We start from the raw sequence: 64,117 nt of genomic DNA, 5'->3' as shown, positions 1-64,117 counted from the left end.
TAAAAATTAGTTATTATTAATTAATTATTGAAAAATTGTTGCCAAGTTGTGTTTTACATTTTCTGCATTGTTAATAAACTGCAAATTATATATACACAAATCTGATCTCCTGTGTGCTTAGTATGTACATTTCAACATTTGACACTCCGATTGCAATTGATAAGTCAAGAAACAAATTCATTGTTATAGTCTGTGGACCCCCTGAAATAGCCTTGGCCACCCCCTGGCCACCCCAAGGATAAAAGTCTAGCTCCGCCACTGCCCGTCAGAAAACGGACATGGGCCTTTTGTGTGTGCCTGTGTCAGGCTGATCCTGCTGGGGATGGCTGCTGCCATCAAGGAGTGTCATTGCTATTGGGTGGGGGTGCCTGGTCTGGTGGGTGCTACATGTCTAAGTGACATCCACACCAATGCCAGACCCAACAGTTTTCCAGCAGAACACTGAATCGTCACAAGATGGTCAAATATTTAATTCACCTGTCAGTGGTCATAATGTTATGCCTGATAGGTGTATTTGAGACTATTGTGATAGTTCTCCATAGATCAGTAGGCGCTGCAGCTTTCACATTTCATTTTACATGCTGTTGATAAAATAGTAATGCTGATAAAATAGTCAGCATTAAGTAATTGTATCACAAGATTCTGTGTTTAGTCATTTGGTGTTTTCTATCATGAATTACAAAAAAACTGGTTAACGGTTAATTTTATTGATGAAAACAAAGGTTGTGGTCCTCTGTCACCATCACCTACGCTTAATATGCTTAATATTAACGCACATTTAAATGTTCCTTTTTTGGTAAATAGTCACAAGCTCTCCAACTCCAAATCAGTGGTCATGAGAAAGTATCGTTCATGATCTCTGTGCCATTTGTACCATAGCATGCTGGTATTTTTAAGCATGTGGTAACCTTTATTATTCTTTTCTCTAACGCAGCTTCGATAGCTATTTTGAGACTTTTAAAGATATACGCTCCGAGTTCCTCACAAACATAATCAAACTGTTGTAATTTTCTGAACTTCCCCTTTCGAGCTGTGGCCCTCGCCTGCTGGTGCGAGCAGCCTCACTTATTCCGCATGGTCACCACATGACAGGCGTACTGAGCATTTGCTACTTACAATAGCGACATCAAAAGTAACCTATATGCTTAACATATATGCAGTAAAGGCACGGAAACAGTGAACATGCATCACCGCTTTAATGGAAATGTATAAAAACATTTATACATGTTCTTAAGAAACTTCCTCTGCTGTGTTTAAAGTCGGATGTTAACACTTTTTTAACCACTGTCCATAGACATCAGCCGCTACGCAAACTTGGGTATAAAAAAAGAGAGAAGGGGGTGTTGTTATAATAGACTGAGTCTTTTTTATGCATGTCTAGGGTTGTTATCTATAGCTTTCTGCTCTTTTCTGGTGGCGCATTTGAGTCAGAAAGTGAAGCATGACAGACGTATCCAAGAATGTAAGCAGAGGCACGGCTGAGTCAGTTGGTCAGTTAGTGCGCAACTCTCAACAACAAACGATGCATCGCTGTTGTAACAAGAGTGGTTTTGGGCCTCTCGAAATTGTGACCAAGAAATAAAAAAGTTCTCCACAGAAAAAATGTGTTTGTTTTCCATCGTATTTGCTTCTTGTGTTTTACTTCCTCAATCCACTTTAAGAAGTCTGTGATGGGAAAACAACAGAAAAGGCTGGGAGTATTAGAAACTTCCCTCAGTGAGTTTACACAAAAGTTAAGATCTATTTTAGGACGTTGGTATATATCCCCAAACATATGCGCCACAATGCTGGCAACCCTGCCAAGCTTATTTATCTGTGTTCATTAAATTTACGAGCCAACTGTGTGTGATCAGTCAGGACAAGCTCAGCACTTTCTTCTCTGTTAAAGTTCAGGATCAAATGCAGGCTTGTTTTAAAGACTCGTAAAATACCTGCAAGTGCCCGATTGGAGTCAAAGGATGTGTGTGTGTTGAATGGAACAATCAGCCACGCAGACACACACACATCTGGTAGCGCCATGCGGAGACTACCGTCCAGTCAGCGTTACTCACCCCTCGCATCGGGGTGTCTCTCCAAACCACGTGTAACCTGTCTAGAGGAGACTCGAGAGGGATCTCTGAATCAGAATGAAGCTATGGGAATCGCGGCCCATCAAAGGGACGCTTATGCATTCAAAATAAACTTAGCTCTTTCCCTACGTTCATCCATATTCACGCGGGTGAAGATTCAACAACTGTTCCCTGAAATCGCGCAAGAGGTTACTGTAATGCCGACACAGATAAGAAAGACAAAACTCCCTCGGCCTGCCAATCATCACACATCTGTGTGTGGACATGGTGAAAAACAAAGGGCCCCGGCTCAAGCTTAACAAAACCAGATACCCGCACAGCGCATGGTGTCTTCTTAGAAAAAGTTCAACGTGATTTCAAGATGAAGAGAGTGGATCCACCCCGCCCTCTGTTTGATATTTGTTTGATGTTACGGTCGATGTAAGCACCAAGAAAAACACTCAAACGATGCAATTTTTTCTTTCCCTGAATGAAAACAAGAAGAGGAAGAAGAATCTCTGTCTCTTTCTCTAAAGAAAAAAAAAGGGGATAAGTGAAGGAAATTAAGAGATGGAGGGGGATTCCTATTCCTACATGGCCTGTTTTCTGTTAATCAGGTTCTTCTAATCTCGCTACATCCTCCCATCTACTATAAGGCCCAGCTGTGCAAACCTCTGACTTCACCACTCGAGCACTGAATGTTGGTGCGGTGCAAGCGTATCCAGATGAATGTTTTCCTTTGCTTAATCAAAGAATGCATTGCTTTGTTAAGACTGCTCCTTTCATCGCATGGAAATATGGCTGCTTCTTGAATGTCAAAATGATTTTGAGGGTCAATTATAGCAGTTTTGTCAACATGGAATATGACGTTAGCCTTCTTTTTATTTGGTATTCAAGAACAGCACATTGCATATGCTATAAATAGAGTTTAACAAGCTCGTTTCCCGTCAGAGCTGTGAGGCGTTGATACTTTAATATGGTGCAAAAAGTCATCATCCACTCTAGTTTTACTCTGACCACTTCCTGCAGGTGTAGAACAGACACGAGCTTGGATTTCGACCTCCGTCTCGGCCCTAGGTGGGCACATATATGGCAGCTGTAGACTGAAAGATAATAATGTTCGTGTGAAGAACCCAGATTCGACAAATCAACCGAACTTCAGTGAGAACGCTCCCGACAGCTTCCACCAAATCCTGTGAGTAACCTCTTCCAAAGAGTTCTGTCAACATCGCAGAGTGTTCGCCTCGGGAACAGCACATGAGAACACGGCCTTTAATGTTGAACCGGGGTCCCGAGCCAACACACACAACCAAATCCAAGGCTGTCCAAAGGGCCAGGAGAAAACAAACACAAACCAAACACTTTCACAGAAAAAAAAAGAAAGAAAGAAAGAAAGAAAAAAAAATGCTCCGAAGTCCACATCTTTGCCAGGGAATGGGACGGGCCTGTGGTGATCTGCTATGTTTACCCCGACTCCTGGAGACATTTCTCATAAATGTAATAAAATGTCATAGTGGTGCTGTTTCTGTTCACATCGCTGTAATAGAAAATAACAGATGAAATGAAACAAATGCAAGAAATGCTAAATGATTTGCATATATCTACCTCAGTCGTATTCAATGCACTTTACAATGTTGCTCATTCACAATGACCACCAACTGTGGTGGTAAAGCCGTCATGCAAGGTGGAAAGTCCTATTAAGAACAGTTTTGCGTTCCGTGCATTGCCCACGGACACTCTGGCAGGTGGAGGTGCCAGGGATCGAACCACCCTGCAATCAGTGGACAATGATAATTGTTAGCAGTTGCTGAGTGTGCTATGCTGCAGGCTTTTCACTCTGGAGAGGATTGGACCTTTGTAATTTCTGTAGAAGGAAATTTTGACTTTTCTTCAAACACCTACTTTATTGGCCATATTTGATTGAGCTTAATAGTTAGGTCTGCTTTGTCATTCACAGAGTGAACAACACGGGCAGATTTTAACAGCCTAGTAAAAACAGTGAAACTTGTTTAAGTGGGAAAAAACCTGAGAGAATATTTTTGAAGAAAACAGCCACTTGGACCTGGGAAGCTTCAGCATTAAAGGAGTTTTTCTGGGAAGTAGTTGAAGGATTTGGATAAAAATGAACAACCCTGGCTCTGCCATCATTCAACGGCCAGCTGAGTTATAGCTCAGAGCATCCTGCTGCTGCTGCTGCTGCTGCGCTATAAGCAAACATGAGAGGTGGAAAGATCCTCTTGGAGAAAAGGTTCACTTTCCGTGAGGAGACTTTTTTGAACAGCTGTTTGCCACGTGGCTCCTTATAAATAATTAACAGATTTACAACCGCTCTCTAATTGTAAATTCAGTTGTTGGTAAACCAAAATAAGCCCAAGCTGGTGACGTAATATATATATGCGTACCATATATCCCTTTCAGTTTGTCATAAAACAAATCCTGTTAAATTTTACAGCTTTGGCAGGTGACAGCATGCAGTAAGAATCCAAAGATGAAACCTCTTAATACCTGAAAGTATTTCTTAAACGTGTCTCTCTTTTCGTTGCCTTCAGCTCCCGTTGAGCCCCATCTGTCTCTGGAGAATGACAAGCTGGATGGCAGGGGTGAATAATTTGCTATCAGGAATGAGTCTGACACACTTCACAGTTGGGGAAATGAAAGAAAAGTAAAGATGGATGGGCATCAGGTCAGACTGTGGGCACCAGATCAATGCGTCAGCGAGACAGAAAATAACAAGCGGTTGAAGAGACTAGGTGCACTAGAGATGTGACTTCCCGTTACTGCAGTGGCTGGTCAACAAGCATGCAGCCATTGCGGATATTAAAATCATACCTTGTCTTTGCTAAGAACAAGATGTGGTTTAGGTGTCCTAAACTGACAGGCAGCAGCTGCAGAAAAAATAGATTAGACCACTTCCTCTTGTTTTGACACGTTAGAGGTCAGACAGAAATTACATCACTGCCGGGTGAAAATCTTGCATCTCTCATTCGCTAGCTTCATACGGAAATTTTGACATCGTACGAAAGTGATATATGAGCCGTTCAGCTCTCTGAAGATCTACAGTCGCTATCGGGGACGCCTAATCCCTTTCTACCACACACAATAAATATATTTTACTGAACACAGGTGTGTAAGCCACTGGCTCTAGCCATTCTGAATGTCACTGTGTCTCTCTTGCAAATTACAGACTCTTTAAAGAATTTGTTTCTTTTAGACAAATCAGCTAGCCGATGGAAAGCTATGTAAGATTTCACAAATTAAATATGAAGAAACAGACAGCAGCTGGCCCTCTGAGTTATTCTGAAAGAGCTGTAAACAACTGTCTTAGGAAAGTGAAAGCGTATGCTTAATAAAATGTTGCTTCAACTGGAGATGCAAGCAGTGCATTGTTCATACTAAAAGCTGTCAACAGAGGAAAAAAAGGTAAAAAGTTCAAGGAAATATACACAAAGGCGTACAGTTTGCAGTCAGAGAAACAATAAATCCACCTGTAACATAAGCAGGACGCAGTAAAACGTGATCACCTGCTCAACAGTCTGATCGTTTTGATTGTAATTGAATTAGTTGTATCCTGTTGAATTTATTGTTACCACTGTGGAGGAAGGGTGCACCATCTTATTTTAAACAGTTCGCAGATGAAATACGGTATGTGTCAACTAAAGGGGCTGATCATAAAGTTGATTTACACACACACACACACGCCTGAACACACCTTTGTCAGCGCCCGAGACCTTAAAGCTTTAGGATAAAAGCCAGAAATAACAGGAAAAAAAAAAAAGAAGCTCCGACATGACTGACTGCACCTTTGTCTGACGAACACCACATGAAGAGCTGCAGGAATAATACCTCGATCAGAGGGATTCCACTCCTCTACAGACACGATATTTACAAAGTTCACAAGGACTCCAAGGCTCAGATTCAATGCAAAGATCAGAGGCTTTGGGATTTCCGTGATGTCGCGTGTCTGCACATTCACAGACAGCAGGCTAACGTCTTTGTACTTTTTTATGTACACTTTTTAAGGTGTAAACGGAGCATGTCGAGTGGTTGTGACACTGTAATTGTCAATGAGTCATTTCACTTTGGCTTGTGACACAAGAGCACATCTGACAACCTTTCGAAATATTGAAATACACAATATTTCATTCATTAATTCATCTTCTGTAACCGCTTATTCCTGTGAAGGGTCGCGGGGTCTGCTATAGCCTATCCCGGGCAAGAGGCGAGAGGCGGGGTACACCCCGGACAGGTCGCCAGTCTATCACAGGGCTAATACACAATTTATTTATTTTTTAAATCCCTTAAACATACATGTGTTTCAAGGTCTAAAATGTGAGTTGGAGCAGCACATAGCTCAATCTGCATAACAGCTTATCCAGGTGTGTGTGTCGTGTTGCTTTCCAGGGGGGAAAAAAAAGACATGCAGTATTCCTAGCTGCAGCATACCCTGTGCTTTTCTGGACATTTATTAAAGCTGTATTGCAGAACGTTTACATTTAAACGAGCGTGATTAAGCTTTTTTAGCACCAGTTAAATCTCTCTCTATTTCACAACCCACTTGAGTTTTAAGTCTTACGTCGCCCCTGACGCAAGACTTAAAACTCAAGTGCTGTTATATTGGTGCGCTGGTAGTGATGCATTCTTTCTCAACCAGCAATGACTGTTTACCAGAGCTGCAGCGGGGAGCAAATGTTGCAATGGAGACAGGTTGATCTGTAGCAACTAGGATGGTGGGGCAGAAAAAACCTAAGACAAGTTCAATTTGGTGTTCAAAGGAAGGATTACAGTTCTAAAAAGAAAGTGATTAACTTTCAAACATAGATTAACACTGCTTCCTAGAAGGACAGAACTCCATCTCAAATGCAATTAATCTCATTGCACAGGGGTACACACAATAAAGGCTTAAACAAAGACAATTGGAGTATATCTTTCTCAAACAAGTCAAGGTGCCTTGGTTTTAACTTTGTTTTCTGGATATCTTTCACACACTTCATGAACCACTTCAACCCTCCTCCACAGTCCTTTTCTCCATCTGCTTCAGAACACAGACAATTTTCATCTGTTTGTTTTTCAAACAACACGGCTAACTGGGAACCCAGAAATCATCAATTTGCTGGTCCGTATGTTTACTTAGGTAAGTAAACTCACCAACTTGCCAACCTCTCCACACACAGAGACTTAAACGCACACACATCAATTCCCTTCGCTCCTCTCTTCCCTTATCAGGCTGTCCTCTGGCACTGAAACCATCCACAGAAAGAAGTTGGACCACTTCCACGTGGAAGGAAAGACTGCTGGAGCCTAACAGACAAACAGCAGGCCAGAAAAGAATGGCTGCTCGCTATAGCAGTGGCTGACGTGGAGCTCCGTGTGCATCCCACACACACGAGCGCTCACTGTGCAGCTGCAGGCACTCGAGATGCCTGCGTGACAGCCAGCTCATGAACCACAAAGTCGAGCGCTAAAGAGTGTGAGAGGGTGCAACGTTTGATTACAGCAATAAGCAGTAAAGGGTTGGTAATGTACACAGACTGACAGATACATATAGGCAGTGAACAGACGGGTAAACAGATGCACATACATTATGTAAACAGTCTAACATCCAGAAAGATCACCTCCTGGGAACAGGAAATATTGACCCCTTTACCTCTGATCCAACAATTTAAGATGAGATCCTTGATGTGTTGTGACAAATTCAGATTTGTTTTTTTTTTGTTTTTTCATCTGGCATGTACTCTTTCCTCTTATAATAGCTGTTGGTTTTGCAAATACCGTTTACTGTCGGGGATAATGTCATAAGAAATCTGTTAAATCATAATAAATATGGCCTTGACTGCATTTTCAGTGTGATGTTAAATTGCAGACTCCCGTTGTGTCCACTGTGGTTTCGTATTTCATCTCCAAATTAATTGCAGACTGCAGCCTACCACAGACGGAGGAGTAATGGAAAAACTCATTAGAATGGGTCTTGACAGCAAAACTTTCCAAGCCTTGGTAATGGTGAGAAGATACATGGAAAACTCATTGTGCAACATCAGCTGAGTCTCCCTCGCCCTTGCCCTCTCTTTCTCTCAAATATGTGCCCAGGATGAAGTCATCATTACTTAATCTGCCTCGTGCAGTTGCCAGTACCCCCAGAAATGTTCCCTCAGCCACAGCGTGCGCCGTGTCTACCGTGTACGATCAGCATATTATGTCAGATATGTTGGGAATGTGATTGGTCTGGGTCCGAAAAGGACTATTTGTCAGATCCAAGGAGGGGGGGACATTCCTTCATTCTTGGGTCCATTCTTTCTCAGACCTCTTCATTACATAATCCACTGGGATGCAGACGCAGCACACTTATACGTTCATCTGTCATCTGCAAGAATCATTAGAGCTACATGAAACATGACACGTAGTTCAAAGTGTGAAAGATAAACTGATAGCCCAAAACAGACTCTGGGAGATGACATGAAACCAGTGGTGAAAATAAGCACTCAGATCTTATGTTTAACTTAAAGCGAAAAAAAACCCCACAATTTAAAATTGTACTAAAACCAAAAAACGAAAGCATTCATTACACACCTTTCTGTTTTTAAATGATATACTACTAAATTATTATTACCACTGACTCTAGCAGGGCTGATTTACTGTCAGATCCATCTGACAGTAAATCAGCCCTGCTAGAGTCAGTCATTTACTTAAGTTAAATCACCAAATGTATGCAGAATAAAAATAATAATATAGAAATATAGTGAAGTTAAATATAGTTAATGTTTTTAAAAAAAGCTATATAAAATTGAAATACTTGAGTAAATTGTACAGAATTACAATTCAAGTTTACTTAGTTACTTTACATTGCAGAAACTATGATACACTCATTAAAAGGGTTTACATAACAACAAATGCATTTTAATATGAAAGACTTTAATAATGTACCCTCTTGGCAGATGGCTGCTTGAACGAAAAGTATTTTGAATATGTAAACTGACTCGAATTAACAATAAGTAGTAGTACATTCTAGTAGTAAGCAGTATGCTGACATCTAGTGGTAAAAGTGAAAAATAGTTCTATGTTTTCCAGATGTGGAAAAAAACTAAACAAAACATTGCAACAGCATGAGTCTGGTGGGATTGTTCTGATGTGGCAGTCAGGTTAAAAAAATAAGAGCTGTGTCTTTATGTGTGTGTGATTTTAAAATAACTAATTAGTAGTTTGGCACAGGCTTCCCCTACAAGACTGATGCCTGACTATTATTATTGCCTCACAAATTTGCCAGTCTGAATCAGATTGCCACATATCAAATGTCATACAACAAGTAAATAGTTTTTTGAGCCTAGGACAGCTGTCTGCTTTGCCTGGCTAGTGGCTTGGGATGTCTGCATCTTACCTATCCAGCAAATGCAGGTCCACATGAATCTGAAGTATCCGTTGTACCTCTATCTTCTAATCCAAAGCCGACTGACGGATACCAGTTTTGTCCCGTGTGATTTGTGATTCATTACTGTTGTCGACGAAGATTTATTTCAATGTTGTGTACATTTCTTCATCCCCAAGACGACAAAAAGAAAACCCGGAACTCTATTTCTTCTGAAACCTTCGGATATTTTCGAAGGACGGACCGCGCGGTGTCACGCCGTTTTCTGTCCGTGAAGAAAACCAGTGCCCAGGCTAACGCATTGCTTCAAAATTGAGTCTTTAAATTAGCCATTCTTTGCTACTAACTACGTTGTGATTACCTTTGATGGACTGTGTGGAGCAGAGGGACACGGACGCAAAGGCGCCTTCAGTTATCGACCGGTATTTCACGCGATGGTACAGAGCCGGTAAATAAAGTCTGATTCAAATATCTCTCGCGTTAACTAGCCGGTCAGTAGCTAAGTTGAGGTAGCTAACGCTAGCTTGACTCCGGGGAGAGCGAGAGCATTTAAATGTCTATTTTAGGCAACGTAAATCCATTAAAAGTGTTACTAATATGTTGTTAATTTTGTTTTATTTAGATATGAAGGGAAAAACATGTGAAGACCACTGCATCCTGCAACATTCAAACAGGTAACAGTCATATATTATATTATAGTATTGGCCGGGTACTATTTCAATGTAGATATGCATGTAACTAACTCACTTAAAATGCAGTTTGCTCTTTTAATTTTTGTTGTATTGGGATTCTGTATGTGTATATATATATATATATATATATATATTTTACAAGGTAGCTGATATATTTAAAATAACACATTGGAATAAAACAAAAGTAGTGTAGCCTATAGCCTGAAATGAACAATGAATTCAGTTTGATAAAGTTGATCATATTTATCATAAGGCGGTTGAACACACTGTACACTGAGGTTTCTATTTTAGTTGTTCACAGTGTTGTCAGTTTATGTTTATGTCCAACTCTGAATATGATTCATTTAGATTTTTACATTACCTAAAAATTTGTGTCAATTTCCCGCTCAGTATGAGTGACTTAAAATCACAAATTCTGTTCGTTATAGGGAGAGGGAGAAACTTACATTTAACGACGTGTTGATTTTGAAGTTTGTTCTTTTCAGAATATGTGTCGTCACTTTAGCAGAGACCCACCCAATCCTTCAGGATGGACGCACAATCAAAAGCATCAATTACCAGATCAGTAATGGCTGCAGTCGGCTCACTAACAAAGTGTCCGGGAAGTCTAAGCGGGTAATTTAATAAAGCTCAGAATGATGTTGGCCTGTCTGCATATATTCATTTTCGTCTTGTTATTCTCTCATTCTCAAGATGCGACTTCCCTGTTTTGTTCTTTCAACAGGGGGGGCAGTTCCTTACAGATTTTGCACCTTTGTGTAGGATAACGTGCTCAGATGAAACCGAGTACACAATCTACAGGTGAGTGAATGGTTTTTGTTTTTCAGATTTATCCTCCAAATGTCTGCATGTCATAATCACTCCCACATTTGTTTTTGGTTTGTTTTAGCTGTATCCGGGGCCGTCTTCTGGAGGTCAATGAGGCTATTTTAGAAACACCTAATCTCTTGCTTGAAAAGGTAAATTATGCATATTTCTAGACGGCAATGGAATCATTGACATGCACACATCTAGATACTGTCAATATGTTTGTCCATCTGTGAAATTCGATCACATGAACTACTAATGGTTCATACTTCTGTATCTGTTAATGTAAAATATCATATATTGTATTCTTGTAAACATCAGTACTGTACCTACAGGGGCTGCTTTTTGTATTTCTATCAATGTACTGCAATACATGTAAGGATATATTAGATGAATATTTAATATTCAACTGCAAGTCAATTTAACAGGATTGTTAAAGCTTCATCTAATCTTAGGAAACCTTAATGTTTTAATCACGCTTTGTTTTTCAAATTCTGAACAGCCATCCACTGAAGGTTACATCGCTGTCATCCTGCCAAAGTTTGAGGAGAGCAAGAGCATAACAGAAAATCTTCTAAACAGAGAGGAGTTTGAGAACGTCATCGCCAAACGTAGTAATGTCCAGTCGCAACCCTCTTGATGGGACTCCACGCTTCTGCCTTATTCAAACTTCTTTCTAATGCGCCCTCATGAGGCTTGTTGAAGACTGAAAACATTTTGTTTTTTTTGGAAAGTGATATTTATATCGGGTCACACCTGAAAGACTTTTGTATGTAATGCAAGCACTGTGCCTCTAGTTTATCATTCATGTGTTTCATGGTATACATTTGTGACGAAGGATCCAGGAAGTTTTGGTTTGCATGCATGGGAAGCATGAGAAAGTACTTGCATCCTGTTGTGGATTACACCAAATAATCTTCAGTTGAACCTATTTTTGTAGAAAATAAACAAGAAACAGTGATTTAAGAAAAATATTGTTTATTTTTTTTGTGTCACTTTTATTATTCTTTCAATTTTCAAAAGAATAGATGGTCCAAAACTAGATCTATTATTTCTTCACATCTGTAGTGCCACTACAATACCCAGCATTCTTAGCTGCTCTCGCGCCGTACAAAGATTCTCTAAAGCTTAATGTACGTTATACATTTCAGTCATTATAATGCTCTCGCCTTGTACCAAAGTCTTTACCTCAGGATACATACATATATATATATATATATATATTTACGCTTCAAGTACCATTTTATATATTCTATTTAATACATACTGGCCTTCTAGGCAGCTTCACAATGATAGTCTTCATCACAAGTACACTTCAAGGTTCCATTCGACACAGGTGCAGTTCAGAATTATCTTAAATTTCTTTGAGAGAGAGAAAAATATCAGCGTATACACAGAGTATGATCTGATGATACACAGGACACTTTAAAGTTAGGTCCTGACTTCTTAAAAGCATCTCAGCAGCGAGCTTTATTAACTGAAACCAGGCTTGAATAAAAAGGTCTCCAGAGGTGAACACTGGAGCGTTTTATATTTCACTGTAGTAGCAGGCTGAAGAACGGCGTCTTCGTGAAGACAATCATATTTGGCATCAAACAGTGTTTTTTTCACTTGTTCTATGGCAAACAGACATTAATAATATGGTGTGGTCAACTTGTGAAAATACTACTCTACGTAAAGTGAGATGCTGATTACAATGCCAGTGATCAAGGATGTCACATACCATTATGGCTACCATTACATTAAAAACATTACAAGCCTAGGATCACAGTAGACTCAAACACAGGGGGTTTGGTGATGTTGGCATCATGCATGGTGGGTTTTCATTTCACTTGAGCAACACACTTACAGTACACCACAAAACAAATAGGCTTGTTTCACAGAGGCACGTAGTGAAGACAGATGTATGGCTGAGCATCAAGTGGAGATCTCTCCTGATTTCTGATCCGTTCGTCAATTTAGCCACAGAAGAGATAAAAGTGATTGTAAAATCAGCTTGGCGTGCCAGGCCTCGCTTTCTTTGGAGACTCGCTCATAGTCTCCATCTTGTGGACTGGGGTGGAACTGGTGCTTCAGGTAACGAGCTAAATTGGGACTAAATCCAGCGTCGAGAGCTTAGATCCGCTTCTTCTTCCTCTTCAAACCTTCATCATCCAGACAGCAAACGCAAACTCCGGCTATCCCAATGCAACCATCTTCACCCCACAGCTCTGGTCCACTCTGTGGAGGGTTCATGTGGATGAGGGTAGGGGGTATTTCCTGGATTACACGCTCTCCAGAGAGGTGAGATTGGCTATGTGCTGCTTCGACAAGAGTAATAGTTGACAAAGGGGGAGACTGTCTCCCGGATTATTTGCTTTCCAGAAGGTTGAGACCGGCCATGTGCTGCTCCAAGGATTTGACACCAAAGCCGTTGCTGTTTTTGCTATTGAGAGCTCCCTCCTGTTTGACAGGTGTGTGCACATCCTGCCTTTCTCTCCAGTCTTGCGGAGAGCTAAGGCTACTCCTTTCTGACTTATACTGCAAAAGGACAACACAGAGAAAAAGTTAATGAAAAATTTTTTTATTACTTGAAGTCTATGAAATGAAGTTTTATATTTTTGTATACTAATACAAGATGCCGCATTGTACACTGATCAGGCATAATGTTTTGCCCACTGACAGGAGAAGTGAATAACATTGACCATATTGAGACAAAGCCATGTTCTGCTGGGAAACTTTTGGACCTGGCATTCGTGTGGAAGTTGCTGCCATGACACTCCTTAATGGCAGCACCCTTCCCCACACAGGCACACACACAAAAACAGTTGAGGGGGGCCAACACAATATTAGGCAGGTGGTCATAATGTTATGCCTGATCGGTGTATGTCACCTGCACTCCACCATTTGGTCCAACATTGACAAAAAAGTAGATTTTAAGGTTTATCTAATGGTATGATGTCTCCTCCTGCATCCGGAGGACAACCAATGAAATGCTGCATTGTCTACGTTTGTCTCTACACATGTCCCTATACATGTATAGGCTGTGCCTGCTCGGGTGACTGGAGCTGACTAATCTGAGCATGGACGGGGCGGCCTCTGTAACACAGTTTTTCAGAAAACACATAACTATGTGGAAACAAATAGCATATTGCTAGCCGTTTCATGGGGACTTCCAAACGGACCGTTCCAGCTATTAAAACACAAGGCTCAAGGCTTTACTGTTTTGGTCAGTCACTCTCATTGGCATCTTTTCTGGACGCAACACGCCTGTCCAGTGGCCACTTAACACGACCAACACAGTTAGCAACTAACTGGTGAATGCGGTGAACCTTTAGCAGCTAAAGAGATAGACATTAAGGTGATGGAATAAAAAAATAATATAAAAAAACTACCCAAAATGAGTATAAAGAATCCCCTAAGACATAACTTTACATGAATGCTAACACTGTTGCATCAAAATTAAAGGAAACTGATGGCTAGCAAGTGACTTGAGAATATATGATATCTGTGTTTACGCTGCCCACTAGTGGTGAAAAGGGATTATTGCAGGTTCATTAATTAAAGAAATGAACGTCTCTAAGCTTTTTCTGTATTTAGGCAGATTTCCACATAGCCTGCCAGGCCAATAAATGCCAGTCATTCAAAGACGAGTGTTGGGTGGATACCTCACCTTTCTGTTGAGTTTGTTACAGAACGGTAGGAGGGAGAGGACCACGGTCAAGATGCTTCTTGTTGTCTGAATGGACGAGTCCACCTAAAAACAAAGAAATAAAATCACACAAAAGTACTATTACACATGCAAGCATATAAACACACCAGCATACTAATCACACATGCACTAAACTTCTCTAAGCCTGTAATTTATTACCTCATCTGTGCTCTACCGTCCAGATAAACACTCTTCCTTTCAGTGATCAATGCTAAAGTGAACGTTAGGATGAAGAGACAGAGATGGGAGCTAATCCATATAAAAGAGGCGCTCATTAATCAGCAGAGGACACGCTATTCTTCATGCCGTCCTTTTGATTCCAACCTTCGCCTTTATTGCAAGGTGACCTAAGGCAGCTCATCGCTGGCCAAGATGCTCATTAATTCCTCATAGACATTCATTAATCTAGCAGCCTGTGTTAGATGTTGGTGTTCACTCACATCTCAGTCAGAGATTACGGCAGTAATGAACACGGCTAGGCGTGCTCTATTGTGAGTCCATTGATTCGCCGATAAAGAACCGTTGTGGATGTAGTTCGGATTCAGCCGAAGATAATGACCCCAGTGTGTCTGTTCTGTGCACTCTGTGATGTTACTAATTTAAAACTGAATGCACTAAATAAACAGTGTAGACACAAACATATAAGAGACAAGTGTAGTATGGGTACCTTCTGGAAGGTGGCAGTCTTGCCCTGTACAGGAGTCTTAGCCCCCATCTGCAGCTGCTGGCAAAACGCCACCAGTTTCTCCATTTCTGTCATCACCACAGACTTTTCCTCATCAACCAGCTGGAACCGAGAGAAAGACAGAGAGAAGGGGGGAGAGGGATGTCTTTAAAAACGGCAGAGATGGTTTATGACGGCATTTTTTTTTCTCGGGGAGATCCGGTTAATGCGCGCAGACACTGATGGATTCACGGGACTCCTGGTCAAACACAAATCAAGCATCGCCAAAAGGAAAAAAATGAGGGTGAAAACCAAAAAAAACAGCTTGATGTAATTCATCAGACACAGCCATGATCCGCTGCTTAAGTCTGTTATCCGACCGAGCTAATCCCTGGATCTCAGTCACAGGGGCCATCCATCTACTTCAGTTACACGCCACCAATGCCCTAAAAACAAGCCCTTCTATTCAGCATCATTCACAGCTGACACAAGCACATGAAACCTCTTGAACCTCAAGCTCATTTGCATAAAGCTTTTCTATTTTTCAGTGAATACAGCAAAGCATCTGTGCCAAAAGGGCATACAGCGCAAGAACTATGGGAGAGCAGGGTGAGACAGAGGGTCTCCATTAGTACCAGTCTGTGTGATATAATGAATCAGAAAGCAAGAGGCAAGTAGAAAAGCTGGGCCTCCTGATCATGAGCTAGTCCTGGGAAGCCACATCCCTTCAACACGTGCACAAACACACACACACTCACGGACGCAGGCGGTGACAAATGGCAGTCGTTAAAGGCTGTCAAAAAGTGCCATTTAATTAAACTTGGGGGACCTGGGGAAGATGTTGGTGGAGGGCAGGAGGAAGGAAGGCGCCAAGGCTTCGTTTGTTTGTCGGATCTGAAGAGTGAGGGGTGGGTGGGTGGGGGGTGAGGATGGTGAGAGTGTGTGACAGCCTTAATTTCCTGCTCGCGCTGTGTGATTTACAAGGCGGCCCTGACACCGCGGCACGCCAGAACGGGTGACGTGGGTGTGTGTTGGTGTGAGAGGCGTGACGTGGGCGCGGACACAGGTGCCAGTGTGTGTTTGCGTCTAAATAACAGAGTGAGTTCAAATAAAATGAAACTTTTCGACTTTCTGTGGCTCAATTGTTTTTCTTCTCCAAAGATTCGGATCACGACAACATGCGAGAACAGCAGGCATAACATTATGACCACTGAGAGGTGAAGTAACTGACTGACCATCTTGTGACAACTCCGTGTTCTGCTGGGAAACCTTTGGACCTGGCATTCATGTGGATGTTACTTAGACATGTACCACCCACCTAGACCAGACCAGGCACCCCCACCCCATAGCAATGACACTCCTTGATGGCAACAGCCATCCCCAGCAGGATGCAGCCTGACACAGGCACAAAAAACAGCACAAGGTGTTGACCAGGCCTCCAAATTCACTAGATCCCAAACTGATCAAGTATCTGTGAGATCATCCACAGAGGCCCTCCCCTCAACCCATAGGACCCAAAGGCCCCCACTAATAACATTCTGTTGCCAGACACCACAGGACACCCTCAGAAGGACCATGTCCATTCTCTGATGAGTCACGACTGTTTTGGAGGCACAAGGGAGACCTACACAATATTAGGAAGGTGGTCATAATGTTATGCTTGATCAGTGTACACCTTTCTTGATTCCACATCAGCTGCATTCATTGTAGCCATTCATTGCAGCCTTTTTCCTTTTATATAATATGAATTTGATTTATTTTTGAGATCTTCATGTGCAGAAATGTTTTCTAATTTTATCATGTAAATGCACTTTGCTTTACTATTCAGTCTTAAACTCTGTGTGTGTGTGATTTATTGCATACCTGAGTGGAAAAGGTACGGAGGGATGAGCACAGCTGGAGCCCCTCTTCAGAAAGGACCTTAGAAGGAAGTCAGGAAAAAAGGAAAAGCAAAAAAACTACTTCAGCAAATACAAAGTCATTAATCTTAACTTTCACAAGGAAACCCTTCAATAGCGAAAAAAAGCAAAGCAAAAAGAAAATAGCATTGACAGTGATTATTATTATACGTTTAGTTTTTCCTGGCTCCTCTTATCAGAATGCCTTCCTGTCTCTTTCCCCTCTCTTATCTCCCCGGCTCTCCCCAAACTGAATAAATCTTGGCTGACATTTCTGATTCTACTGTACTTTATTGGCAATGGTCCCGATTCAATAGGACCAAGCTAGCACAGTATATCTCACATTGATAAGTCCTTGTCACATCCTATCAGATCTGCAAAAAGGGTAGTGAATGAACGGAAGCTGGCATTTACCAACCTATTGATCTGCCAGCCTCGGTTCGTCTTTGGCTTAATGAAACAACAGATGCATTCATTTACAACTTCAATAACACGGGACGGGAAAACAGAGCGACGGGTGTGGAGCTGGAGAGATTAGCGGATGCGGGCGCTCATACCTCGGCTTGATGAAAAAGATCTAGTGTTGTTTTCAGCAGTCCCTCCCCTCTGGAGAATCGATGTGGAAAACACAGAAATAATAAAGAGAAATATGGATTAGAGACGTGAACGAGGACAAAAACATGTAAACAGCAATCAACAAAAACAGGAGGTTAGATTAATCGCGGCGATTTTATTGTCAGGGAAGTATCATAGTCATGTCTGCTTTGTGACTGCCTCAAACGACGGCTAAATATCGGTAACTGGGGGCTTGAGAATCTCATTAACACTAAGCCTCTAAAGAGATTCATGTGGATGCTTAAGAGGCTTTCCGATGTTGAGCTTTGAAATGAATGAAGCAGCTCAGCTGCAGATATAAAATCAGGGCCTGTGTGTTCCTTGCGTGGTACCGGTTAGGCTACCTGGTGAACAGGTACATGTTGTAGGCCATGCTGGCGAGGCTCTGGCTCTGCCGGACGATGTCGTGTTCCTGCTCCTCCCACTTCTCCACCTCCGTGTCCACGTCCGACGACAGGAGACGAAGCTCCAGACCCAGCTTGGCCATGCTCGTCTGCTCCTGCACGCAGACGGACGCAAAAGCAGTTCTATATGAGAAAGACTGAAGCATGATGGATGTTATTGTAGAAATGTTAATTAGCAAACAGGCGTCTTGCCATCTGAAAGCCTATAATCAGCATAATCCTGCTTCCCGCGGTGGTGCAGTATGTGAAAAAACAGTTTGCCAGCAAAAAACGCAGCATATTACCATACAAACGGCATTAATTCTTCAAGAGAGTGACACAAAGTTTTCCTGCTGATGAATACATTGCTGCCGGAATGCGGTACGAGATGTGACGTGATGCATAGTGCTGAAACCCAGACGAGTACGCTATACCTCTGCATCCAGCTTGACGGCCTTGGCAGTCTTCAAGTTAGCCGAGTGTTTCTGTGGGGAAAAGAGTGAGGCATTAGTCAGAGGATTACAAACCGTCGTTATCACTGAAACAGCTATGAGGATGGATGGTGGGATACTCACCCCGGGTCTAGGAAGTGACAAATAAGGTCTTTTGTCTCCTAGGAAGAGAGAGAGAGTGAGTTATTGTGATTATCCGTGCATGGAGGTCACAAGAAGGAAGAATAAATAAATCTTTCATGTTTTAATTTTAATGAAATGTTTTTTTTGGGGGAAAAAAATGTTTTTATTTCCCTCTCAATGACTGCGTAGATATCCACAGTTTTTCAAACAATTAGGGTGGCAATTACTGTTTGTGCAGTAATTATGGCAGGGAAATTGTTTTGCTTTTATCGCTGCCCACCTCTGACACGTTTTTATCTCGCATCAGAAACATGAACAGCATGGTTCATTACAATCGACTACAGGGACGATAAATTCTACAGTCGCACTAATAGGAAGAGATTAAGGGAAACAACAGAAAAAGGAAACGATGAGAATTACTGGCAAGCCAAGTTGTAATTTACATCCTTATTATGTGTGCAGTGAAGATGATATCACGGTGAAGCCGACCTTTGACTTTTTGTACACAATATGCCATCATAAATTTATGACCTGTGTCCTAACTGGCATAGGACATCTTGATTTACGGACAAACTGTTTCGCTGCGTTTCATTGTGATCTTCGAGTTCTGATCACATCATCCTTGAGTCCAAGTGGACATTTTTGCCAAATTTGACGTTCCTGAGATACAGTCTCCATAAGCTGCTGTGGCTCACTGCTCAGCCGAGGGGTTTCTTCAGTTCTAAATGACTCTAAATGACCGTGTTTAGGTTTCCTGGAACATCTGTGGGTGGTGCCCGCCACGTCACAAAATGACACAATCCTCACCCGGACGGTGTCTTTATTTTCAGTATAAGTGGTTGTCTAATGACCCGTCAACGTCTTGGGGAGAGACGTTAACCCTTCTTAGGGCACTCATTGAAATACTTTGTTTTATAGTAGGGCAAGAGAAGACTTTTTTATTTTTGTAAAAACGTTTTAAACACATGTAAACATATTTAGATCACAAACATATGGCCCGTGGGCCAAAAGTGGCCCGCCAGAGGGTCAGATCTGGCACACAGAATGAATTTGCAAAGTGTGAAAATTACATATTATACTGCAATTTTTTAACCAAAATAACTGCTATCCCAAACGAAAATAACTGCTATGACCCTGATTTGACCTGACAGTGTTGCCTTGATCTTCTCTGATTGGCTGGGTGAAAGCCACATGCTTCTTCACATGCTGAAGTTACCAAATATGGTTCCTCGCTATATAAACGGACAGTGTTGGAAGTCCAGTTTAACTTAGATAGCGCCCTTTACTCCTGTTTCAATCCATCCGTCTTCTGGCTAAAACGTGAACGTTGCTGTCCTCTCCCACAGCTGTTCCAAATAAAACTCCCTACCAGTCATTCAGAACTGAAGAAGCCACTTGGACGTGATGTGAAATGTCTTTAAGAGAACTCAAGCAAGTCCAATTGAACGTTTCTATCAATTCTGTCCCAGCGCTCCTAAGAAATCACAAGAGTGGAGCGGACACACAGAGGTTAGTAAGTCCGACTACCTGACAGATCCTCCAGCCATAAGCTGTCACAGGTGTGGGCACATAATAAAAGATCTCTCCACGGTGTCCCTTGAACAGTGTAACACAGCTTTTTGGCTTTATGGGAATACAATAGCATGATGGATGTGATCCTTTCACCACGCTGAGCTGAGCTTCAAAATATTTACTGCGTTTTATGTCAAAGTCAGATTCTTAAGGGCAACCGCATCTTGGAAGTACGCCAGGCGTGCAGCGCGTGAAAACATCGGGTCCTCTCGCTGCACAATACCTGGCTCAGTCCATGTCACGGAGGAAACTAACATTTGAGTTTGTGAGAGTGTCTTTCTATGATTTGGACTCTTCAGGTTAGTGGCGCAATAATGAATAGAGAGAGCCAAAACAGGGGAGTAATGAATACATGGGTGTACAATGGCACTGAAGTTAATCCTTTTGCAAAATACTTCCCACGGTCTGCGATGATTCATTTTTTTAAAGATGTGTTTGTGCTTCTCGCTTTGCCTCGGATTTCATTAATGCTACTGAAATGTTCAGGGACAAAACGATTCATCAAGGTTTCATCCGAGAGTTTGATTCTTTCAGGGTGACACACCGTGGATGACGGCCCTTTCGCCTGGATTCACTCTTTCTAAAAAAGACTCTCAGTTTCTCGCCTGTGTCCTTCCACCGCAACACAAACACACACATCTATCTATCCATCCATCTATCGAGTGAGCCTAAACACACCTCGCCTGCCTTCAAAGACGTCGTTGATCTCTCTCAGAAGCAGAGCCATGTCACAGAGCTGCGACTCCCAGGCCTCGCAGAACACCTCCAGGTTCTCCTTGGCAATCTTGCTGGACGGGTGGAGGGCCAGCGTCTGGGCTGCTGAGATGATCTGAGCAACAGGGGGAAGGACAAGACAAATCAATATTTGAGTCCTTCTGTGAGAAATTATTCGAGTGAAAGACAAAGAAAATAAATGCTGTGCAACTCTCACTGTGGTGATATTCAGTTTATTCTGACACTACATGACCGTGTTCATGAACTTAGCTTAGCAAAATGGAATGGCTGAATGCCTTTAGGACTTTTGTTTTAAAAAATAAAGGGATGAAGTATAGCAGAGAATATCTCAGACTCACGACTCATCACGTGTTTGCAAGCTAAAACGATCACCATGGCTTAAACATAAGGTATGTAACCACTTATAAAGCATTAAAGTCTGGTCTCTGGACTCTACCAGAGTGTGATTTTAGAAAACTGAATTTGACAAATATTAAAACATGCGTACCAGCGCGCGCACACACACACCTTGCGTCCATCCCCTACAGTGTAGTATTTAATAGCCAATTACCCTCTGGGCCTCCCCAGCATTACTTTGGGCTGACACACAGAGAGATATCACCACCATCACCCCGTAGTGCACCGTTATTGATTGGTTGACCATTGAACTCAGGAGCAGAGTCATTACTGCCGAGTCACGCGGGGCCTGACATTAAGCACCGCAGGACGGGAACATTCTACATAGCTGGATAATTACAGGCATGGACGGCTTCCAAGAGCAAACATAATTAGATCTGGGATGGGAGGCTAGGTGGACATCATGTTCTCAGCCATTTTGAATGGATGGCAGGTGTAGGAGGTAGATAGAGGAGATGGGAAGTGGACTGTCTATCTTCCCTTCCCACTAAATCCAAGTAGAATATTACTTATGTTTGACTTTACTCCACTGCGAGAACACTTTGACTTTATTGTCAGTAAGAGTGTTAAATTTAAGGTTTAATTAAAGTCAACCTGTATGTCTTTCCAGATGGCTCCTGTCTCCCTCTTGCTCATATTTAGACATAAAGTCAATGGGCCACACCATTAATATGAGCTGAAAAGCTCTAATATACAAATAACGCTCAGGCAGTCTGTGTTACCTGTGGACCAATGACGTGGAAGGTCTCCTCAGCGTGTATACAGGTGATCTCCAGCGGCTCTGTCCCCGACACGTGGCACAACAGCCGACACGTCTGCAGAGAAAGACGGATGGGACGGATGACATAAAGTCTGAGATGAATAAAATTTACATTAGGAAATTAGTAAATGTCAACTTTTCAATCACTTTGACCACCACTGGTCAAATGGTTACAAAAGGCTTCATGCTCAAACACTTTTTCTAGAGATTTAAAGACACTTAAAAGAGTATGTCTTATGCATTATCTCTTTCCAATCTACACCGATCAGGCATAACATTATGACCACCTTCTTTATATTGTATAGGTCTCCCTTGTGCCTCCAAAACAGTTGTGACTCATCAGAGAATGGACATGGGCCTTCTGAGAGAGTCCTGTGGTGTCTGGTAACAGGATGTTGTCAGTGGGGGCCTTTGGGTCCTATGGGTTGAGTGGAGGGGCCTCTGTGGATCATCCCACAGATACTTGATCAGTTTGGGATCTAGTGAATTCGGAGGCCAGGTCAACACCTTGTGCTGTTCTTCATGTTTTTTGTTGTTCCTAAGTGTTTTTGTGCCTGTGTCAGGCTGCATCCGGCTGGGGATGGCTGCGGCCATCAAGGAGTGTCATTGCTATGGGGTGGGGGTGCCTGGTCTGGTTTAGGTGGGTGCTACAAGTAACAACCACACAAATGCCAGGTCCAAAAGTCTCCCAGCAGAACATTGTATTGTCACAAGATGGTCAATGTTATTTATTTCACCTGTCAGTGGTTTTAATGTTGTGGCTGATCTGTGTATATTATAATTGCTATTTGTTAGCGTCACTAGCAAAGATGTTGGGTTTTTGTGAGCAGGCTTTATTCGTTGGTGTAGACCACACCACTGACCCATTAACTGAGACTCAGCTTTTAACACACTGTTATTTTTAAGAAATACAGCAGTTAAACTAGACCATCCACCAGCTTTTCAGCTCCCCATGCTCCTGCCCCCACCTACCTCCACCAGCTGCTCCTTCTGCTCAGTGAGCGTGCGCGAATACTCCGCCACTGCCTCCAGGTTTCCCTCGGCACCTGCAGCTTTGAGGGCCCGCAGAGGCAGCTGCTCACCGTGAACTTTCAGCAAGTCCGAGGCGCGGCCCACCGCCGCCTTATGGAGCTGGAGGAGGACGACGCCGAGAGGGAAGGAGCAGATGAAGTGATATGAAAGAGTAAAAGTGAGAAACCAGAGATATTCCAGTCAGGCGTGTCTGTTTCTGTAACCGAGTGCTCAGACTTTGAGACAGACTGCTGCTCACCTCGCGTCTGAGGTCACTGATGCTCTGGCACGTCTTCAGGATGGCCACCTCCATGTCCTCGGGGACCTCTTTGGCGTGGATAGACTGCTGCTCCGATGAGAGGAGAAGGAGGAGAATAAAACATGAGACACAATGTGGCGTGACGGGCCCACACACAGGCCTACGCGGTCATCTGGAACAGCTCGACGATGATCTTAAGAAACACTGGAATGGAAATTTAACTTTTGACAATTTATGTTGCACGTCTGACCTGTGATGTTCACTTCAGCACGTAATTTTGTGCAATCACGTAAAATGATATAAACCAGTTGTATCACTTTAGTATTATACAACCATTTTTCTAAATTTTAGACCAGTCAGAATACAAATGCAGCCAAAGCAAACAAGAGCTCTGCTAAATCTGCAGCAATCAAGAGAAAAGGCTGAACTGGGCACAACACCCAAGAACATTTGCAAATGCAGTAGCTTTCAGAACGCTTTTCAAGTCTCCACATAACCTTCAGTCGCAAGGGCTGGATGAGGGAGTAATGCACAATTATGCAGCTGAGACCTCTCCGTGTACTCCGAACACGCTGGAAAGTTTACAATGAGAAACTGCAACATAATGACTCGCGTTTCATAAGTCCATCAACTCCGAAGGCCAAGGAGGCTCCGCTGAATGAGTCAGGAACGCTACGTGATGTGTCTCTCTCTCTCTCTCGGTGAACGAGCCCGTGGTAAAGGCGGTTATTCAAGTGGGTTATTATGCTGTGTTGTTCCAGGAGAGATGTGCGAAAAGAAAGAGTGAGGAGGCAAGGTGAATGACGAAGGGAGCTGGGGGAGGACGAGTCGTCTGAATGCGTGTGGGTCTGGGTGTGTGCGGCGTGATATATGTCCTGGATGTAGTTTGTTTTTTTAATAAATGTAAGGCAAAGAGAGCTTTTCTTTATTACATTTCCCATTTTATTGCACTAATACCTACAACTTACAGATGAGGAACGTCCTCATAAAGTACCATATGCTTTTTTTTTTTTTTATGATTAATCCTGCAGGTATACGTGCATCTGCGCAAGCCTGCCTGCTCCTGTCAACTCACCGCCTCAACCCAGGCGTGCACCAGCTGCTGAGTGTCCTGGCGCGCCAGCTGGCACAGGCCTAGGATGGCCTGGCGCTGCTCGTGACTGGTGTAGGGCGAGTCGGTGAAGTCCTCCGTCCGCTCGACCAGGGCCTCCAGCTGGCTGGAGACGCCCTGCGGCGACAGGGAGTACAGGTTGTCCCGGAGGCACTCCACGCTGGACTGCGGAGGGAGAGGAAGAAGGCGGGAGGCGAGTGGGGTGGGAAGGTAGCAACACGGAGACAATTACAAAAGAAGTTCACCCGTGAAAAGAGAAAAATAACCACGATTTCTCGCTTTTGACCTAAAATTAAAAAAAAAAAAGCATTGTGGGATACGTTAAGTCATTGACTCAACTTGGGAGGTGAACAATAAATTCTGCAAACAGCTAATGCATTCCTCATGTTTTAATCTTCCTCTTTTTTTTTTTCACAGCGCTGCTCTTAAGATAAGTACTGGTCTCTGCTTAGGTGTTGTAAGATGTCCAGTTTACATAAGCTTTCAGTAAACCTTAAAAGCTACTGAGCCTTTTTCAAAGCAATAACCACCTCCAGGTTTTTCATTAAAACAAAAATCTTCTTTGTTATTTTCTCTCAATAAAAGGAAGTGTTTATTTCTTTCATCTGTCATCATAGAGGTAGAGAGAGGAGATTAGTAAGAGCGATGTAGGTTTTAATGGCGATTAACACGTTACAAAATGAGTAGGTCTGCTTCTCCGTGCCAATAGCCTGAGTCACATTTGAAACTAAAACAAATATGCTAAAATGTTAATTCTGCAACTACAAATCAACACTTTATTTTCACTTTATTTACAGCATGAGCTGAAGATTTATATTCAGAATCTGAGTGGAAGGTGTTGCTGCTTGTTATAAAAGTAACTGGATCATTATAAAGCTTTAGATGAGCATCGCTCATCCGTAGCATTGGTATACAGCATATATGATAACCCTGACCGTGGCGTGCTGTTTATCGACTCCTTCTCTATGTCTAATTCCTGAACCTACCTTGAAATCCTTGATGCTGTTGTAGATGCTGGCAGGAAGGATCTTGTTCTCCCCACAGCTCCGCGCCTCAGTGACTATCTCGATGACCTGCTCCAGGGCACAGCGCATCCGGTGGAACACGGCGTCTTTGTTGATCCGGGCCGACTCGCAATCTGGGTGCCTCAGGCAAGTCTTGGGAAAGGATTGGAAAGCGAAATGTCAAAGCTCTTAACCTCCTCAACGTCTATCCAGTGTTACCGCTTTCTCGGCCGCGGTCATTCACTTTCTTTTATGATCACGTGGCTTGGACTTGAGGAATAACACAGATTAAAAAAGAAAAAAAAAAAACAGAAATAAATAAAGCACGTTGGAAATCTTGAAATTAAAGGAACCTGAGAAGGCTTTAAAACTTTGATCCGGGCAAAATCCATAACCCTTGCCCCGAGGTTCATAGTTGATGCATTAGCAGTTTACCTTGGAGGCTGTGAGGAGCATCATGGTGCATTTCTCCAGCACTGCTCTGGCTGCTGCCATGCGGGCTTTCTTCTTCTCATCCTTCAAGTCCTGCAGCACAAACATCAGATGGTAATGAGTGAATGGGTGGATTTGCTTAAGTCACAGCTTCTTAGAACTCTCAGAGGTGTCCAATGGACATGAATATAAAAAAATCTATTTCATGCTGGTATGAGTTTAACACAGATCCAAGTTTACACACGTGAAACGTCAAAGGTTAACAGAAAGAGATGCTCCCGGAATAGAAAAGAAGATGTGCTGTGTATTTCACACAGAAGCAAACAGCTTGAATTATGTAGATACAGGATTTGGAAAAGGCAGCTGAATCAACTCCTTTCCGGGCACTTCGCCACAGATTACAAAGACGATGTGATTATCTGTCATTATTTTTGCCTCTGCGCTCGCTCGGCTTCAATAGATGAAGATGGTAGATTTTTCTAAAGCGGTGCGGTGCTCGCGCGCGCGTGCGTGCGCATGAGGGGGAGTGAAAACGTCGAAAAAAAAAGATAAAGAAAAAAAAACAGGGTGGCAAACGAGGGGAGCGAGCGTTAGCAGCAACGAGGGGCGCTGGAGGGAGACGTGATGTGCGTGTCAAAACACGAGGCCCGGTGAAATTCAGAAAGAGGGATGGTCGATCCTCCCATCCTGTCTAGATACCGCAACCGCTGCACTTTACACCAGCTTCTGCAGGCAAAGCGCTTTAGCTGCAGAAGCAGAATGTATGCATCAAAGCAGGATTAGCAGACTTTGACAGTACAAAGTTAGAACCCCTAAGTTGGGGGTTTCTTTTCTGAGGCGCTGAGCAAAAGTTTTGTTTTGCAAATTTGCTTTATATATGATAGTTCATATCAGTGCTGAATCGTGATGTCTTGCAGGAATATGAGTCAGAACTGACCTCTGCATTGCTTTTATGGATTGAGATATATCTTGGAAAAATGGAACCAGACACAGAGAAACCAAAGAAGCCAGAAAATGCTGTGTTCCTTCATTTTAAAATCTTTTTTAGTAAGTGTAAATATTTGATGCTTGAATTATTGATTTGTTCCGAGTTTGCCTGCACATTCACGGTTACTGCAGGTTTCAAAGTCTAATTCCACCACCTGCTTGCACATTCAGAATATCATGTTTACAAAATCCCCGTTTGGCAGATTATATCTACACGAATAAACAAAAACACTTTATTTTTTTCCGATGAGCCAGAAATGAAGAGGCTAATTACTGCGTGTTCATAAACCACGGGACATACAGTGCATCTGCAGTGCTTTCATTTGGTGAGAGTTTCTTTTAAAGCGAGCTGATCGTTACGGTGCCCTCCAAGCGGGCAACGAGAGAACGTTTCTCCGCATGCTACTCACGTTCTGTCTGTCTCCTGTGAGGTGAGCAAACTCCACCATCTCGTTGCCAAACTGGCTGAAAATCTGTACAAATTCCTGGAAGGTGCTGACTCTTTCAAGATGGTCCAGGGTAACCAGAACCTGAAAAGAGATCAGGGCCAGTGGCCACGTGAGCTTAGTGACGGTGTATTTCTGATGCCTAAAAATAGCAGTTTAAAATAGCAGTAAATGTTTGTTGTGCAACAGAACCAAGAATAAAAGTAGCGACGTGTGCCAGGTTTCATTATGATTTTTTACTTTCAACTTCCTTTATTCCGCTTCCTCCTTTTGCAGAATTGATGTGATATAATTGTATCACTGATATCAGATTAAGTAGCTCCTAACCTGCATTTTAGTTAATAGTAGCCCATGCAGCTGCCAATTTAGATGCTGAGGGCACGCTAGCTGGCAGCACGAACGCAGCAGCTTTTATCCGTGACATACAAAGAAGAGGAAGAGATGTAATTGTGTTTGCCAGTAATGGAGAACAGGGGGCTGTCGACTGTCTGTACAAACAAGGCTAACCAGTCATGATTAGGCCCCCTGTTTCCATTCTTGGCTCAGTCCACAGCTCCATCCATATCACCCTGTCTGGCTAAGAGCATAGCCAGGTACGATGAGGAGAGACAGTCTCTGGCTCTGTGTTTTTATGTGGCAGCTAAATGTGCTGCTTCCCTTCAATTACCTCCAGAGCACTCCTTTAGAGAGCCAGAGTTTATCTATTAGGAAATAACGGACTCAGGAAGGGGTTTGCAAGTGAATTCATGTATGATCAGTATGAGAGCAAGAGAACTTATGGATATGGTTTAAAGACAGCGCCGCCTGACACCTGCACGTCTCTCACCTTGTTGCGTGACGTGATTATCTGCTTGATGACGATGCGGTCGGCCAGGACCAGGACTTTAGTGACGGAGGAGAGGAGCAGGCGCGCGGCCTTCACCATCCCCGTCCTGTCGCTGAACACCGTGACACGTCCGTCGGACGGGGGCGGCGCGGCCGATCCCACGTCCGTCAGCTGGGCTATGGCATCGCCTGCCGCAGGAGAGAGAAAACAGTTTGGTTCAGTAATGGAAAATTCATTAAGCTGGGTGTGCCCGTTTGTCTTTTTTCTCCCAAGACAGATGCAGATACCAAATTTTTTTGGGTGTGTTGATATTAAAAGCTCAGCTGATAGCAGATCTCTCTCTCTCTCTTTGTTTCTTTAAGATCTTGTTTTACAAACAGCTCATTACAGTCCAGCTTAATCTTGTGTCCACACACCACAGTTTCTTAACCCTTTATATGCTGCTCTGTACTGTATGTATCTATACACTCACTTGCCACTTCATTAGGTACGCTAGTGAAAATGAATGCATTATGATATAACGGTCTTTGACTAAATCCCCCTTCTTGGCTGTTATAATATTCAGTTACTGTTCAAACAGCACAAGAAAGGTGACGTATGATCACTTTGGAGGATGTAGTCTGTGGTCGTGGCCGTCAGACTGGATTGGATTAAACACAACAGTGTTTCTCTTATACAGCCCAGCCCATCGTCTACAGTGGGGTTGCCAAAATAATACAAACATGTGTCTGTACAACACAATACAATTCGATAATACCACAAACCACAGCCTCCACAATGAAAACATAGTTGAATCAACAGCTCTCTCTCTGTTATGTTGAACAAAAGCAGAATACCATAACCGTTTTTACTAGTGTACCTAATGAAGTGGCCCGGTGAGTCTTTGCAATTACAGCACACCTGGGCTGATAAATACCTATAACTGCAAAGAGTTTACGTCATACAAACATTTTTTTTAGACTTCTAACTCCACTATAAGTCAGATGAAGTGATTTCAGCCAGTCAGATGGACAGTTTCTGTGAAAGCAAAAGCTTGATTAAAATTGATTTGGTTGGCTTTGAAGACTTTTGGATAACAATCAGGTGAGCCAGAACATGCTGGCTGTTTTTTTTTTTTTTCCCATCCTATCTGGCCTGGAAACGCCTTAGGGGTCCCAACAGAAAGATCTACGGGATGTGCCTGGGGAGAAACACCTCTGTGGCCCCTTTTCTTTCCTTTGCCCGCTGTCAATGAGATCTGTACCCAGATAGGAGGCAGAATATGGAAGGATGGACAGTTAACTAATAATTTATTAAATGCTTCCTTAGTTAAAACTCCACCGTGACATTTTCCCTCTAGAGTATTACTCTTCACCTCTGGGAGTACATGTCGTTCTGAATGTGATGACACTCAACAGTACTATATACAGCACAATGGCACGGCAGCAATGCCGACTTGACCCAGACACATCCTGCATGCTTCCTGGAGCCAATATTAAGGTACAAAACTTATGTAACCGAACACATTTAGCAAACATGCCAAAGAAAATTCATGCACACATTGAACATGCCCTCACAGAAATACACAAATGATTTATGATCCGTTTATGTACAGGGGTTTCTTTTTCCCCTATAACAAATCTCCAATAGAGGGAAATGTCCAGAGATAAGAACAAGACAGTGGAAGAGAGAAATCTCAAAGAGAAGGAGCTCGGGAAAACGGGGGCAGAGGAGACAGGTCGCTATCAGCTCATGCAGCCCGGCCTGGCTGTCTGTTTGGTTTGGCTGGTCCTTTAAAAGAAGCAGCACTGACAAACTGATTGCATCCGACAGGCTGCTCTTCAGTGCCAGCTCTGCTAACCAGTTAAAACACTGAGGCCTGGTTCACAGAGAATGTTGCACAAACCCCCATGACCCCACCAGAGTGGAAAACAGAGGCCTGAACCAACTCTCCCCTCTTCCCTGGGAGAACGAGAGTGTAGAGCTTCATAGACATCGATGTAAAACAAAGGTACCTCACAGGGCCTATAGTTGCAGTGTGTAATTTCTTTCTTCCATTACATATAAGAAATTATTTTTAAATTATAAGCATTTTCTACATGGTATTGCATAGGGAGAAAACCGTTTCCTGAAGAGTGGTTTTGAAGCTCAGCATGGAGTTTTTGGCTGACGCCATCTTGGCAGTGCCTGACTCCGCCCACCTACTGGCTAATCCAAAAATGGGCAAAGAGGTGGAGCATGAGCAAGGCTGAAAGGGCCAGTGATGCGTAGGCTGATAGCTACCCACAACACCCACTTGTCACTCAAAAGGGCCACACCCTTAATGACGCCCATACTTATTCATGTTTGAGCGTCAATACAATTCAAACATTGAATACAATTCACTCCAGTACCATTGTCACGAATGGAGAAATTAGCTATAGAAACTAAAACTGTTCTGTTTTTTTTGGTTTGTTTGTTTTTTGGTAACAGGCTGCAGGGAAGTTGAGCATTTTAATGACTTATTGAGCCAGTCTCTAGTGGCCATTTGAGTTTTTAGCTTCATTTTTTCCGAGGCCACGGCTTGATATGAATTTGTCCAGTACTCTAGCTTATGCACCTTGGAAACTATTTTTGAACCACATGAGTGGAGACTGTTCCACCAGCCACAGACATACTTAGTGCTAATTAGCTTGTCAAAAATGCAAAATTAAGATTGTGAACATTTATCCTAGCTACAAATAAGCATGTTAGCATTTAGCTCAAAGCATGTGTCCCACAGCGCTGCTGAAGACTCATTCATAACTGAAAACTAACTTTTACTAATTCATTGCACTTCATCTGTGACGTTCACCAGATATATCTGCTACGAGGTTACTAGCTACCACTCTAAAGTGAGACAGAAAGCACATGAATGTGAGAATGACACAGAGAGACTGAGTGAAACAGACAGAGACAGAGATCTAACACAGATTGCCTTCGCTGACCTGCCTCATTGGATCGCCCCACTGCTCCGATGATGGGTAGCATCTAATTAAACTAGTGCTTTCAGCCTGCTTTTATTTCATTCATTATAGAGCACAAGGCTGAAGCCTGCCTGATTAAACTCTCCCTGCAGCTAGGTATTAGAGAAATGTCAATCCTTCACTAACTAGCCCTTCTTACTCTTGGAGACTTAAAAAAAAATAAATAATAAAAAATTTAAAGACTTTCTTTTTCATCCCGCAAGATGTCTCCATCATTTGTTAAAAAAATGGAGACAAAAAAAAAAAAAAAGAAAAACAGACAAAGAGGTTTTTTTTGTATCAAGGAACAATTGTACAGTGTCGGTCAGGAAAAGTGCAACAGGAAACTGCTAAAACACCTCCCTCCCCGAGAGAAAAGTGAGAACTGGAATAAATTAGTCACCGTGGGCAACGCGCGTCCACACACTGCGCACATATACTTCACCTATCCGCACAAATTTTCTCATCAGCCCATTCTCCTCCTCCCACCGGTGCTCGCTTTGTCTGAGTTTTAGCCGTCTTTACAAATCAGCGCCGTGCGGGGATTAAACGCTTTGCAACACAAGCTGGTTCCCCCCTACATAAACCTATTATCACGGTGTTTTGTCTAAAATCTTATCCAGTGCGATACTGTATCCAGCCTGCTCTGTAGAAGGCTAAATGAGGGCCTTGTTTTGTCTGATAAGAACCAAACTGGCAGATATGAAGAGAAGTTACACCTAGCAAGTGGGGGCAGCTGTCTAAATAAAGAGTTGAGAGAAAGTTGGGAGTGACACGGAGCGGCGATGATGGCGTCTTAATCATTGCGCAAGAAAGTTTAGAAACAATGAGAAAAAAAATAAGTTCTGACAAAACCATCACCTTATTTCTCAGGCTCAATAAAACCTGACAAAATTAATTCATTTCACTTTCCTGTTCCTTCATCGGTAGTCACCTCTCCTTAAACTCCTTCGATTTGATTTCAATTCATTCAGAGCCATTTCAGTTACGAAACCATTTTACTTAGCTATGAAAGATATTTTCACATTTATTCACATCTTGCATATGCCGTTGCTTTTGTGCAGCTCTTCTCTGCAGCCATGAGCTTTCGGGTCTGAGCAAATGGAGCCGAGCAGATCGTGTTGGAGCTGCAGCTAATAAATGTTGACCCAACTTTCACCGCAATGCAGGAAAGGAAGAGGTGAAGGGAGAGCACTGGGCATCGGCTGAGACAGAGCAAGCGTTTATATGCTTGTCTGCCGATGAGAGAGATGAGAGATGGTCAAGGGAACACATTTTGGATCAATCACAGTTGTTGCCATCTCCGCTGTCGCAGACGTGCAATTACATTTCTGAAACGGTGCGCATCGGGCCACGGCGCAGGAACGATGCAGAAGCATAAGATTCAAAATTCAGGTCCACGGGGCAAAGGAGACTCTCGGACTGCACGTCTCAGGGAAGACGGAGACTCTGTACTGGGTAGTTCGAGTTCACTCCCTAATCTGCATGTTTTAGAGCAAGTAGAAAATGTAGAAATGCAGACATGGAGAGAAACTTAAACAGAGAGACCCTGTCAATTCTCAACCCTGGGTCAGGTTGAGAAATGTTTCTCTGCATGATAAAGAAGCTGTCACTGAGGAACTGAATATTAGGAAAACTCCTCCAATCTCTCCAGTAGTCTAATGCATAAAGTTTCCAACAACCCTCCTCTTCCCTGCTTTCTGAGCCGGCATAGACACACATTCCTTCCCTCCTGCTGCTACACAGCACCCTTGAGTGCAGCAGCTTTTTTTTTTTTTTTTTTTCCTACCTCCAACCTAATAACAACAATGTCTTTAGAGCACTCTGGAGGTCCTCTGGTTTAATACACTTTGACAGCCAGGTTTTCCAGACTAATCGAAAATTTGCTGAAATTGGATAACACTGTGAAGCCTGAAGGTGACGCCTGGTGCTACATGAAACTGTCACAGTTTGTCTTAACAAAACACCTTATTGGCTGACCAGGTCATCGCACCCTCAGCGCAAGTTTCTGAACATCCCGAAGCCATGACCATGTGTACGATAGGAAAACACACTGTGAAGGAAGACGAGTTTCTCGCCACAGCAAAACACACAACAGGTGTCACCCCTTACTCCGACGAAAGAGAATCACTTGGCAGTGTGCTAAGTTTAAGTGCAGCGATTCAGTGAAATGTCAAGCACTAACGAGGTCCAGCCAAAGATGCCTACCTGCTCTGCGTGCCTCGAAGCAGGCTTGACCCATCTCATCCTTCAGCTCTTGGTTCTCCGCGGCGATGGCCTCCCCGACGGCGACGAAACGCCCCACTGCCACGCTCACTGCCTGGCCCACCCTGTGGATGGCTGCCAGGGTGCGCTCGGACTTCTTCGGCTTGTCTTTGTGGTTGATCAGGGTGGTGATCTGCAGGAATGTGTGGAGGCAAAAGAAAAAAAATTAAAATGAAGTCACCCGCTTCTCTTTTGCTTTTTAAATAAGCACAAATCGAGGATCTGTTATAAAATTGGATGCAATACAGAATCACTGACTTCTTTTTAACCCAAAACCTGTTTTCAGTAAACTCCATCACCATCACATGAATGAATTACTAAATTTGTTGTGAGGGTCTATGATAATGGTCTTCTATTAATTATTCTAAAACTTGCACCAGAACATAAACACCGATCAATCATAACATTATGACCACCTTCCTAATACTCTTTATTTCTCCCTTGTGCCTCCAAAACAGTTGTGACTCATCAGAGAATGGACATGGACCTTCTGAGGGTGTCCTGTGGTGGCAATAGGATGTTGTTAGTTGGGGGCCTTTGGGTCCTATGGGTTGAGGGGAGGGGCCTCTGTGGATCAGGCTTGTTCCAGTGCATCCCACAGATACTTGATTAGTTTGGGATCTAGTGAATTTGGAGGCCAGGTCAACACCTTGCGCTGTTCTTCATGTTTTCTGAGTTGTTCCTGGTCTAGGTGGGTGGTACATGTCTAAGTAACATCCACATGAATGCCAGGTCCAAAAGTTTCCCAGCAGAACATTGTATTGTCACAGGATGGTCAATGTTATTTACTTACTGTTAGTGGTTTTAATGATGTGGCTGATCGGTGTATAATAGCAATACAAATACAGGATATAAAAGCACTACATTATTTCTGTATCTGAATGATCTGACGTCATCTCATTTAAACTTCTGAGGAAGGAAAACCAGATGCATGCAGCTGCATAGTTGCACATTCCCAAACTAGAATGAAAGCATCTTGTTCGGCAGTGAAAGTATGCTGTTATTATAACTAAGCAAAAATGAATGGAGTGCGCAACCCACGCTCCGCTTGCTTGTACAGTTTGGGCTAGCGGAGTCGCTGGAGATTTTGGGTTTGGTTTACCTAGGACATACACGCACCCAAAGCCCAACATCACCCACAGAGCGCCATCAAATGTGAAAGATGAACGGCAGCTGGGACATGCACACATGCCCTCTGTGACATTTACAGTACAGTCCACTGCTGGGAACACGGAAAAACACACGCATGGATCTCAGGTGGGTCCTCTTAGTGGTAATTGACGGCATCAATTATGAATGGGCAGAGCCAATTATCATCAATTATTCATTGATTGCTTCTACTCTCTCCAGCTGTTATCATTGTGTCTGTGAGTGTGTGTCTGTCACCGACGGTGTGTGTGTGTGTTCCAAAGCATTTGGGTCAGGAAGTGGTGGGTGGTGATTTTAATTGGTCCACGGCTGCAGGTGGTCCAAGTGGGGGAATCTTTTACAGTAAAGTCTTTGTGGGCTCCAGGACACACGCTGGTTCTGCTGAGCTCAGATGGCTTTTTGAACGAGCCGCATCCTGACACAGGAATGTAACACGGCAGGCTTTTTTTTTTTATCCCCCTCACCAACAAAAGGCTCTGAATGAAACCCTTTGAAGTGTGTTCAGATATATATAAAAGATTAAAGCCCATTTCAACCACAGATGTCATGGAAATTTGACAGTTCGGTTAAAGATCAGCACCTCACAGGGGGACAAAAAAGGACAAGATTGTCACTAAGCAACTGTCCTCATTCAGACGCCGATTTGTTATGCAATACTTTCTCCCTTGTGCACGACACTTGGACCTTAAACCTCCTTTGTGCCACAACACCAAAGCCAAAATTAGGTTGACTCAGCAAATTCTCTGAGCTGCTATCCTGCGAGACGTGACCCACATTAAACTGTTCGTCACTCATCATGCTCGCTGACAGCTTCCTCAAGCATCACTGTGCTGCAAAGGATGATTCTGACAACATGTTTAGCACCGCTAAAGGTGTTGCAGAGAATTTGCTCTGCATAGCAAATATGTACCGCGATAGGTTTGTAATATGGCACAGGTAAACAATGTAATATGTGTGAACAGCTAGGAAATATCTATACAAGCTCAGATTTTAAAATTGCTGCATTTCATCTTAAAGATGTCTGTTTTTGTTTTCTTTGGAGGCACCTATGGCAGTGGTAAAATAAGTGGTAATTTAAATGGTAAGGCATAACATTATGACCACTGACAGGAGACGTAAATATCATCGACCATCTTATGACAATACAATGTTCTGCTGGGAAACTTTTGGACCTGGCATTCATGTGGATGTTACTTAGACATGTAGCACCCACCTAGACCAGACCAGACATCCCCTCCCCATAGCAATGACACTCCTTGATGGCAGCAGCCATCCCCAGCAGGATGCAGCCTGACACAGACACACACACAAAAACGGTTCAGGAACAACACAAAAAACATGAAAAACAGCACAAGGTGTTGACCTCTGAATTCACTAGATCTCAAACTGTTCATAACTGGTAATGACTCTTAAATCCTATCTGTGGGATTCACTGGATCAAGCCTGATCCACAGAGGCCCCTCCCCTCAACCCATAGGACCCAAAGGCCCCCACCAACAACCTTCTATTGCCAGACACCACAGGACACCTTCAGAAGGTCCATGTCCATTCACTGATGAGTCACAACTGTTTTGGAGGCACAAGGGAGACATTCACATAATGTTACGCCCGATCGGTGTAAATACAGAATGCGTGTTCCTATGTCTCCGAGTCCTTAAACCACATTCACATCAAGTAAATGAAGGCCACAACAGGTGCTCAAGGGCGCACTGAAACACTGGAGTTGTAATGTGTGTGTACTGTACATCAGTATCATATTATGAGCCACAGCGGCGGCTCTGATGAGAAGCTGCTTCGCTGACACAAAACACATGATTGAATACTGTAACCTCCCACACATTTATTCTTTTTCCTCAGTTTCCATCTGATCACCACATTTCTCCGATTTGCTAAGAGAAATTGTTACTTGTCAAACAGCCTTTTTTTCCCCTTGCTCTCCATTCTCCGACACACTATTGTTCTGCTGCGAGATCTTGACCCTGAAGTGCAGATAAAGCCCTTCTTTCGATGCATCACTTTATGCACCACTCGCATTATCCCCATTATCTAAACTTCCTTTCCTGCCAGGCCAGTGTTTTTCAGTGACTCATCCACACAGAGTAGGATACTCCGTAGAAAACACCAACGCCGGTTGGCTGGACATTATGCAGCCGAACAGAAGGAATTAGGGCACTGTGACACATGATTCAGACCTACGTCAGAGAGACTGTTGTTCAACATTAGGTGGAGTTCATGTTATACAACGGACCTAATTACTGTTTTTTGTGACATAAAGTATATATTTCTGATTCATGATTTTGCATTTTTCTATGCACCGTGCATGCATGCGTGTCTGGATTCAGAAAAAGCAGCACACAAACACAAAGAACACTGAATCTGGCACCAACTCAAAAACAAGGCTCTAGAGGGGCGGGTAAGGGCATGAGAGAGGAAGCTAACCTCTAAGTGAGAGGATTACAGAGAGATGACAGAGAGAGAAAGTGCCAAAAAGAAACTGCTTGAAACAGACAAAGAGAAACAAAAGAGGGTCAAATGTGACTCTGAAAGACACCTGTCTATAGATCTTCCTGTGTGAAAAAGCCCTCTTCTGCACTTCGACAGCCGAGGACAGCAAAGTTAGTTTAACAAGTTTGACAGGGAGGGTCTGTGAAAGACAAATAAAGAGGCAAAAGTCCCAGCGAATTACAAAGAGAGAGTGGAGAGCTACCACTGCCTGGGATTTCCTCCATTAGGGATTACTAGGTGGGTACATTTACTGGGCTGTGCAAACAGGAACAGAGCAGGGTGGAGAAAGCATAATATTGATACAGTGCCATCGCAGAAGAGAGGCCTCTTTGTTTGTGTATGTTTCAAAGTAACTTTTGTCAGTGTGTGTGGAGAGACTGTGAAGAGAGGAAAGTGCACATCCATTTCGCATGTGTCGGTGAAAGAACTGAAAATTAGGGTTTCTTTTCAGGACTGGGTATTCATACTGACTGAAGATCCTCTCCTAGTACTGATTAAACCCCTAAAAACTCATCTGAGCTCAACAAAATTTAATTTCCCCCCATGAAAATAATCTTTGCACACCTTCAAATCGCGTAGATGCAACACCTTTGCCTTGTTCAGGACGTGCAGGTCCATGAATATTCAAATTAGCCTCCGCTACTATGTCTGCTTCCATATGGAATGGCTGTGGAGAAGCTTTTCTGCATGACACATGAACACAAGGACGCAGTAAATAACAACAAAGGAGGAGTGCCAGATGGATGTGAATAATGTAGGATTAAAAAAAATATGGTTTTCTGAATGTTTTATGAGGATGTTTGTTCATTTAAATGAATGTATTAGACTTTAAAGATACACAAAACACAATGTAAATGCATATGTCTGACTGGAAGAAAACTCCAGAGACACAGTTCATGGAAACAGCTTCTTAAATGTCACTACCAATAAAATATCGCGCTCTATTCCTTATAGGCTGCTGCTCAATCATTGAAACTGCCTTAAGGCCTAAGCTTATGAGTTTACGGTGTACCTCGCCACTGTCCGATGTCTGTTTAACCCTCCCTATATGAGGTTGGCTTTGCTCTGGTGCATTACAGCTGTGTTTGAATGCCAATGAGCACAAGCAACCAAGCAGCATCAGGCCCAAAGCCTCTAAAACCAAGGACTCCACCAAGGGCTTAAACACTATGAAACCTGTTAAATAAGCAGAAATGTCGCTTTAGATGCAAAGTCAGAACTCAGAACAGATTTGTTTATTGACGGAAAGGGGGGGGGGGGGGGGGGGGGGCTGAATAGCTCGACAGCCTGAACAGCCTGCTCCCTCCTGCTCGGGGTCGAGTCCCCTGTGCCATACTGGCTCGAATACAGAGGGTTTTGCTGTGGAGGAAAATCAGCTTAACCTTCCATCTAATTTCATGAATGTGTGGAGTCAGGTTGAAATGTGCATGGTGGTGTTTAGTGACCCATTTGTCCCCATTACTCCCTTACATCACCATTAGGAGTTTATCAACATCTCTGACTTGGCTGATTTGGGACAAATCTGAAACTGGAACACACACACAGACATACAAACAGGAGCTTTCACTGCCGTTAGAACATCAGAACCTGTCCATTCTCTTCTTATTAGTTTCTCCCCTGGTACACAACCAGTCAATTCCCACCCGCTCACCTCTCGTCCTGTCGTTGCACATAATTAGGCGATCATTACAAGGCCATTTCAACCTCTTACTTGGAACAACACAACAACACAACCACCTTCCACTCACTGGTTAGCAGGAAATCTCGAGTAACACCTCAAGGACACAGTGGCGGACTATAAATCAGGGATAACAAAAGCTGGAAACATTTGTGGCTGCCTCCCATGGTGAGTTTCACTGAATGACAAAGCTCAGAGAAGTTTCGGTTTAATTCCTTCTCTCTGCTCGGTTGTCTCCCTCCCCCGTTCACTTTCTTGGTTTGTGCAATGGTGTAAATGTGTAGATAAATGGGTGTGGCTGTGGTGGAAAGATCGGCTTTGCTCAAATCAGATCAATTCACAGCCTCTTCTCCAGCAGCAAGTTTCTATCAATCTTAAAGATCAAGAAGACTTTTCAAGCAAGAGCAGCGAGTTTAAAGAGAGAGGGAACAAGCTGAACGTGGAGCTTTTATTGAACGCACATTGTAGAGGTTGTGATTGGCAAGCGGTATGCTTGTACTGGTATTGGTTTTAGGACCCATTCAATTTGCTTTTGACGAGTCTGAAAGGATCCCTTATGTTTTTCATTTAGTTATGCTTTTTTTTTTCCCCCAGCTTGCATGATTGTTTGCTCCTGCCCTATCAGTTTGACCCTTTGACAATTGGGGTATTTGCTGCTCCATTCACATGACACACAACATGCTTGGCGTTTGAAGGGACAACATCAGCCGTAAGTCATGAGAACACTGTAGGCATCTAGAAGTCACCTTGGCTAACAGTTCAGCAAACCAACAACCAGGTAACTTAACGCAAAGGCTTAACCCAAGGATGAGGCATCCACATTTTCCTCTGACATATTAGAAAATTACAGAGAAAACTCTATACGAGTAAATTACAAAAAAGAAAATCATCATTGCTGAAAAAGTTGGTTGTTCATCTCCACAATGTTCCTTGCCAGTATTCCTCTGATGTGCCATACTGGTTACGTTCCCATTTTGTACTTTGTTGAGATTTTGAGGGGCGGCGCAGGGGTGTGGTGGTTAGCACTGATGCCCCACAGCAAGGTTCTGGGTTCGAATCCATCAGCCGACTAGGTCTTTCTGTGTGGAGTTTGCGTGTTCTCCCTGTGTCAGCGTGGGATCTCTCTGGGTACTCCGGCTTCTTCCTAAAGATGTGCTCGTAAGGTTAATTGCCGATTTTAAACCGGCAGTAGGGGTGAGCGGTTGTGTGATAGACTGGAGACCTGTCCAGGGTGTACCCTGCCCCTCGCCCAATGACAGCTGGGATAAGCCCGGCCCTCCCACGACCCTCTAGAGGACAAGAGTTTACAGAAAAGGAATAAATGAATTTTTGAGATCATTGTTGCTCTTTTACATTCAGTTTTGGCACGATCCTTAAATTTTTTTTTAGTGTTTAGGTAACACCCACAGATGTTCGTATTTAAAACCCAGCTCCCACCTATTCTTTAGAAGTTACTCAGATGAGTGGTGAAATGTCTTCAACAAACTAAAAGTCCAGTTGCCTTTTTCGTTTTGCTTATAATTTATTCATGTCTGAGGTTGTCCCTAAGCTTGACTTGGCCTGCTGACAAGCTTCAGCCAAGAACGAAAAGTTTATATTTTTCAAAAGCAAACACACTAAATGTGGAGCTTAGATTAGAAGTTACTCACGCCATATTCAATCAGGCATCAAACTCATGGATGTCAGTCCATTTACAGTGGCAGCACAGTTCATATTTTCTCTACAAAAGCAAGTGTTGGCAGATAAAAGTATTTATTTTGCTGAAGTACTGCTGTATGCTTGTGTTTGGTTTTTTGAATATCGGACAGAAATAATTGGGCAGAAGTTAAAAGAAATAACGAAATAGAGAAATGAATCTCGGTTTTGTTTACTTGCTGCTCAGATGAGACCGTCAGCATTAATTTATCTGACTTGAGTTTGTTCTGAGTTTAAAGTCTTCATCTGTGAAAACCTTGGTATTTTTCTGTTTGTGGTTCTCGTTATATAAATTCTACAGCATGTGGATCACTTTGTTAAACAGGGAAAGGAATACTTCCAGGTCTCATTTCAGGCAATTACAGCACAAAGCGATCATTGTTACAAGGAGAACTGCACCCGGAAGGACACCGTGAACGTCTGCGTTATCCTCGTGGATTTCTCCAGGAGGTTTTCCAGACTTTATTTTTGCCTTTGGAGCTGAACTGTGGTACCCTTGAAATAGACAAGTTTCTGTTCTGGTCTTCGCTGATGCAAAGACAGACGGGGCTGGCTGCTCACCGGGGACCGCGGGAGAGAAAAAACAGAACATGAGAGGGAAGGGATGAAAGTTATACTGAACATGCACTTTAATGGGCGAGCAAATTCCGTCCAAATTGGCTGCAGGCGGACAGGAGTTCGATGCTTCGCTGGTCGACAGCCAGACTCTAGAATACGGGGAGATGAGAAGCGAGACAAGGGACTTAGGAGGTCAGCGGCTAGATGGGAAGAGATGCATAAAGAGAAGGACATCTATGCCAAACTTTACCGTAACTTTTCGTTTTATCCTCACTGCATATCTACTGTCAGCCTTTCTTTTTTCCCAGACACTCCTCCCTTGTGACTTCTCCGTCTCTCCTACCTCCATCCACCTCTTCTATATCATCCTTTTCTGGAAGGGATTCAAGTCTGTCCCTAGAGGTGATCTGCTGCAGTACAGTACAGTGCGATACAGTACAGTAACAGCTTGCAATGTTTACGCTGCATCCTTCAGGGTACACTGTAAAACCACGTGTGCGGAACAGAAGCAATTTGAAAGGAGCAGATACTGCACCATCAGCCTGTTGCACTGCAAAAACGGCCCACTCAGGGAGCCTGTGCCTTTTCACTCCCCTATGAAATTAACACACTTGTAGGTTTTACTTTCAAGTGCACAAAGCACATGTTGACAACAAAGTGAGAAATTGGCACAGATGAGTAAAGCTAGTAAAACATACCAGGCTTGTGGCCAATTAAGAAATACGCTGCAACAATGAGTCATCTGCCCTCATCTAACAAATACAGTATAAGTAGCACTCACTCGCTTTCGGCTGCCTACAGACACAATGGAAAGTTACAGAGCCAGCTAACGGCAGCAGAATACAAAGTTTTCTGGTGTAAATTAGGAACACACGGCTGCAGTTCAAATTAGCATTGGAGCTTAGCTGAACAACATCCATATGTAGTCCTGACTGGCCATGCATTCCGCTGGAATTAGATTGCATATGTGGAGCTATTTTCATTTTGTGCTCGCACACACACACGCGCATACCTGCACAAACGTTCACACATACCACAAGTCCGCCTGAGCTTTCACCCCGGAGGAGTTTGAGTGTAAATTTTAATCTTTGTTCAGTTTCTGAAACCCTGTAAGCATCGATATCGTGCCAAAACCACTCAGGGGAACCAGCAGAGAGAAGCACAAACTAAAGAATTCTGCCGCTTAAGGAAGTAAATAACCCCAAGAATCACACCCTGAGAGAAGTTTGCTGCTGAAATATGGGGTTATTTTGTGGAAACTCAACCTACACGGTGAGGATGTCTACATGCACACTTACAAGCAGCTGCTTAAAGTGTAAATACATTCGGATTAGCTAGTCAGTGAGTGGGGGGGAGAAAGTGAAAGTATACCTTATCAGCACAGACAGAAGGTGCTAGTTGAAATGACAGTGGAGGTCACACAGAAAGCTGCAAAATCACGCTTCTCTAAATCTTTTTAGGACACATCCGTCTGACTTGAGGGCCCCATTAAAACAACTCATTGGAGCCAGTAGGTCTGGACTTTATGTGATCAATATTAAAATAGCAAAAGTTACACAGTAGGCCAATCTGCAATCCAATCAGATTAATTCTGAACCACTTTGCCCGTGAAGTTTCAGGTTCAGGCCCAGAAAAAGTCTAAACAGCAAACTGGCTTCGGATATTCTTACTTTCAGACAAAGCCAAGAGATACCCATCTTCTCTTGGTTCTGGTCTTTATACTCAGCTGTTGGCTGAAGCTATTTACTGACCACACAAGCGAGTATTGATCCTCTCCTCTAAATCTCGCCAATAAAGCAAGTGTATTTCCCAAAATGTCAAACTATTGGTTTAAACCAAAATGTATTCTCACCATTGGGTGCTGAAGGCTTTTATTGCTCAAGCGAGCTCTAATTTGTGGTCAAATCGAAGCTTGTTCGCCTGTAACTCACGGAGCCAGTTTCCTTTGTGTGTGATTAAAGCCCAGGCGAGGGACAGAGACGGTAAACATGATGGGTGAGAAAGCGGGTGACATGTGACAAAAGATACGCATCAGGAGACGAGCACATGGCATGAACCTTAGCCCACTCGCTCGTGTATGCCAACAGACGCGCCGCCAGCGAGACAGACAAGCATGCGGGGACACTGATGGAGGTTGACAGAGAGAAGTGGGGGTTTAATGAGGCTTGCAGATACAGAGGCAGGCAAACAGAGAGGAGGGGTTGCAGACAGTAAAGACGACCTGAACAGAATACATGGTAGCAGTGGAATGGGTTTTTGGATCAGACCGTACCCCATTGGAGCCGTCCGTACGAGAAAAGGCCACTCTTTGGCCTTCAAGCTTTGGCTCAGCAATCACATCTGACATTTGAATATGTGGACAGGCAGACTGAATCCACACCAAACATCAGCGACAAAGGTTATCGCTGATGAATAATAACTAGCTGCATCCCAGTGCGTACAACCAACTACTCAAGAAGGACAATGGGACACAATAGAGCCTCGTTTCTCTTTAGAGACTCTGAATGACACATGGGGAGCATGATTCATTTTTAAAAAGACACCTGTTTTTTAAGGCTTTTATTCACAACGTTACAGCCGTTTAATGCCAATAAAAAAACTACTTTCCTGTGCCTTTGATAACTAGGTGGTTTTATTCAACATAAAGGCCAGCCTTTGTAAAGGCCTTTGAACATAGAATGGTCACAAGCATTTTTAACAGGATTTATTTGGTAAAAAGAAGAGGTAAATGAGATTATAAACCTGTAACACCATTGAAAGCCGGCTTTTGGTTTATGTCAATTTTACCTTGCATTCAAAACAGTACAAAATGAATAATGAGTTATGATCTAGTGCCAGTGCATGACATCTGCATACCATGACAACAAAAAGAAGCCTTTGCCTGTACACGACAAGCGGTGAAAACGCAAACCTTGACAATCCGATCTTTCGCGAAGCAACGCAAGCTTTTTTTTAAGGATTAAAGGCATTACATGATGCAATTTGTTTTCCACCTTGGGTAGTCTAACTGTGAATGATCTCACGTCTCCACTTGCGTGCCACACAGAAATAAGTCCTGCATGCATTGCTGCGTATCAGGTATGTTAGCGGACAAAGTAGTGCAGTCGTGGGCTCCGCTCCAAGCCAGTTTCTGTGTCTATATTAATGAATGAGTAAAAAGTCTTGAAACTCAGCTTTTTATTTTTAGCAGCAAATTATGACACCGATGTTTGTGTTCTAAGTGACTCTGACATATGGAAAATATGGTGAATATGATGCAGATTAAAACGTGTTCCTAGCTCATCTGACCATCGTGGCATGCCAAGGCTGTGATCTCCGCATAGTTGCATAGCGGTAAAGAAGAGAAAGGACAGCCACTGAAAAACACACACACACACACACATACACACATAGCTTGCATTCAACGGAGCACAATACATCTTTTCATTCCTCCTTGCTCACGTAATTCTCTGGATGGTAGGTGGGAGGGAGACGGAGAGAGACAGAAACAGAGAGAGACAAAGGGAAAGTCAGGGACGGGGTCAACCAAGGAGAGGAGAGATGTGCCCTGAACACAGTGTAACTTCTGGGTCAAACTCACCGAGGCTGTCTCCACGTTTCACCCCCCCCCCCCCTTCTCCGGTGTACCTGGGGATGCAGCCTTAGGAGTTTACTGTGGGGGTCAGCATCAGACACAAGCAGCCCGAGGCGGTGACTTACCTCAGCCTTAAGACCTGCATGCACTGATTACCATGCTCCAACAGACAAACTGACTGGTGCATTTTGCAGTATATGTTTTGAGTGACATGGAGTAACATTTTATGTTGCATCAGATGCACTTCTTTTATTTGTTAGGGTGGCTGTGGCTCAGTAGGTAGAGAGGGTAGTCCACGAACTGGAAGGTCGGCAGATCAGTTCAGATCATGCTACACTTGAGCAAGACACTGAACCCCGAGTTAATGTGTGCGAGTGAATGGGGAGATGTGGGCAGAAAAGCACTTTATAAAAACAAGACCATTTACCATAGTCATTACTGCAGATGGGCATTTTGGATCACTACCGTCAGCATATTACTGGAGCTTCCAATTAAAACAATACTTTTTTTAATGTTTTTTTTTCTACAAATTGTGTTTGGCCTTTAACAAAATTTTCCACATTTCACGCTTCTTTATCATCTGACGAGTCAAACCACCACTCCTGTTGCTCCCTCTTTAGCTCTGGCTGACAGTTATTGCAGCTTGACATGCTCCAGCACTGAAATGTCGTCACGGACAACAGATTTAAACCTCTGGTATAGTGCAAAATGCACTGCATGGGGTGGACTCATTTGGTAAGGGCTGGAATGGGACGGCATTCATTCATATGTAAAAATCCTGCACAGTAGCTTTAAAAGAACAGTTTGCAACTTGCAAGATTCATTTCTTTTCTAATTTGCCGACAGTTAAAGCAAGATCAGTACGCAGTTAATATGTACAAAGAAAAAGCAGTTTGTTATCGTACTTCAGCATATTTATCATGGGTTTTATATGACTTAGCATTAGACAGGCTAGCAGTTTCTCTGTATCTAGTGATTTGTGATGCTAGAGTGGTATTAGTCTTATTAAACTCTCAGCCAGGTGGGAAATTAGTCTATTTCCCAAAATCTCAAATTGTTAATTTGAAAAAGGCAACCATAAAATAACTAATTTCAAAAACATACTGTGTCAAAATCTGCTACGGATTTATTGATTGCCCCAGGAAATACCAGATTAAAGAATACTAGACTGAGACAAAATCTGAAATGGTTTCTCTGACACTTTTCAATCCCAGCCCCAGCCACTCAGGCCGAAGGACATGAACAAACTTTTCTTCTATTTATTCTGATACAGGATTTCGCTGTAAAAACTAAACTGTCACGTGTTCTCGTTTCAGTTAAATGTCTCATTCTTTCCAGGTATCTTTCCCATTGATGCTGAAGTGACATCTAACTCTTTCAGTACTCAATTGAAATGCTTCCTTGTATGACACCTAGCACTGCAACATTCTGTTCAAGCTTTGGTTGCACCACAGCACAACAGGAAGTGCTGCTGCAGTGTGCATCATCACTTTTTTTGTGTAAAAGGAACTCAGGGTAGATTAACTGACTCACCAGGGAACCCCAGAATATAATGATAAATGCAGATATGTTTTACTGTACAAAGCACTTAAGGCAATTTAACAATGAGAATATCAATCTAAATATTTTAATGCTGACAACGCACATCACCCTCAATGGTATTTTTGGCTCAGCCCTTAAAGCAATGCCAAAAGTACCCTTTCTTTGAAGGGTACATAAATCACACAAAGCCGGAGTAAGTCATACGTTAGGAATTAACACGTTTTGATTCTGGACTGAGGCCCACGGTGGCTTCTTTTGCAGCTGCTGTAATTGTGAAGGCCAGTTGGCTCTATATTAGAGCAATATGACAATCAATCAGATCCCTGCCCGCGTGTATGCAGAGGAGCCAAGATGAAACAACAGAATAGATTGCAAGGTTGGCACACAGTAGACAAACCAATAAACTCAGCTCATATTTTCCAAGGGACCATTCACTGTCAAATAAATGGCAAATATAATCCCACTTATTGCCTGGTATTACAGTTTGGCATCGATCCTTGGTGCTCTGCCACGGTTCAAGTGTTCATAGCTTTTCTGAAATCTCCGATTTCCAAATAGGGGGATGGAAGCATGGTACAGGGTTTTCAGATTACATTTTTGTGATTGTTTCACATTGAGAAGTATTCATCTCCCGGGCTTTACAGCAGACTGGCTTACCATTTGTGTGCCATAGTTGGGGTGCGTTTCCACTCAGGAAACAGAGGCTCAAAGGAAAGCGGACAAGGCTGTGTGCTACCTGGTACTCCATCACAGCTGTCTAAAAATAATGGGAAATCTATCAAATCTTAAGTGGGTCCAATGAGAGAGCTGCACCAAAAGCGCTCCGAAGTCACTCTGCCCTGAGGTTGTAGCAGTTTATGTTACAACAAATTTTGCAGAGGTAAATCAAATCAGTCATGATTAAAGCAATCATCTTTTATTAGCAATGGCCATATTATGCATTTATTTAATTATTTAGTTCCAGTGCACATGGGAGGTTTAGTTGATATTTGAGTGTGTGTGTGTGTTACTAAATTAAGTAAAAAACATACTGATGGGAGAAATGAGACCTCATTGACCTGGTGTGTGTGGAGTGCACACACTGACTGTAACACATAATCTCTCTTGAAAGCACTGCTACAGTGTAATCAGCCAGGCTGATATGAGGTGCAGGAAGCCTAGAGGAACCAGCAGCTGATAAGAGAGAATGATAAACCTGGGAGAAAAACAGACGGACAGCTATGATGGAGAGATAGACAGGAGAATGGCAGAGGGCGTGCGGTAAATAAGGAAAGACGGAGCTAAGACGGAGAGAAGCAGAAAGCTGAGAGGAGCTGCAGAGAAAGCAAATAAATGAGTCTTAACGGGCAAGATCTAAACTATTTTTCAGAAACTGCTCTTTTTTAGTTAAGAGTCACACTGGATGTAGACTAGATGAGACAGTATAAGTGACCTCTGATTCAGTAGTCCTGGCTGAGGGGGTGGAAAAACACAACATGGCTGTGGATCAATTTGTGCTCTGTTAACCATAGTCCAAGGTTAACTAAGATGGGAAAGGGAGCAGAGGGAATTGATCGTTTCCTCTGTTTGCAGGGCACCAGACCATGACAAAAAACTACTGTTGTGGTTCAAGACCTTGTTTTACTTTAAAACCCTTTACTGGTCGCTGGTGGGAGAGTGGGGGATGTAAAAGATTTGATTTCATCTACGTTATCGTCAGAATGAATTAAACACAGTACCACAAGGCATTCAAAGGCGAAGCCCTTTCCGAGCATGATCTAAAAGTCTTCTTGCGGTTTCTCCATTGATGCAAACATCTAGCCATTAGATGCTACTGTAGATTTCCCTGCCTGTAAATGAAAACACTGCATCACAATTAATCAGCTATTTAAAGGAATAGTCTGACATTTTGGAAAGTACACTTAAAGGCTGGCATTAGATCAAAACAGTAATACTAGTTGGCATAAAAATTGGGAGCAAGAGGGAAACGACTAGACTAACATCCAGCAAATTTCATCTACCATCAAAGTAATTGAACATTTTATCTTGTTGGTTTATTCCCATATAAAAAGTGCCTAAGTATTGCATTATACTATTTCTTGGCTAGGGGCAGTGATATGCTTAGGATTAAAACAAACAATATATAACACATTAATTGTTTTTTCTCACCTTTGGACAGAGCCATGCAGAAGGATTCCCCCAAGCTAAGTTAAGTGGCTGCTGGAGTGCAACAGTTTTCTCATCTAACTTTCAATTACAGGGTAAATTCTGGTCTTGTCTTTATCGATGAGTCAAAATTAGCCATTGTTCATGAATATTCATACATTTAGAAAAGCACATTCTCCAAAGATGGGTTTGTAGTTGAAACATTTATTTTTTAGCAGTTGTTTTGAGTTAAAATTCAATGCAGTGCAGGGAAGGGTAAATTGTCAAATAAAAAAACGAATGAACAAATCAACCACATTTTCTTTGGTGTTTCATTACGGTAGGCACAGTCTATATGCTGAAGAGGGGCTGAACACCAAATCAGACATTTCTTACTCGTGTCAAAAATGTGTAATCAAAGTCTCTTCAAGGGTGAAGCAAATCAGATCAGCTTATAACAAACCCAAAACAGACTGAAAGACTAAATACTAACAACACAGAATTTCTTACTTGGATCCAACTGTTTTGAAATCTGTTATTCTAGCAAAACCAAGACAAGCAGACTGACAACACAGGCATCTTTGAACTAAGCTGGTTTTCACAAAACCTCCAAGATGCAATATCAAAGACATCTCTGGACGAGGCAGCAGGGCAATGAAGAAGAGATCCCACCCATTTGGAAGTGCACACTGTATGCAGTTACATATTTCTCGAGGCTACACTGGGCTCTTTGTTCCAAAGATGACTAGGTTATTTCACAGAGATGTCTGCTTCGTGCTTTTACAAGTCTTTTGCAAGGATATGACAGTTGTTTAATCTGGCGGGCAAATGTAACGAACGAAGCGTAACAGGAAAACAACATTGGGGCATCACATACTGTATGACATCTATGTGCAAGGTCTTCAATCCCTAAATCAGACCCAGTGACTGGTAACATCCAAAGGAAGTTCCGATTTTTAAACGGCATGGCTTCAAACCTTGGCCTCAATACTTCGTATAGTTTGTTGACTGAATAAAATATGCAGCTCTGTAATGGAATAGTCATGTTACCTTCTAGGTAGAGAAGAAGCCCAAAAAACAACAACAAAAAAACATTTTAGTAGTGGTTGGTGGTGGTTTTATTGGCTTGTTGTTGCATAACATTTGCAATTAATGAATACCTAAACTCTGCAATCCTAAAATGTATGGGATTCTGCAGTGGGTATAAGAGCAGGCAAGCTGCACCAACTCAACCATGAAAACAATTTTCTCCAACAAGTTAAATCATTTAGATCAGGTTCACCTTGTGAGATGAAACACCTTCAAAAGAAACAAGGAGAAATAGTAAATATATATATATATATATATATATATATATTACAAATGCTGTAACAAATCTTTTTCTTTGAAACCTTTTGGCCTGAAAACACAGTGTTGCCCAGAGCACTGCATCTACTTAGTTCTTGCTTTGAGACTCCAAACCTGGATTGTTCCCCTCCACAATTTCTTTGTGTTGTTGAAACTTGATATGATAGCACATGAACCCTAGATCCTGATGAGGCTCCATTGTATTCTTCATTCTGCTCCTCAATTATCTGTCAGCAAGGATCTCCTGGTCTGCCAGTAAAGACTGACGAGTACCTCTGCAAACCCCCAAAGATCTGAAACTGTAAATCACAGCTACCTCTTAGAGATATGCAACTCCAGATCACTCAATATAATTCAGACGACACGATCAAAAAAATTAGAGTTTGCATCTTCTGAATGCTGCGCTGGATATTTAGAAAGTCTTAAGAAACGTCTTGCCTTGATGACTGCAGACCATAGTGCAGCAGCAGCAGCCAGTGCTCTAACATTTGTCCTCGAGTCACTTTCTCGGATGCAAAACAGCATGACTGCCAAACAACCTGGAGGTGCAAACAGTCCAACCAAGCCGTTGGATTCGGCACCCTCAGGTCGTCCTCATGCTGAGCCATGTTTAATGACTGGGTAATTGTATAAAGTCCTCCACAAGATAAACCTAACTGCTTGCCAACTCAACCTTGAAAACGTTCCATCAGTCATCCATGATGGGTAATTACTAGTAATGGACATATAATAGTGCGCGGTGAAAAGCGTGTGAAAGTAGCTTAACCAAGCTCTGTGACAGCCTCCCTTAGCGTTAGCATGTTCTGCAGGGAAACAAGACAGACCGACTGCAAAGGTTGCTTGGCGGATGCTGACACAATACACCTGACAAAGACAACAACTTACCTCCAAACTAATAGGGCTTGTTTTTGTAGAATAAAGAAGCAATAGAAATGCACCTTTCGGAGTCGCCTATGACGATGAGGATCAAATCAGACAGTGTCTGATGTACGCAGAAAAGTAATTCTTACAAGCTGCCTTCGGGATATTTGCCCTCCCAGTTTTAAAGCCTTTGAAACTTCTATCCAGATGAAAGGAAGGAGATGGAAAGATAAGATGTCAGGTATGGAAAAAAAGTCAACGTGACTACAAACTATGTCTAGGACGAGAGAAATCCTCCCCCAAAAGGAGGAAAAAAAAGACTTCTAAGAATGTGGTCCTGGAGGTTTGACATTTGAGAAAAAAGGGACTTTAGAAAGTGAACGACTGCATTAATAAATCAATGAAGTGTCTCAAACCAAACTTCAAAACCCTCATTGCAGACGGATAGTGGCTGAGCAGGGCGATTCATTGATGAAAGTAGTAAGAGGAGGAAGCCAGGCGAAGTTCAAGCCCTAGGGGGGTAAAGCACTAACTCATGAATACCAGTCAGTATAGAGTGCATAAAAGTCTCGCCCTTTGAGACTCTGACTTTTGACCCAAGTCATGATGCCCCTCTATAAGTATACATGGACACAATTTCAGACACTATACACACTGATATACGTTGAAGGAGCCTGAAACATGAGCCCCTGAAGGAATGCAGCCCCCCTAACTTCAACTGCATAATGGCCAGTGTTGTGACACACAGAGTCTGTCTAACACATTCATAGGGGGCTTAGAGGACATGCTTTCACTACATGACACATACCAATGTCTTTCAAGTGATTGGAGTTCTATCAGGGCACTATAGAAAAACCTCAAAAGCCATTTGCTTTAACCACTAGCTGTAGCTTAAATACACAGGAAAGGATACAGGAAAAAAAGGCCATACCCATAATATAAACTCATTTAATTTCAAACAGTAACTCTCACATTCAAAACCCAAAGTTTCATATTATCAATACCTCAAAGGCTCCCTTCAGCTGTTCACATCAGACCCAATGAAGCATCCAGAACAACCTAAACCGTATTTATAGAGGGTGAGTGACTTTAACTTATTTATAGGTGTCGGCACTGTGAGTATGCCATTAAGTACACACACACAGGGTTCTGTTTCCCGGCTGGCTGGCCCCCAACTGTCACCCACTGGTTCCAGTCCTTTAGAAACACTGACAAGATGAGAACTCCCCTCTCCGTACTTATAGAGCTAGTTATCTACTATTTTCAGGTTATTGTCCAGGGATGTAAATCGGCAGGGTTGAACTAAAGGACAAATAGATCTGCAATGTGCTGAATCTGTCGTTGATTTATGTTTATTGGCAAACGCAAATGGGTAAAATAACTGTTTTTATATTTATGCAAGTAATCTTTGCATTCTGTGTGTTCTAAAGTTAGCTTGGAACGGCCAACATCAAAATAGCATGTGAAAATTTGGGAACAATCCCTGATTTGTCCAGAATACCACTTCTGTGTAATCTTATCAGTATCCAGTTAAAATGATATTGTCCTATTCTTGGTACCAAGTCTTTTCACCATGTTGAAGATCCTATCTCCTTACAATTGTGCTGTCAACACGGTGCTGGCTTTAAAACACATTTCCCCTAGAGATATGCGACAGTCAGACAAAAGCTGGTAAGAATACCGCCATCTCAATCACTTTCGGGTATTCTGTGTCAAAGAAAGGGACGGCCAAATCTGGCTCAGCTGGTTACATGCTATTCCCATTACTGTTCTTCAGAATAGTCGCAGGGCTGAGGATTATGTCTCAGTTTACAGCAGAGAAGAAAAAGGGGATAGATCCAATGAGAAATGGCCGGGCTGAGCTTTTCAGCTCTGTGAACTACCTGTAGCCTTTGGCTAGGTTTTCAGCAGGCTGCATAATTAATGAGGTGATACAGGGACACTGGACTCTCTGGAGAGGTTAAGATTAAAAGTGAGAAAACTGGGGGCTAAGTGGAGGGGGAAGAGGGGGGAGGAAACTACGCACAAGGCTGAAGACAGAGAATGAAAGAGAGTAAGGTGTGTGACAGGAAAACAAAATCAGGAAATTGGGCAGGGCGACAGAGGAAGGGTGGAAGGCATACAAACTAGGTGTTAGAGCATCTTACATACTGATACTTCCTCACACAAACACCCTGAAGTCACCTCATAAAGAGTGCTAGTATAACGCACAGGGTCAAGAGTGTCCTGCTTACCAATCCAGAGTAGAGATTTCTCTGTCAGATAACTACTAATCAAAGCATAGAAATAAGTTGTAATCCTCTACAGTGTTTGTGCAGGAGGTTGGAGTGACATAGCAAATTTTTAGTATTCGAAACTTCCAAATATTCTGAATAAGACAAGATAAGAACAGAGTTGGTATTCCGTGTTCTCCATGTCCTTCACACAGTCTTTGTTCAGTCATGTCAAACCTCATCTCTTTAAAAGAACTCATTATCGAGAGGGGAGTAGTTCAAAGATGCTCGAAGAAAGCAATTAACACATACAAGCCAGACTGAAGGATTCCTCTGTGGTACAGTCAGCAAAGTTGCTGCTTGAGAGGGAGCGAAGAACAAACACGAGGACTTGACAGCTTTGGGATGGACGTCAGTTATTTCCGTTTTCTACAAACTAATAGACATTTACACTTCGAGGATTCTTATAATATGCATATCCAAAACAAACATCAGTATGTAACCTGACAGTAACCTGATTGGCTGCATTTTTTAATCCGATGATTTCCAACATTGTCCCCATTATATGACAGTGACAGGCCAGAAAGAGACAGCTGAGTGAAGTTCGAGTAAAAAAGTTTGCATATCAAGTCTTTCAACTTCATCGTCCAAAATGATTGCAAATCAGTCTCGAGTCATGTTTCATCCATCACTGAAGCTTTCAAAGACATAGATTCTTTGTCAAAAAGATTTTTAAATCTTTTTAACCCCCACCATGCAAACATCACCATCCAAAATGTCTTTGAATAGACAGTTTCTTACCCAATACTGTCAGTCACTGTTGTTGTCCCCTATTGTGAAGTTTGGCAACAAGAACAAGACTCTGTGCATATCAATTTTTATGAGATGGCAGATTAAAAAATGCTCTACATAGGGACTTTACATACTTTACTAATTTGCATTATGTAAAGTACAATTTTGACAATATGACCAGTAGAGTGTGCTTCCTTGACCAGGATTTGCCAGGCTTCAACACCCCACGATGTGACTGTCCTAGTCAACGTCATGTGCTTCAGACTAGAATTACCGCGACGCTGAGCCAAGAAAGCGACAACAGGAAAGCAATGGCACACAAACAGCTGTGTGCCAAACAGCGTTGTGTTTACCTGCGGTTGTCCGGGCAGCAGACAATATAGATACGCTGTGTGATATCTCTGGCAATACATGACAAGGAAAATGGGAGTGTGCATGCCTACAAGATTACAGTGAGTAGCTGAACCGCTGCACTCATCAGTCTCCTTTGTCCTGACAGTATGTATACTGACACCTCATGAGTCTGTCCATCTTTATATCCTTGGGCTTTCAGTGCTACAAGGAGAGCCTCATAAAAAATTTGATATTTATAGATCAAGCTAACCTGGAGGCCAGCCCAAACTTTCCCCACCCAGCAGTTTTTTTTAATAGGGGAAAGATGCTCTGAGTTTCTCCTTTGGGAGTTGATTGATATGATTGGTCTGCCAAAGATCTGCCAGACCAATCAAAACATTTGGGTAGGCAACAGGGATGTAGTCATTCACGTAATTTGAGCGCCATTGATTTGACAACAAAATCGTTCTGACTTTAGTCATTCACGTAATTTGAGCGCCATTGATTTGACAACAAAATCGTTCTGACTGGATGTAGGACTAACCAATTGTGTGCAGAGGTTTGCTCCATTAACAAATCCCAGTGGTATGTCACTAGACTCACATTCTGACAAGACTTGTGTCTGGCTACACCAGGCTAAGATAAAACTGTATTTTTGCTACCTTATTAATTAACTATGCACAGCTACAGAAGGGCTGGTGGAGCAATGGTTCGGTTTCTCTTAAGATCGCAGATGTTCCCAGAAAAAAAGTAATTTATGTAAATAAGTCTGTCCTCGTCTGTGCTTCCGCCGTGTGTTTATGCATCTGTTTCAGTCCACAGGGTGCTTCCAGTGAGTCTGGACAACAGAAAACACAACGGTACATTAGGCAGCACAGTCCTCGCTGATAGAGATCTCCTCCCTTGTGCTCATTTTTATTAGACGTCTCATCACCATCTCATCATCATAAACCAAGAATATACTGTAAATACAAGATGGTAATGGGCCAGACAGTCACTTGATACCACACAAGAATGCTAAGCCTCTAATAGCCTTTGCAGCTCTCAGAGGACCTTGCACAGTGTCTGTGTAGGGAGGAGAATTATTTTAAAAGAGAGCCGAGATTTTGTTTTAAAATAATTAAAAACATAATCAAATAAGAAAAAATTATGGCAACTACATTATCTTAAGATCATAAGCTAATTATTTCGTCATCCCAAGATGACGAAACAGGGTTCGTTTTCGTGTGATAACGCGTCAATGCATCTCCAGAAAACAGAGGGATGATTTCTCAAGATGACTTATCATGAGGAAACGACTTTTGTTTTCTCAAGATCACGGGATAACGATGGAGATAAAGGAGTTTCTGGCATATTTATATCACACCTTATGTAAGCCTTCCAGATCTCTGTCATGACCGTTCAATTAGGGTAGGCTGAAACCATGAAATGCACTCGTCTGTGGAGCTGCTGTCTGGCTCGTCTTCTCTTTAAATGACACGCAGTGATCTGTATATCCAAAAACATTAAAGAAACTTCTTTAACCTTTTTGGATATACCATGACCTGGATGGCTGAGAACCTTCACAGACATACGGATCTGTATGTTACAGTTTGCCTCCTGGCCTCCCGTTGCAGATTGTTTCTCAAACCAGGGACAAAGCAGTTTTGTTCCCAAGATAAAACTGTGACTGGAAACTGAAAAAAGGGAAAATAATCAGCTAACAAAAATTCAGTCTGGTTTCATACAGGTCTGTTGGGTGAGAGTTGTACTCACCAAAATCACCAGACATTGATGAGCTTTATAATACATTGCTTGACTGAAACACTCTCTTGCCTTTTCCTGATTAAGAAATAATTAAGTCAGTTGTTATCTTGAGTGCAGCCCTTCTCGGATTCCATAAGCAACATGTCTTAACAGAGATAATGTCCCAGTTAGTCTGGATAGGTTTTCTTATAGATACTACTTCCTTGGCAGTATTTGATGTCCCAAAACAAACTCAACCAAAGTATCTGCAAGACTGAAAATGCCTAAAGGGCTACATTTTAGAGAAGAGGTTCCTAAAATCGCTTTCCATTTTCACTTGACACGGAGAGATTCAAGGCGGCCTTACCTGTGCTCATCTTGCTCTTATAGTCTGATAGTGGGAAGAGGGCTTAATCAGTACTTTATCAGCCTACCCAGATGAAGCAATACATCTCAGTCAGAGGCAGAAGCTTCCGTTGGGACAATTAAAAGCGTTTTTCGCTATTGGCTTTAGCCATCAAATTATTTAAACTGAAGAGGGTGAGATAGCTTTTTCCACCATTAAGTTAACTCTGGTGTTCTCTCTCTAGGCGACCGATCCCTTTGGACTGGGTTATTTGGAGGTTTGAGACATACACATGCAGTCACGCACACACACTTTTCTCATCTGGAAGTATATTAGCGGGGGAGAGGTCAATGGATCGACGTGTGAGACAGACCCTTTTATCTGCACTTAAAGAGAACAGCTATCTGTAATGACTCCCCTGATAGCAATGGCGAGAAGCGCTTGAGAGAACACTAGGGAGGAAACGCTGGTCAATCAAGCCTTGCACATGTGTGTTTACATGCGTGTGTGTCAGAGAGGTGGGGAAAAAAATCGAAGGAGAACGAGCGAGTGTGGGAGTTAACGGAGTGAGCGTAATCATCAACAGCTGAATTCTCCAAATTGACAAAGTTAGCCGACTAACGCAACCACTTTACTAGAAAATAAGGGGAGCTGTGTGGAGTTGCGTCTCATTTAATGTTTGATGAAACTGTGTTTACAACCTACCACTGAACTAGGACTCGCCTCAGACCCTCCGTCATTCAACAATAATGTGAGTCAGGATCACTGTGATTATTTGACTAAAAACAGGGGGGGTCTGCTGAAACAAAACACCAAAACCACACAGTCTGACAGTCACAGCAACACGACAAATGAATGAGTGTTGGTGCACACATTGGCCATTCTTTCAAATCTTCCACTCATAACTTCATAACAGGAAAACGTGGTGGCCCAGCGGTGCCGGTCTGACCTGCGCTGAAAACGTGTTATCAGACGCGCCGTTGTTTTTGGTCGGTGCCTCGAAGGGTTGAAAGCTGATAAGGCTATGAGTTATAAAACAACAACAACAAAAAAAAAAGGTGGCAACAAAAGAAACCGCAACACCACGGATCCATGTGGGTTCTGTCATCCATGAGCAAACAATTGCACATACCGGAGTACACGGATACCGAGTACACAGAGACACTGACACCGCAATGGAATCCCCCAACCTCTCTCCCACACATACAGACAATAAAGCCTTATTCTGTCCCTTTCTCATTAGATTAGTATATTTCACTTTGATGGTGTGTGTGTGTGTGTGTGCACGCGCATGCATGCTCTTGGCGCGCTGTAATCCTCACGTGGTTTTCCTTCCCTGCCAGGGACCTATTTGTCTTCATTATCATCATACGGCTGGAAGAAGCAGATCTGTTAGGGCTCATGGCAACAGTAATGCCTCTCTGTCTGGGTATAAAAAACAGCTTTACTACCTGGACGTTTGTCATGTCACTATACCACAGGACCAGGAACATTAAGAGGGAAATTGGGCCTCGTACCTGAGTAAAGCTCCATTTCCGATATTTCCAGAGGGAGGAATGAAAATTTAACCGATGTTCGTGCTTACAGAGCTGTTAAGTTAGAAGCGTGTTTATGGAGCGCTTCTTTTTCGTCAGCATTTTGTCTAATGTGGAATTTAAGTGACAAAATGGTAACGTTCTGAGAAAATCGCACCCTCAAAACTGACACTGAGCCTTTGTATGGGAAATAAATATGCCATTTCAATCCTGTTTGTGAGCAAAATGAACATGAAAAAGCTTTTTGGCTCAAAGTCCTCTTTAGCACATGAGAAGGCGAAAACTGCAAGCGCCACAGAACCCCTGAAAGCATGACAAAGTCATTGCTAACAAACTTGGACAGAGAACAGATTTTCCCGGCCCAATTATAGCAGAAAATCTTTTAAGAAACTCCCGGCTTAGTCCTGAAGAAAAATGATGGAGACGGCAGAGCTGTGCAATCACAAGGCCAGGGTGTCACAAGGGTTTAAAACGTGCACCGATGTGATCAAAGTCTGAGACGTTACTCCCCGGCTCATGTTCGTTCCCACACTTCTTTGCCTCCAAACAACGCTCTTTACACCTTCAACAGTGAGGACCACCGTGTCCGCGCCTAGACTGGGCTGATGTGTTTTTAAAGGGAAAACACACCTCAATTATAAAAAGGCAAAGAACAGGGCTGTTAACTTTGCTAATCACCACTTCAAAACAGGAATCAGATCGCAAGGAGGGAAAAAAAAAAAAAACAGACAGATTATTGCTAATTGCCTTCCGGCTGGCTACAGGCCACATCACAGGTAGGACACACACAACAGCAGACATGTCCGTTGAGCTGGTCTTCTCTCTGTGTGGTGCCCATTACATTTTTGACCACCACCGGAGTCATTAATTAGCCTCATCGCGCCCCTCAATGCAACCCTACTGGAAACACATCAGTGAATTCCTAGCTGAGGTGAGGATATCTGTTAGATCAAGAGCTTCTGTTTTGAGGAGAAAGAAGCGAATGGTCAATGGACAATGAAGCCCAAAAGCACCCATTATGAAACCATTTCAATTATTTAAATTTCCAAAACTCAGAGCAGCTGGCGCATTGCGAAGGGAGTTGACATTCAGACCCGCCTACAAAAAGACAAGTACACACGCAAAGAATCCATATGAAAGGTGAACATACAAGCATGAAAAGAAAAGATGTGGGTGGGACCATGTGCATGTGTGTGTATGTACACAACGCAAGGCCGGGAGTCTCCCAGGCCTATAATTATGGTGGGAGTGAAGCTGATAACCGAGGCCTGAGGATACCAACGTCATAGCGAGGAGATGAGAGGAGAAAAGAGGAGATACATAATAAAAAGTAGTTGATAACGCACAACATGATACCTTATCAAACACCAGCTCCTCTCACTTACACTCCTTTTTCATTTCCCCCCTGATAGTCATCTAAAGACCCGTAGCATGCATACACACCCACAAACAAAAGCTCCTTAAGAAGAAAAGCGGCACCACACAGCCCACACGGTCAGTTTGTTTCCATTAAGTCTACCAATTCAATTAAAACCTATGTAAGGCAACACCGATTCTCAGAAATGCCACACAAACATCCTAATCAGGTTACCTTACACACGTTAAGGTGGTAATCATTTAACCACGGCCGGGCTGCACCTCGGTTTATTGTCTTGTATTGAGGTTACACAGATTTCTAGGCGGGGTTTGATTCCGTGCACACGCCACAAGACGCGGACACGAACAGTGATTAGGCTGAGAGTTGTTCTGCAGCAACTATTTATCAATGTCCTGTTATAGTGCCGCTCGAAGGTTTTTGCATGCTTCAGAATTTTCTACATTTCTGCAGAAAAGAAGCCTTGAGGCATTTTTATGCAGAAATGCAGAAAATTCTGTAAGCCACAAAAGTTATATATATTTTTTTTTTAATTCTATAAGAGGATATCACATCTAATTCTGGACATTAATTCATCTCTTGTACAACTAATGAATATATAATCAACATGTAAAATCCATGCAAGTTATTTGAAAAACCAGGCCAGCATGAAATAATTAAGTCTGCAGCTATTTTCTTTGTTAATTAACCTACAAATTATTTAATCAGAATAGCAACTTTTGACATAATAGATCATCGGCAAATTGAAAAAAGTACCCACAAGTCCTCCAGCACACACTGTACCATCTTATTATAGGTACCTTCGGACCGCAGGAACTTTTTTATAGCATCTATAACTGTTGGGAAAAATGTACCCTCCTCTTTATGTGTCTGCACTATTGGAACTGAGAAAGATTGTAGTTCTTAGAGTTTATTTTTTGAATCTGTGAAATCATTTTTTGAATATTTTTTTAAGCGCCTATTCAGGGTAGGTTCTCTTCCAGCATAAGAGGAACCATGAGCGATGCATGTTTGCGGCGACTGGTTCAGACGTAACTGAACGCGGATTGGTCGAGGACTTGACCGCCGCAGTGCTAAATGGCATTTAAAGAGAAAAGGCGAAAATGTTGCAAACATAGCTTTTAACTTTAACCTTTAAAATGGAACAAAACATTGACCAATCAACCTCGACAGTGAAGGCCACGCTTTATCGAGCCTATATGTAACATTGTTGTATGTGGTGCAGAACTATGTGATGTTACTATAGCAACCACTGGCTGGCTATTGCGTCACTTCTTGCCGGTGGTGAAGACAAAAAAAGAAATCTTTGAATGAATATAGTACTCACGGGAGTTCCCCCGTAGGTTTTTACCCTCAGAGAGTCCCACAATGTTCAGTCAGACAACGGCATTTGATCTCCTATGAGCTTAGTCACATTTTCTAAATCGCTGGTCGACGCATTGTTCCAGCCATAAAATAATGTTTTTTGCATATTTGCTGTACTTAATTTGTGCATGTGACCACACCGCAACGACAAGCACTGACAGCGGGGGGGAAGTAGTCTACCGGTCAACAAAGACTTGATGACATTACCACGACACATTACATATGGAGTTGAGGCCCTTGGAAATGAGGTTTCTTTCAGCATTGCGGAGCTCTGTTGCTATGGGGACATGCCTCAGATTGAAAAAAGAAAAAGAGAATTAGGAAACATTGTCCTTGAGGCCCTCTATTCAACAGTGGACTGTGATAAGCTGAATGCCTTTACAGTATACAGCACATTCTTGTATACTATAGACTGGAGGTCAGCCAGTCTTTCACAGCGGAAAGGAGTGCACCAGAAGTTTGCTGCAGAGTAAATACTATTAAGATAACGCAGAGTGCTGTAGATTTACTCTACAATTTTGCGCAATATCTCAGCAGTCCTTACAATAAATATTCCTATATTAACCGCCGTCTGCATCACAGTCATAACCTCATCTGAAGTCATCACTGATTTCTCACGCTATAACAGAAAACTCAAACTTTTTTGTGTTTTTATGAATACACAAAAGCTTGAAAGGTGGAAAGTACAGTCTCAGTTCTAAGGACATACCGCAATTTGTGGTTCCTAAGGTAGGAACTGAACAAGAGCTTTTAGGTTTTCTGCTCCTGCTGCATGGAACAACCTACAGTTTAATCTCAAACTTCAAAATGTAGTATCCCCGAACAAGTTTTAAAAAGAGACGGTGAAATCTGTTGAGTCCTGTTTGTCTGTGTGCAAAATCTTTGTTATGCAATTCTTTATGTTATTTCCTGGTGAAACTGTGCTGATGCTGCTCTTGGCCAGGTCTCCCTTGTAAAGGATATTGGTGACAAACCTGATTAAATAAAGGCTAAAATTAAATAAACAAATGGCTGAAAATCAAAATGTACTCAAATGAAAAGCCCGCGTGGAAAGCAGATCCCGTTCTGACAACTAAACCGTGTCCGTCCAGAGCAGGATGACCTTATATCATTCAAACGAGCCGGTGCAACGAGCGGGAGGAAGCAGGTTGTCAGTGTGCACAGACGGGTGGAGGACAGTGTCATGCCTCCCCCCTCTTGGTATTATCCAGGCTCTGTTAACCTAGCGGTGAGGTGCCTCTCTCTTCCACTGTCTCTCAGTGAAAAACAACAAAACATTTACCAGCCTCGGCCCCCTTTAGCCTCCCGCACAACATGGGGATATTAGCATTTATAAGACGGGTGGTCACTTCCCTATTCAGGAGATGCAGCCCTGCACTTCCCATTCTCTGTGACATGCTCAAAACAACAGTCATGCTGAAAGCAGAAGCTCTGGATAACAACTTGTCTGCAGTTATTCCTGAAATAAAGATGATCCTAAAATTGACAGCATTGTTTGTTAAAAAGCCCACCACACAAGAAAATGATTAATTAGCTCATTGACCTTAGCTCTGTGCTGTTAAAGCACATTACTACCGTTTTTGAGTGCGCAGAAGAAGAGTTGTTGAAAGAGTGCAATGACCTTAAGTGGGTCTTTCATCTTCTTCTGTTTATTGAAAAACAAAGCACGTGCCTCAAAGTGGCCCATTTAGAGAAGTGGGAGTCACAGCACAGCTCAAGACTGGCACACAACTTGTAGAAAGAAAAAAGAAAGTAAGAAAACTCATTGCTTCTTGAATTGTAGGCCACTCTCTAAATGTGTGAGGACCTCCGGGAGAGTTTGTGGTCATCTCCGCATTTTTACTTCCCCGCTTACAGCAGTCTGTTATGTAATTAACGCGTAAGGAAGTTCTCCCCTACGACAATGAAATCGGTGTTTCTTTATACCAGTTCAAAACCTCAAGACTGCTGCTTGTAACCTGTGACCGCTCGACTTATAGTAGAGACCTGTATTGCTTTGCTGTTGTGCAGAAACTACATGAAAGAAGTAGTATGTCACAATTCTGTGAATTCTTCACACGTGGGAAAGGCTTTAAACGCAGCACGAGAACGAAACATGCAGCACACAAACAGGTAAAAGGCGAGGATCCGTAAAGCACGTAAAGTACGCTTTAAAAGTGCGAAGGGTTCAGGAAACACCGTATAACGTCTTGTTTCGTGTTCATTGTGTACTCACCTGCGAAACTAGGGGGATAAGCGTCTGCTCCACCGAGCGAGTTTTGATTTCCAGACCGGAATCAAAGTTACTGTTGCCGCACGGAGATGAAGCCATTCCCGCCGAGCTCTCCCTGCCTGACGCACAATGCACGGCACTAGTAGTGAGTTTAACCAGGAGCCCCGCTTCCCTTTGCTGTTCCGCAGGCGCAAACTGCTGGAGCGGACTTGCGATTACACGCCGGGGTTTCTCACTTGGTTACACGGGCGTTTATCGAGTGGCTCTTCACGCACGCACGCTGTTTTAATCCACTCTGGCTCCGTGGTTGCGCCGCTGCGCCCGCTAATGTCCATGTAGTTTACTCAACTACGGCAGGGAGCGGACTGCAGCACACCACTGTGGGCAACCACACACACACACACACACACACACACACAACAGCACACACACCGCCAGGTTTTTCTCTGCTGCCTGCTCAGGATTTTTTTCTTTTTTTACAGAGTGCACTTCATCATAGTGCACAGATGTAACTATGCAAGTTCTCATTTTCAAATGATACTATCACATTTTACAGTGCATCTGTTTGTATGCAATAAAGACAAGTGTTGGTGTGACAATGTGGGTGTTAAAAAAAAAAAAAAAAAAGGGTAGGCCTTGACATCCACTCATTTTGGATGTATAGGCCTGCTAGGAGTTTTAAAAATGCATCCATACGTGCAGAATTCAAAGGACTTTGCATTCAATGCGTTCCAGAGAGAGGAGCGGCGTGCTTTCCCCGCAGCACAGCTCTGGTTTGATCCCCGAGACTAAGAATCCCATATAATCCCCTGGAGTGTGAGAATCCCTTATCACCTTCTCTAAATGCACACCAGATACATCGACAAGCTGCGCCCGACCACACGGGACGGCAGCAACACACGGACGCACACAGCGACCCTGTTTGCAAACTTTACCTTGCATCTCTGTGGAGAAAGCATTATTTTCCATTCTGGGGTTCTCAAAATGAAAAGGCGGGCTCGAAAAATGATAATTGGTTCCAAACAGTATGTCTATGCTGCCTTTATCAAGGTGGATATCGGTTAAACTGAAAACATTGACACATAATACTGTATAATAAGGCAGCTACTGGTGTCTAACCAAAACTGGAACTCGTAGATCTGTTAATATAAAATGACCCACCACTGACAGATGACTGAAAATCTGGTTAGCTTTGCATAAACTGTTAATGATAATTTCTTTTTGGTGTTCTGGGATGACTATCAAACAGAAAGGTGCACGCATAAATCTGAATGAATGAGGTAAAACTTCACTTACGTTGAGTCCGTGGTCCTTAATTGTGACCACCCAAGTGGCCCAGACCACCTCCAAATGTGGTCTAAGATATGATCGGTTATGAAATGCATCCTCAGTGTGTCCTGGATGTGTTCCCACCTGTACTTCAAGCTCAGTTGCGATCGGATCGCTCAGGAAGGATGTTTAGGCAAGATCTGTACCAGGCCCCAGAGACGCAGGAGTATATGTATCTCAAGGTGAGAACAAAAGTTAAAGTTAGACTCACACTTGTCCCTTGTAAGATAATATGTTTAAACTCAGCGTCAGTAGTCCTTTAAATCCTGCTGTTTTCTTCCAAATGAGGAGGCAAAGTTTCGTCCAATGCCTCCTCTTAGTTTGTGACCCGGTGACTTGTGTCCATAATAGAACCCAGTATA

General features: G+C 42.8%; 2 protein-coding genes across 3 annotated transcripts; one reads left to right on the top strand and one right to left on the bottom strand.

Annotated features, from left to right (window-relative positions):
• The first annotated feature begins 9,667 nt into the window (after window positions 1-9,667).
• abitram (actin binding transcription modulator) lies at window positions 9,668-11,866 on the top strand. Its single transcript, XM_084563258.1, has 6 exons — window positions 9,668-9,853; window positions 10,028-10,079; window positions 10,583-10,712; window positions 10,822-10,898; window positions 10,987-11,056; window positions 11,407-11,866. The coding sequence occupies exons 1-6, from the start codon at window positions 9,772-9,774 to the stop codon at window positions 11,542-11,544; spliced, it is 549 nt and encodes a 182-aa protein (XP_084419384.1). The 5' UTR covers window positions 9,668-9,771; the 3' UTR covers window positions 11,545-11,866.
• Window positions 11,867-12,039: 173 nt separating this feature from the next.
• Window positions 12,040-62,848, bottom strand: ctnnal1 (catenin (cadherin-associated protein), alpha-like 1). Of its 2 annotated transcripts, XM_084563254.1 has the most exons (19): window positions 62,430-62,848; window positions 33,441-33,630; window positions 28,270-28,457; window positions 27,408-27,527; window positions 26,014-26,103; window positions 25,561-25,731; window positions 24,539-24,739; window positions 23,464-23,550; window positions 23,166-23,324; window positions 22,156-22,248; window positions 20,981-21,131; window positions 18,731-18,768; window positions 18,590-18,640; window positions 18,117-18,271; window positions 17,715-17,763; window positions 17,123-17,179; window positions 15,263-15,382; window positions 14,557-14,640; window positions 12,040-13,424 (listed from the first exon to the last, which is right to left on the bottom strand). In XM_084563254.1, exons 1-19 carry the CDS (start codon window positions 62,523-62,525, stop codon window positions 13,254-13,256), a joined length of 2,271 nt encoding a protein of 756 aa, XP_084419380.1. In that variant the 5' UTR covers window positions 62,526-62,848; the 3' UTR covers window positions 12,040-13,253. The 2 variants fall into 2 exon arrangements, with proteins under 2 accessions (XP_084419380.1, XP_084419379.1); XM_084563253.1 differs by having other exon boundaries at window positions 18,590-18,768.
• Window positions 62,849-64,117: the final 1,269 nt, after the last annotated feature.

This window comes from Chelon labrosus, assembly GCF_963514085.1.
Source record: "Chelon labrosus genome assembly, chromosome: 16".
NCBI lineage: Eukaryota > Metazoa > Chordata > Actinopteri > Mugiliformes > Mugilidae > Chelon > Chelon labrosus.
Note: the sequence above shows the minus strand (reverse complement) of the source record. Positions and strands in the feature narration are given on the sequence as shown.

Bases quoted from the DNA above. Each gene is read 5' to 3' on its own strand.
- abitram (XM_084563258.1), top strand. From the start codon at position 9,772: ATGGACTGTGTGGAGCAGAGGGACACGGACGCAAAGGCGCCTTCAGTT. The intron at 9,854-10,027 runs GTAAATAAAGTC...TGTTTTATTTAG, and splicing joins CACGCGATGGTACAGAGCCG to ATATGAAGGGAAAAACATGT. The intron at 11,057-11,406 runs GTAAATTATGCA...AATTCTGAACAG, and splicing joins CTAATCTCTTGCTTGAAAAG to CCATCCACTGAAGGTTACAT.
- ctnnal1 (XM_084563253.1), bottom strand. From the start codon at position 62,525: ATGGCTTCATCTCCGTGCGGCAACAGTAACTTTGATTCCGGTCTGGAA. The intron at 33,631-62,429 runs GTGAGTACACAA...ACATTCCTGCAG, and splicing joins TTATCCCCCTAGTTTCGCAG to ATCACCACCCTGATCAACCA. The intron at 24,740-25,560 runs GTAGGTTCAGGA...CTCCCTCCGCAG, and splicing joins ACAGCATCAAGGATTTCAAG to TCCAGCGTGGAGTGCCTCCG.